Raw genomic sequence first — 60948 nt, forward strand, 5'->3', positions numbered from 1 at the left:
ATATACTAGTGGGAATCTTTCATTATAGAACTTGGCTTGTATATTCCAATGATGGGCTTCCTCAAATTGCCCTAGGTCTTCATGAGCAAGGAAGTTGGATGCACACCCACTTAGTTTCTTTTTGAGCTTTCATATACTTATAGCTCTAGTGCATCCGTTGCGTGGCAATCCCTACTCACTCACATTGATATCTATTGATGGGTATCTCCATAGCCTGTTGATACGCCTAGTTGATGTGAGACTATATTCTCCCTTTTTTTCTTCTCCACAACCACCACTCTATTCCACCTATAGTGCTATATCCATGGCTCATGCTCATGTATTGCGTGAAAGTCGAAAAGGTTTTGAGAACGTCAAAAGTATGAAACAATTGCTTGGCTTGTCATCGGGGTTGTGCATGATTTAAATATTTTGTGTTGTGAAGATAGAGCATAGCCAGACTATTTGATTTTGTAGGGATAACTTTCTTTAGCCATGTTATTTTGAGAAGACATAATTGCTTTCTTAGTATGCTTGAAGTATTATTATTTTTATATCAATATGAACTTTTGTCTTGAATCTTTCGAATCTGAATATTCATACCACAATTAAGAAGAATTACATTAAAATTATGCCAAGTAGCACTCCGCATCAAAAATTATGTTTTTATCATTTACCTACTCGAGGACGAGCAGGAATTAAGCTTGGGGATGCTTGATACGTCTCCAACATATCTATAATTTTTGATTGCTCCATGCTATATTATCTACTGTTTTGGACATTATTGGGCTTTATTATCCACTTTTATATTATTTTTGGGACTAACCTATTAACCGGAGGCCCAGCCCAGAATTGTTGTTTTTTGCCTGTTTTAGGGTTTCGAAGAAAAGGAATATCAAACGGAGTCCAAACGGAGTCCAAACGGAATGAAACCTTCGGGAACGTGATTTTTAGGAAGATTGTGATCCGGGAGACTTGGACCCTACGTCAAGAAAGAAAACAGGAGGGCACGAGGTAGGGGGCGCGCCCACCCCCACCAGGCGCGCCCTCCACCCTCGTGGGCCCCATGTTGCTCCACCGACGTACTCCTTCCTCCTATATATACCTACGTACCCCCAAACAATCAGATACGGAGCCAAAACCGTAATTCCACCGCCGTACTTTCTGTATCCACGAGATCCCATCTTGGGGCCTGTTCCGGAGCTCCGCCCGAGGGGGCATCGATCACGGAGGGCTTCTACATCAACACCATAGCCTCTCCGATGAAGTGTGAGTAGTTTACCTCAGGCCTACGGGTCCATAGTTAGTAGCTAGATGTCTTCTTCTCTCTTTTTGGATCTCAATACAATGTTCTCCCCCTCTCTTGTGGAGATCTATTCGATGTAATCTTCTTTTTGCGGTGTGTTTGTTGAGACCGATGAATTTTGGGTTTATGATCAAGTCTATCTATGAATAATATTTGAATCTTCTCTGAATTCTTTTATGTATGATTGGTTATCTTTGCAAGTCTCTTTGAATTATCAGTTTGGTTTGGCCTTCTAGATTGATCTTTCTTGCAATGGGAGAAGTGCTTAGCTTTGGGTTCAATCTTGTGGTGTCCTTTCCCGGTGACAGTAAGGGCAGCAAGGCACATATTGTATTGTTGCCATCGAGGATAACAAGATGGGGTTTTCTTCATATTGCATGAGTCTATCTCTCTACATCATGTCATCTTGCTTAAGGCATTACTCTGTTTTTAACTTAATACTCTAGATGCATGCTGGATAGCGGTCGATGAGTGGAGTAATAGTAGTAGATGTAGGAAGGAGTCGGTCTACTTGTCTCGGACGTGATGCCTATATACATGATCATACCTAGATATTCTCATAACTATGCTCAATTCTGTCAATTGCTCAATAGTAATTTGTTCACCCATCGTAGAATACTTATGCTCTCGAGAGAAGCCACTAGTGAAACCTATGGCCCCCAGGTCTATATTTATCATATTGATCTCCTACTACTTATTTATTTCCTTTGCTATTTACTTTGCCTTTATTTTACTTTGCATCTTTTATCATAAAAATACCAAAAATATTATCTTATCATATCTACCAGATCTCACTCTCGTAAGTGGCCATATAGGGATTGACAACCCCTATTTGCGTTGGTTGCGAGGATTTATTTGTTTTGTGCAGGTGCGAGGGACTCGCGCGTAGCCTCCTACTGGATTGATACCTTGGTTCTCAAAACTGAGGGAAATACTTACGCTACTTTGCTGCATCATCCCTTCCTCTTCGAGGAAAACCAACGCAGTGCTAAAAGAGGTAGCAGAAAGGCATGGAACACTTTCGTAGAAAGAAATTAAATTACCTTATGAATCTATCATGATAGCCACTTATGGTTTGCCTACCAAAGATGGCAATACCTAGATCTATCCTTTTTTGTTATGCCTAGCTAGGGGCGTTAAACGATAGCGCTTGTTGGGAGGCAACCAAATTTTATTTTTATTCCTTGCTTTTTGCTCCTGTTTAGTAATAAATAATTTATCTAGACTCTGTTTTGGTTGTGTTTTTTGTCTTTAATTAGTGTTTGTGCCAAGTAGAACCGTTGGGAAGACTTGGGGAAAGTCTTGTTACACTTGCTGTAAAAAACAGAAACTTTAGCGCTCACGAGAACTGCTGCCATTTTATTTGGAAAGTGCTATTTAGTTAATTATATTTGCAGATGATTAATAGAGAAATTACTCACATCCATAAATTTATTTTAGAATTTTTGGGGTTCCAGATCTTGCGCTAGCTACAGATTACTACAGACTGTTCTGTTTTTGACAGATTCTGTTTTGCGTGTGTTGTTTGCTTATTTTGATGAATCTATGGCTAGTAAAATAGTTTATAAGCCATAGAGAAGTTGGAATACAGTAGGTTTAACACCAATATAAATAAAGAATGAGTTCATTACAGTACCTTGAAGTGGTCTTTTGTTTTCTTTCGCTAACGGAGCTCACGAGATTTTCTAATTTGAGTTTTGTGTTGTGAAGTTTTCAAGTTTTGGGTAAAGATTTGATGGATTATGGAACAAGGAGTGGTAAGAGCAAAATCTTGGGGATGCCCATGGCACCCCCAAGATAATCTAAGGACACCTAAAATCCAAATCTTGGGGATGCCCCAGAAGGCATCCCCTCTTTCGTCTACTTCTATCGGTAACTTTACTTGGAGCTATATTTTTATTCGCCACATGATATGTGTTTTGCTTGGAGCATCTTGTATGATTTGAGTCTTTACTTTTTAGTTTACCACAATCATCCTTGCTGTACACACCTTTTGAGATAGCCCATGATTTGGAATTTGTTAGAATACTCTATGTGCTTCGCTTATATCTTTTGAGTTATATAGTTTTGCTCTAGTACCTCACTTATATCTTTTAGAACACGGTGGTGGATTTGTTTTATAGAAACTATTGATCTCTCATGATTCACTTAGATTATTTTGAGAGTCTTGAATAGCATGGTAATTTTCTTAAAATCCTAATATGCTAGGTATTCAAGATTAGTAAAATTTTCTTATGAGTGTTTTGAATACTAAGAGAAGTTTGATGCTTGATGATTGTTTTGAGATATTGAGGTAATAATATCAAAGTCGTGCTAGTTGAGTAGTTGTGAAATTGAGAAATGCTTGTGTTGAAGTTTGCAAGTCCCATAGCATGCATGTATGGTAAACGTTATGTAACAAATTTGGAACATGAGGTATCATTTGATTGTCCTCCTTATGAGTGGCTGTCGGGGACGAGCGATGGTCTTTTCCTACCAATCTATCCCCCTAGGAGCATGCGCATAGTGCCGAGGTTTTTGATGACTTGTAGATTTTTGCAATAAGTATGTGAGTTCTTTATGACTAATGTTGAGTCCATGGATTATACGCACTCTCACCCTTCCATCCTTGCTAGCCTCTTCGGTACCATGCATTGCCCTTTCTCACATTGAGAGTTGGCGCAAACTTCGCCGGTGCATCCAAACCCCGTGATATGATACACTCTTTCACACATAAACCTCCTTATATCCTCCTCAAAGCAGACACCATACCTATCTATTATGGCATTTCCATAGCCATTCCGAGATATATTGCCATGCAACTTTCCACCATTCCGTTTATCATGACACATTCATTATTGTCATATTGCTTAGCATGATCATGTAGTTGACATAGTATTTGTGGCAAAGCCACCATTCATAATTATTTCATACATGTCACTCTTGGTTCATTGCATATCTCGGTACACCGCCGGAGGCATTCATATAGAATCATCTTTTGTTCTAGTATCGAGTTGTAATCATTGAGTTGTAAATAAATAGAAGTGTGATGATCATCATTTTCTAGAGCATTGTCCCAAGTGAGGAATTATAAAAAAAGAGAAAGAGAAAGGCCATAAAAAGAGAAGGCCCAAAAAAACGAGAGAAAAAGAGAGAAGGGACAATGTTACTATCCTTTGCCACACTTGTGCTTCAAAGTAGCACCATCATCTTCATGATAGAGAGTCTCTTGTTTTGTCACTTTCATATACTAGTGGGAATTTTCATTATAGAACTTGGCTTGTATATTCCAACAATGGGCCTCCTCAAGTGCCCTAGGTCTTCGTGAGCAAGCAAGTTGGATGCACACCCACTTAGTTTCTTTTGTTGAGCTTTCATACATTTATAGCTCTAGTGCATCCGTTGCATGGCAATCCCTACTCCTTGCATTAACATCAATCGGTGGGCATCTCCAAAGCCCATTGATTATCCTCGTTGATGTGAGACTTTCTCCTTTTTGTCTTCTCCACATAACCCCCCTCATTATATTCTATTCCACCCATAGTGCTATGTCCATGGCTCGCGCTCATATATTGCGTGAAAGTTTATAGGTTTGAGATTACTAAAGTATGAAACAATTGCTTGGCTTGTCATCGGGGTTGTGCATGATGATAGCATTCTTATGTGACAAAAATGGAGCATGACTAAACTATATGATTTTGTAGGGATGAACTTTCTTTGGCCATGTTATTTTGAGAAGACATAATTGCTTTGTTAGTATGCTTGAAGTGTTATTATTTTTATGTCAATATGAACTTTTGTCTTGAATCTTTCGGATCTGAATATTCATACCACAATTAAGAAGAATTACATTAAAATTATGCCAAGTAGCACTCCGCATCAAAAATTCTGTTTTTATCATTTACCTACTCGAGAACGAGCAGGAATTAAGCTTGGGGATGCTTGATACGTCTCCAACGTATCTATAATTTTTGATTGCTCCATGCTATATTATCTACTGTTTTTGAAATTATTGGGCTTTATTATCCACTTTTATATTATTTTTGGGACTAACCTATTAACCGGAGGCCCAGCCCAGAATTGTTGTTTTTTGCATGTTTTAGGGTTTAGAAGAAAAGGAATATCAAACGGAGTCCAAACGGAATGAAACCTTTGGGAACGTGATTTTCTCAACGAACAAGACCAAGGAGACTTGGACCCTACGTCAAGACACAAAAGAGGAGGCCACGAGGTAGGGGGGGCGCCTACCCCCCAGGCGCGCCCTCCACCCTCGTGGGCCCCCTGTTGCTCCACCGATGTACTCCTTCCTCCGATATATACCTACGTACCCCCAAACGATCAGATGCGGAGCCCAAACCCTAATTCCACCGCCGCAACTTTCTGTATCCACGAGATCCCATCTTGGGGCCTGTTCCGGAGCTCCACCGGAGGGGGCATCGATCATGGAGGGCTTCTACATCAACACCATAGCCCCTCCGATGAAGTGTGAGCAGTTCACCTCAGACCTACGAGTCCATAGTTAGTAGCTAGATGGCTTCTTCTCTCTTTTTGGATCTCAATACAATGTTCTCCCCCTCTCTTGTGGAGATCTATTCGATGTAATCTTCTTTTTGCGGTGTGTTTGTTGAGACTGATGAATTGTGGGTTTATGATCAAGTCTATCTATGAACAATATTTGAATCTTCTCTGAATTCTTTTATGTATGATTGGTTATCTTTGCAAGTCTCTTCGAATTATCAGTTTGGTTTGGCCTACTAGATTGATCTTTCTTGCAATGGGAGAAGTGCTTAGCTTTGGGTTCAATCTTGCGGTGTCGTTTCCTAGTGACAGTAGGGGCAGCAAGGCACATATTGTATTGTTGCCATTTAGGATAACAAGATGGGGTTTTCATCATATTGCATGAGTTTATCCCTCTACATCATGTCATCTTGCTTAAGGTGTTACTCTGTTTTCATTAACTTAATACTCTAGATGCATGCTGGATAGAGGTCGATGAGTGGAGTAATAGTAGTAGATGCAGGCAGGATTCGGTCTACTTGTCTCGGACGTGATGCCTATATACATGATCATACCTAGATATTCTCATAACTATGCTCAATTCTGTCAATTGCTCAACAGTAATTTGTTCACCCACCATAGAATACTTATGCTCTCGAAAGAAGCCACTAGTGAAACCTATGGTCCCCCGGGTCTATCTTCATCATATTAATCTCCCAATACTTAGTTATTTCCTTTGCTTTTACTTTGCTTTTATTTTACTTTGCATCTTTATCACAAAAATACCAAAAATATTATCTTACCATATCTATCAATCTCACTCTCGTAAGTGGCCTTGTAGGGATTGACAACCCCTTATCGCATTGGTTGCGAGGATTTATTTGTTTTGTGCAGGTGCAAGGGACTCGCACGTAGACTCCTACTAGATTGATACCTTGGTTCTCGAAAACTGAGGGAAATACTTACGCTACTTTGCTGCATCATCCCTTCCTCTTTGGGGAAAACCAATGCAGTGCTCAAGAGGTAGCAATGGGCTTTATTTTACACTTTTATATTATTTTTGGGACTAACCTGTTAACCGGAGGCCCTGCCCAAATTGTTGTTTTTTTTGCCTATTTTAGTGTTTCGCAGAAAAGTAATATCAAACGGAGTCCAAACGGAATGAAACCTTCGGGAGCATTTTTTTTGGAACAAAAGTGATCTAGGGGACTTGGAGTGGACGTCAAGAAACAATCGAGGAGGCCACGAGGCAGGGGGCACGCCTACCCCCCTAGGCGTGCCCTCCACCCTCGTGGGCCCCTCGTTGCTCCACCGACCTACTTCTTCCTCCTATATATATCTATATACCCCGCGAACATCCAGGAGCACCACGAAACCCTATTTCCACCGCCGCAACCTTCTGTACCCAGGAGATCCCATCTTGGGGCCTTTTCAGGAGCACCGCCGTAGGGGGCATTGATCACGGAGGGCCTCTACATCAACTCCATGGCCCCGCCGATGATGTGTGAGTAGTTTACTTCAGACCTTCGGGTCCATAGCTAGTAGCTAGATGGCTTCTTCTCTCTCTTTGGATCTCAATACAAAGTTCTCCTTGATTCTCTTGGAGATCTATTCGATGTAATCTTCTTTTGTGGTGTATTTGTCGAGATCTGATGAATTGTGCGTTTATGATCAAGTTTATCTATGAACAATATGTGAATCTTATCTGAATTATTTTATGTATGATTGGTTTATCTTTGCAAGTCTCTTTGAATTATCAGTTTGGTTTGGCCTACTAGATTGATCTTTCTTGCAATGAGAGAAGTGCTTAGCTTTGGGTTCAATCTTGCGGTGCTCGATCCCAGTGACAGAAAGGGAAATGACACATATTGTATTGTTGCCATCAAGGATAAAAAGATGGGGTTTACATCATATTGCATGAGTTTATCCCTCTACATCATGTCATCTTGCTTAAGGCGTTACTCTGTTCTTATGAACTTAATTACTCTAGATGCATGCTGGATAGCGGTTGATGTGTGGAGTAATAGTAGTAGATGCAGGCAGGAGTCGGTCTACTTGTCACGGACGTGATGCCTATATACATGATCATGCCTAGATATTCTCATAATTATTCGATTTTCTATCAATTGCTCGACAGTAATTTGTTCACCCACCGTAATACTTATGCTCTTGAGAGAAGCCACTAGTGAAACCTATGGACCCCAGGTCTATTCTCCATCATATAAGTTTTCAATCTATTTTATTTTGCAATCTTTAATTTCAATCTATATCATAAAAATATCAAAAATATTGATCTTATCATTATTATCTCTATCAGATCTCACCCTTGCAAGTGGACGTGAAGGGATTGACAACCCCTTTATCGCATTGGTTGCGAGGTTCTTATTTGTTTGTGTAGGTACGAGGTGACTCGCGCGTGGTCTCCTAGTGGATTGATACCTTGGTTCTCAAAAACTGAGGGAAATACTTACGCTGCTTTACTGCATCACCCTTTCCTCTTCAAGGGAAAACCAACGCAGTGCTCAAGAGGTAGCATTGCTCCCGACGAAACTGGGCAACGGGAAATCATGTACCATCTTGTCTGGATTTTCCTTCATCCAGTTGATGATAGCTAGAACCAAGTTAGTAGCAAAATCATTTCTGCAGGCAGTTACAGCTGCATTGACTGCATGCTGTACCAACTCATTTTTCTCCTCGTATGTTTTTTTCACGTCCTCAGCTGTTTTTTCTCGACCGCAAGCTTCACCTTCTCATTGATGTCCGCCTGACTAAACTTATTTTTTTGCTTCTTGGCCTCCGGGGCCTCGTTGTAAAACACCTTCCACGTGGCGCCATCTCCTGCGTCATGCACACGACCATATTGCGGCCGCTGGCCCAAAGGGAGTCCCTTAAGTTCGTTCAAGGCCCGGTTGAGAGGGGTGTCCCACTTGGGCCTCATCGGAGAAGTAGGGCTTTCGGCTGCAAGCTGGTGTTGCTTCTCCTACAGAAGGAGCGTGAACCGTTTTGGAATGTGTAGTTGACTAGCTCTGGAGCTAAATGTAAGGTGGTAAAAGAATAATTACCAGTAGTCTAATCAATTTCCTCGTGATCTAGTCCGTCTAAAAAACCTTCTTTTCCTTGTCCCACTTGTAGCAGGCCCTGATGAAGTCATGCTCCAAGGGGTTGGTGAAATTCGCGAAGGGGTCTGGGATACCCGCGGCTTCACGTTCCGTGTCCTCCTTATCCCATATGGGCCTTTTACCGAGGTAGCCACGACTTCCGAGGCGATGCTTCCCCGTGTTCCTTTGCTGAAGGCTCTTGAATTTCGCAGCCTTAGCCTTGGCTGCCTCGGTAGCGCAAGTGACCTTGAACTTTTCGGACTCCTCTTCCGTAAGTGTCGGATTTTCCTCCAGAATCTTGGACAGGGGTCCCTCAGCCTCAATAGCTCGTTTCACCCTCCCTTTCCAGGAGGCCAAATCATTGCTGAACATGCCCATGGCGTGATTGTTAATCTTTTTCATCTTCGGATCATTCCATGGTTGTTCCATGTTATCATCCCGGTCGGGGAACTTGAATCTCTTGTGCAACTTCGTCAGGAGCAACTGCGTCAAATGTTCTTTACTCCTTAAGTCATCGTCGTTGAGGCTCGCGCATTCCCGTAGGATGCATCCTACTTGGTAGCAACTGCGTCAAATGTTCTTTACTCCTTAAGTCATCGTTGTTGATGCTCGCGCCGTTGGTGTCGATGTTGGCGTCAGTACCATCATCGAGGCTGACCTTCAAACCTTGACTTTGCAAGAATCTTGTCTTAGCAGTCAAATAGTCGAGGTACTCTTGTTCACCCTCATAATCCATCTCGTCTGCATCTTGGTCAAAAGGCCCAGTTTCTTCATTGTTCAACATGTTTCCTATGATGAAGTATCCTCGTTTAATTCTAAAACAATGAAAAAAAATGAGAAATGACATAAAAAAGAAATTTATTTTTGCCAGAATGTCGTTTCCCAGCAACTCCCAGCACTCGATATGCCTACTATCTAGCACAAATCATGCCAAAATTCACAGAAAATTTCAGCATGACCTTTGCTAAAAAAATGGACATATCGAGCACCTGAAATTCACCGGAACAGAAATGAATCAACATTCCGGCGTAACATAGGCCACTCGGATCATTTACCCTGCACATAATCATCATGTCCAAATGACATGTCCAAATTCCAAATGACATGTCCAAAACATCACATGTCCACATATCACATCTGCCCTAACTAAAACCTAAGTAAATTAACCAAAAAAACCTAGCTACTAGAGAGAGGAGGAGCGGTGGGGGGCTTACAGAGGGTGCAAGCCCAACGACGGCCGAGGTTGGGAGGGGTCGGGGTCGGGGTCGAGCGCCGGGGCCGGGGTCGGGGTCGGTCGGGGTCGGATTCGGGGCCGGGGTCGGGGTCGGGGGTCGAGGCCGGAGCCGGCGTCGGGGTCGGTCGGGGTCGGCCTCGGGGGCGATCTTGATAACCCACAAGTATAGGGGATCGCAACAGTTTTTGATAAGTAAGAGTGTCGAACCCAACAAGGAGCTAAAGGCAGAACAAATATTCCCTCAAGTTCTATCGACCACCGATACAACTCTACGCACGCTTGATGTTCGCTTTACCTAGAACAAGTATGAAACTAGAGGTGCTTTGTAGGTGTTGTTGGATAGGTTTGCAAGATAATAAAGAGCACGTAAATAAAAAGTAGGGGCTGTTTAGATAAAGACACAACTAAGTTAGTTTTAGTAAAGAGGTTTTTGTTACAAGAAAGTTATTTGTCCCTAGGCAATCGATAACTAGACCGGTGATCATTATTGCAATTTTATATGAGGGAGAGGCATAAGCTAACATACTTTCTCTACTTGGATCATATGCACTTATGATTGGAACTCTAGCAAGCATCCGCAACTACTAAAGATCATTAAGGTAAAACCCAACCATAGCATTAAAGCATCAAGTCCTCTTTATCCCATACGCAACAACCCCCTTACTCGGGTTTGTGTTTCAGTCATTCACGCAACCCAATATAAGCGAATCATGAACGTATTGCAACACCCTACAGCAGGGATACCTCACGCTTGCACGACACGGAGAGCACCATAGGACAGCACCAATAATAGGACATGCAACTCAAACCAATCTTGATCATCAAATAGCCCATAGGACAAAACAGATCTACTCAAACAGCATAGGATAGCCATACATCATTGGGAAATAATATATAGCGTTGAGCACCATGCTTAAGTAGAGATTACAGCGGGTAAGAGAGAGGTTACACCGTGGGTAAGAGAGGGGGGGGAGTTGGTGATGATGGTGGTGAAGTTGTTGGTGAAGATTGCGGTGATGATGATGGCCCCCGGTGGCACTCCGGTGCCACCGGAAGCGAGGGGGAGAGAGCCCCCCTCCTTCTTATTCTTCCTTGACCTCCTACCTAGATGGGAGAAGGGTTTCCCCTCTAGTCCATGGCCTCCATGGCGTGGGAGGGGCGAGAGCCCCTCCAAGATTGGATCTGTTTCTCTGTCTCTCTCTGTTTCTGCGTTCTCAGATTCTACCCTTTCACCGTTTCTTATATTCTCGGAGATCCGTAACTCTGATTGGGCTGAAATTTTAACACGATCTCTATCCGGGTATTAGCTTTCTTGCAGCGAAAGAAGGGCATCAACCGCCTTACGGGGTGGCTACGAGGGTCAGGGGTGCGCCCCCCTGCCTCGTGGCCCCCTCGGGCATCGTCTCGCGTGGATTTTTCTTCCCAAAAATCATATATATTCCAAAAAAATCTCCGTCAGTTTTTATCCCGTTTGGACTCTGTTTGATATGGATATTCTGCGAAACAAAAATCATGCAACAAACAGGAACTGGCACTTGGCACTGAATCAATATGTTAGTCCCAATAGTATAAAAAGTTGCCAAAAGTATATTAAAGTTGTAGAATATATGCATGGAACAATAAAAAATTATAGCTACGACGGAGACGTATCAGCATCCCCAAGCTTAATTCCTGCTCGTCCTCGAGTAGGTAAATGATAAAAAGATAATTTTTGACGTGGAATGCTACCTAGCATAATCTTGATCACATATCTAATCATGGCATGAATATTAAGAAACGAGTGATTCAAAGCAACAGTCTATCATTTGACATAAAAACAATAATACTTCAAGCACACTAATAAAGCAATCATGTCTTTTCAAAATAACAAGGCCAAAGAAAGTTATCCCTACAAAATCATATAGTCTGGCTCTGCCCCATCTTCACCACACAAAATATTCACATCATGCACAACCCCGATGACAAGCCGAGCAATTGGTTCATACTTTTTAACGCGCTTCAGCATTTTCAACCCTCACGCAATACATGAGCGTGAGCCATGGATATAGCACTATAGGTGGAATAGAATGGTGGTAGTGGAGAAGACAAAAAGGAGAAGATAGTCTCACATCAACTAGGCGTATCAACGGGCTATGGAGATGCCCATCAATAGATATCAATGTGAGTGAGTAGGGATTGCCATGCAACGGATGCACTAACAGCTATAAGTGTATGAAAGCTCAAACTGAAACTAAGTGGGTGTGCATCCAACTTGCTTACTCATGAAGACCTCGGGCATTTGAGGAAGCCCATCATCGGAATATACAAGCCAAGTTCTATAATGAAAATTCCCACTAGTATATGAAAGTGATAACTCAAGAGACTCTCTATATGAAGAACATGGTGCTACTTTGAAGCAAAAGTGTGGTAAAAGGATAGTAACATTGCCCCTTCTCTCTTTTTCTCTAATTTTTTATTTTCTTTTATTATTTTATTTTTTGGGGCCTTCTCTTTTTTTGGCCTTTCTCCTTTTTTTTCTTCCTTTTTTTATTTTTTCATCCGGAGTCTCATCCCGACTTGTGGGGGAATCATAGTCTCCATAATCCTTTCCTCACTGGGGCAATGTTCTAATAATGATGATCATCACACTTTTATTTACTTACAACTCGATATTACAACTCGATACTAGAACAAAGATATGACTCTATATGAATGCCTCCGGCGGTGTACCGCGATGTGCAATGATCTAGCGTAGCAATGGCATCAAAAAAGGACAAGCCATGAAAATATCATGCTAGCTATCTTACAATCATGCAAAGCAATATGACAATAAATGCTCAAGTCATGTATATGATGATGATGGAAGTTGCATGGCAATATATCTCGGAATGGCTATGGGAATGCCATGATAGGTAGGTATGGTGGCTGTTTTGAGGAAGGTATATGGTGGGTTGATGGTACCAGCGAAACTTGCGCGGTACTAGAGAGGCTAGCAATGGTGGAAGGGTGAGAGTGCGTATAATCCATGGACTCAACATTAGTCATAAAGAACTCACATACTTATTGCAAAAATTTATTAGCCCTCGAAGCAAAGTACTACTACGCATGCCCCTAGGGGGATAGATTGGTAGGAAAAGACCATCGCTCGTCCCCGACCGCCACTCATAAGGAAGACAATCAATAAATACCTCATGCTCCGACTTTGTTACATAAGGGTTCACCATACGTGCATGCTACGGGAATCACAAACCTCAACACAAGTATTTCTACTAATCCACAACTACCCACTAGCATGACTCTAATATCACCATCTTTATAGAGCAAAACTACTACAAGGAATCAAACATATCATATTCAGTGATCTACAAGTTTTATGTAGGATTTTATGACTAACCACGTGAATGACCAGTTCCTGTCATCTCTCTAAATGGATATAAGTGAAGAAAGAGAGTTTAACTCTTTCTACAAAAGATATGCCCATGCTCTAACAAATATAATTGAAGCAAAAGAGCATTCTACAAATGGCGGTTTTCTATGTAAAGAGAAACAGGCAATCCAAGCTTCAGATGATATAAGTGAAGCACATGAAGCATTCTATAAAGCCATACTCAAAAGATATAAGTGAAGTGCATAGAGCATTCTATAAATCAACCAAGTACTATCTCATAAAAGCATGGTGCATAAAATAAAAATGAAAACTAAATGCAAAAGACGCTCCAAGATTGCACATATCGCATGAACGAAACGAATCCGAAAACATATCGATACTTGTTGAAGAAAGAGGGATGCCTTCCGGGGCATCCCCAAGATTAGACACTTGAGTCTCCTTGAATATTTACTAGGTGTGCCTCGGGCATCCCAAGCTTGAGCTCTTGACTCTCTTCCTTCTTCTCACATCAAGACCTTCTCGATCATCGAACACTTCATCCACACAAAACTTCAACAGAAAACTCTGTAAGATCCGTTAGTATAATAAAGCAAATCACTACTCTAAGTACTGTTGCAAACCAATTCATATTTTGTTTTTGCATTGTGTCTACTGTAGTATAACTTTTTCATGGCTTAATCCACTGATATAAATCGATAGTTTCATCAAAACAAGCAAACAATGCATCAAAAACAGAATCTGTCTAAAACAGAACAGTCTGCAATAATATGAACATTCACCATACTTATGATACTTGAAAAATTCTGCAAAATTAGGAAAAATAAAAAAAATTTATAGAAAGACAGTGCAAAAAGAATCAGAACCATTTGACGTTCCAGCTAAAAATGTAAAATCGCGCACTACAGTTAAAGTTTCTGTCCTGCACCGTACAAACCAACAAGCAAAGTAAACATCCTAAAGGCAAACCTTGGCACATTATTTTTATAATACAATGGAATTGTACAAGGGGATAATTATTTTTATTGAAAAGTTTCTGTAATCAAGATTCACAACATTGTCGTGAGCATGAACAAAGTTCAAGGAGCTCTCCCACTTCAACAATGCTTGTCTTTCTCACTTTCACTTTCCTTTTTGAAAAAATTTCGGGTTCCCCTCTTTATTTTTGTTGTTTTTAAACTATATGAAAGCACTCAACAGAAATAAATGACTCTCTAAAACTTCCGGGTTGTCTCCCTGGCAGCGCTTTTTTTAAAGCCATTAAGCTAGGCATATAGTGCTCAAGTAATGAATCCACCCGGATCCCAAGGTATATCAAAGCCAATTTTAATTAACAATGATTTGTAATTTAGTAGTGAGCACAAAGTAACATATATCATGCAACAAAAAAGTCTAACTCTCTTCCTATGCATCGGCATGTCATAAAAGAACAATTCATGCACACATAGTAAAGGCCAATGCATAGTATAAACAGTTTCTTGCAATTTTATCGTATTGGAAACATAGAGAGGTGGAGATATAGTTCCTCTCTCATAATAATTGCAAGCAGGAGCAGAAAGCACATGCATATTATATTCATCAAAATCATCATGTGTAATAGTAAGATGCAACCCATCAATATAATCCTTAATAAGTGCAAACTTCTCCGATATAGTGTAGCCGGGAGAATTCAAAAAGATAATAGGACTATCATGCGTGGATGCAATAGCAACAATTTCATGTTTAACATAAGGAACTATAGCAAGTTCATCTCCATAAGCATAATTCATATTGGCATCTTGGCCACAAGCATAGCAAGCATCATCGAAAAGGGATATTTCAAGAGAATCAAAGGGATCATAACAATCATCATAGCGATCATCCTTCGGTAAGCACGAAGGGAAATTAAACAATGTATTAGTTGAAGAGTTAATCTCATTAGAAGGTGGGAACGGGTAGCTAATCCGCTCTTCCTCCTTTTGTTCTTCGCTCTCCTCATCTTTTTCATCCAATGAGCTCACAGTTTCATCAATTTCTTCTTCCATAGACTCCTGCAAAATATTAGTCTCTTCTTGGACAGCGGGGTAGTCCTCAATATATGGTTCAACATAGGCATTAGAAGCATAATTGTCATAGCAATATTTAAGTATGGCAAAATTTTCAGATTTGTAAAGAGCAGCATCATACGTTTCAATCAAAGAAGCAATTTCATAAGCACCCTTAAAAGCAACAAATTCTTCAATTTGTTGAACATCATAGTAACTATAAACACCCTTAGCATACGAAGATACGATTCCATTATCACTAAACTCACATTGATAGGAAAGGTGTTTCTTAGGGTTTTCAGAACAACAAGTAATATCATATATTTCACATAAATTCCAAGCATAGCATTGCAAACGATGAATTTGACCCAGTAAAATTTTCCCTTTTTCATATATCCGGTGTCGCACATAACAAGCATGCTCATCTAAGGATTTGCCCTCAACTAAGCTAGTTGGGGTTTCAGCACGAGCACATAAGGATCAAAGATGATCCAAGTAATAAGCTTCAGCAGTGTGATAGATTTTGAGTGGTTCTTCAACCATTGGTTTAGTAGGTACAACTATTTTTTTGGTATTTCGCGTTTCCTACCCATAACTAAAGATAGAAAACAACTAAGAACAGCAAATAAAAATTACTTAGTGATAAAGCAAACAAGCACACACGAGAATATTCACCCCACGCTATGTCTCCCCGGCAACGGCGCTAGAAAAAGGTCTTGATAACCCACAAGTATAGGGGATCGCAACAGTTTTCGATAAGTAAGAGTGTCGAACCCAACGAGGAGCTAAAGGCAGAACAAATATTCCCTCAAGTTCTATCGACCACCGATACAACTCTACGCACGCTTGATGTTCGCTTTACCTAGAACAAGTATGAAACTAGAGGTGCTTTGTAGGTGTTGTTGAATAGGTTTGCAACATAATAAAGAGCATGTAAATAAAAAGTAGGGGCTGTTTATATAAAGACACAACTAAGTTAGTTTTAGTAAAGAGGTTTTTGTTACGAGAAAGTTATTTGTCCCTAGGCAATCGATAACTAGACCGGTAATCATTATTGCAATTTTATATGAGGGAGAGGCATAAGCTAACATACTTTCTCTACTTGGATCATATGCACTTATGATTGGAACTCTAGCAAGCATCCGCAACTACTAAAGATCATTAAGGTAAAACCCAACCATAGCATTAAAGCATCAAGTCCTCTTTATCCCATACGCAACAACCCCCTTACTCGGGTTTGCGTTTCAGTCACTCACGCAACCCACTATAAGCGAATCATGAACGTATTGCAACACCCTACAGCGGGGATCCCTCACGCTTGCACGACACGGAGAACACCATAGGACAGCACCAATAATAAAACATGCAACTCAAACCGATCTTGATCATCAAATAGCCCATGGGACAAAACAGATCTACTCAAACATCATAGGATAGCCATACATCATTGGGAAATAATATATAGCATTGAGCACCATGTTTAAGTAGAGATTACAACGGGTAAGAGAGGGGTTACACCACTGCATAGAGGGGGGAAGAGTTGGTGATGATGGCGGTGAAGTTGTTGGTGAAGATTGCGGTGATGATGATGGCCCCCGGTGGCACTCCGGTGCCACCGGAAGCGAGGGGGAGAGAGCCCCCCTCCTTCTTCTTCTTCCTTGACCTCCTCCCTAGATGGGAGAAGGGTTTCCCCTTTGGTCCATGGCCACCATGGCGTGGGAGGGGCGAGAGCCCCTCCAAGATTGGATCTGCCTCTCTGTCTCTCTCTGTTTCTGCGTTCTCAGATTCTACCCTTTCACCATTTCTTATATTCCCGGAGATCCCGTAACTCCGATTGGGCTGAAATTTTAACATGATCTCTATCCGTATATTAGCTTTCTTGCGGAAAAAGTGTTGGGGAACGTAGCAATTTCAAAAAAAAAATCCTACGCAGACGCAAGATCATGGTGATGCATAGCAACGAGAGGGGAGAGTGTTGTCCACGTACCCTCGTAGACCGAAAGCGGAAGCGTTATGAAAACGCGGTTGATGTAGTCGTACGTCTTCGCGACCCGACCGATCAAGCACCGAAACTATGGCACCTCCGAGTTCTAGCACACGTTCAGCTCTATGACGATCCCCGGACTCCGATCCAGCAAAGTGTCGGGGAAGAGTTCCGTCAGCACGACGGCGTGGTGACGATCTTAATGTTCTACCGTCGCAGGGCTTCGCCTAAGCACCGCTGCAATATTATCGAGGATTATGGTGGAGGGGGGCACCGCACACGGCTAAGAGAACGATCACGAAGATCAACTTGTGTGTCTTTGGGGTGCCCCCTGCCCCCGTATACAAAGGAGCAAGGGGGAAGGAGGCCGGCCCTAGGAGGGGCGTGCCAGGGGAGTAGGATTCCTACTCCTAGTTGGAGTAGGTTTCCTCCTTTCCTAGTCCAACTAGGAGAAGGGGGGAAAGGGGGAAGAGGGGAAGTAAGGGAGAGAGGGTCCGTGCCCCAAACCCCTTGTCCAATTCGGACTGGGCTTGGGAGGGGCGCGCACCACCTCCTGGTCCTTCCCACTAAGGCCCATTGCTTCTTTCCTCGTATTCCCGTAACTCCCCGGTACCTCCGAAAATACCCGAATCACTAGGAACCTTTCCGATGTTTGAATATAGTCATCCAATATATCAATCTTTACGTCTCGACCATTTCGAGACTCCTCGTCATGTCCCCGATCTCATCTGGGACTCCGAACTCCTTCGCAACATCCAAACATATAAACTCATAATGAAACTGTCATCGAAACCTTAAGCGTGCGGACCCTACGGGTTTGAGAACAATGTAGACATGACCGAGACACGTCTCCGGTCAATAACCAATAGCGGAACCAGGATGCTCATATTGGCTCCCACATATTGTACGAAGATCTTTATCGGTCAGACCGCATAACAACATACGTTGTTCCCTTTGTCATCGGTATGTTACTTGCCCGAGATTTGATCGTCGGTATCTCAATACCTAGTTCAATCTCGTTACCGGAAAGTCTCTTTACTCGTTCCGTAATACATCATCTCGCAACAAACTCATTAGTTGCAATGCTTGCAAGGCTTAAGTGATGTGCATTACCAAGAGGGCCCAGAGATACCTCTCCGACAATCGGAGTGACAAATCCTAATCTCGAAATACGCCAACCCAACATGTACCTTTGGAGACACCTGTAGAGCTCCTTTATAATCACCCAGTTACGTTGTGACGTTTGGTAGCACACAAAGTGTTCCTCCGGCAAACGGGAGTTGCATAATCTCATAGTCATAGGAACATGTATAAGTCATGAAGAAAGCAATAGCAACATACTAAACGATCGGGTGCTAAGCTAATGGAATGGGTCATGTCAATCACATCATTCTCCTAATGATGTGATCCCGTTAATCAAATGACAACACATGTCTATGGTTAGGAAACATAACCATCTTCGATCAACGAGCTAGTCAAGTAGAGGCATACTAGTGACGTTTAGTTTGTCTATGTATTCACACAAGTATTATGTTTTCGGTTAATACAATTCTAGCATGAATAATAAACATTTATCATGAAATAAGGAAATAAATAATAACTTTATTATTGCCTCTAGGGCATATTTCCTTCAGAAAGAAGGGCATCAACCGCCTTACGGGGTGGCCACGAGGATCAGGGGCGCGCCCCCCTGCCTCATGGCCCCCTTGGGCATCGTCTCGCATGGACTTTTCTTCCCAAAAATCATATATATTCCAAAAAAAATCTCTGTCAGTTTTTATCCCGTTCGGACTCCGTTTGATATGGATATTCCGCGAAACAAAAAACATGCAACAAACAGGAACTGGCACTGGGCACTGGATCAATATGTTAGTCCCAAAAATAGTATAAAAGGTTACCATAAGTATATTAAAGTTGTAGAATATTGGCATGGAACAATAAAAAATTATAGATACGACGGAGACGTATCAGGCGACGTAGAGGCGCAGCGAGGGCAGGGCTCCAGCGGTGCAACGGGGAGAAAGTGTGGAGATTTGGGGGAAAAGAGGCGGGATGAAGGAAGGAGTGGGGATTTTGGGGGTTAAGTGGGCACAGCAGTAGCGCGTTTAGGCAAAACGCGCTATAGCTACTCCAGGTAGCTATAGCGGTTTCGTGTAGAAACCGCTACTGCTATCTTGACTAGTTGTAGCTCTTTTCTCATAAAAGCGCTGCTGCTATAACCAGTACCTATATAACAATTTTCCTGTTTGTTTCCTTCTATTTTCTTCTCCTTTATTTTCTCTCACTTTTCTTTTTTTTTTCCGAGAGCAGTGAATGAAGGGAAGGCGATATATATTGCATCATTTGACGGTTAAATATGTATACAAAATAGGAGCATATATATTACATCATTGGACCCATGCATAATAATGGCTAAGTGTGTATACAAAATAGGAACATATATCTTACATCATTTGACTGATAACATACGGTTCCTCAGCATTGACGTTTTCATTTTTGAGTCAGCTTCTTTCCCTTCTTGTTCGTTGAAGAATAATTGAGCCCCTCATTGTGACTTTGCCTTTTCCATGGAGTACGATTTTTCTTAGGTAATGTAGTATTGATTCTTCTTTTGACGTATACATCATCATCATCGCCATCTTCCCTCATAGGGTTGCCGTACTGATCGTAGTCTTCCTCGTTGGCGACTCCATCCATTCCAATGATGTTCCTTTTGTCTCTCCTCACGACAACACGACTGGGATTGCGCGGGTCAGTTATGAAGAAGCATTGTGTCACGTGCTTAGCATGTACCCATGGCTCGTTTTTTGCGATAGCGTTCACGGTAGCGCTCTTGGCATCGGGTATAGTCATGGTAGTGAAATTCCGGTTTTCTCTTTCGACATTCTTAGCCCATCTGACATGGAACATCGTCGTGTTGTGCAGTCCATAGTAGTCAAGCTCCTAGATCTCCTCGACCCTTCCGTAAAATCTTTCAGTTGCGCCGTTGTCGCTGCCGGTCATGCATTCCATCGTCACCCCTGAGTTCTGATCATCACTGTCCATATCTTTGGCCTCCATGTAGAACGTGTATCCGTTGATATTGAAGGAAATATGCCCTAGAGGCAATAATAAAGTTATTATTTATTTCCTTATATCATGATAAATGTTTATTATTCATGCTAGAATTGTATTAACCGGAAACATAATACATGTGTGAATACATAGACAAACTTAGTGTCACTAGTATGCCTCTACTTGACTAGCTCGTTAATCAAAGATGGTTATGTTTCCTGACCATGAACAAAGTGTTGTTATTTGATTAACGAGGTCACATCATTAGTTGAATGATCTGATTGACATGACCCATTCCATTAGCTTAGCACCCGATCGTTTAGTATGTTGCTATTGCTTTCTTCATGACTTATACATGTTCCTATAACTATGAGATTATGCAACTCCCGTTTACCGGAGGAACACTTTGGGTACTACCAAACGTCACAACGTAACTGGGTGATTATAAAGGAGTACTACAGGTGTCTCCAAAGGTACATGTTGGGTTGGCGTATTTCGAGATTAGGATTTGTCACTCCGATTGTCGGAGAGGTATCTCTGGGCCCTCTCAGTAATGCACATCACATAAGCCTTGCAAGCATTACAACTAATATGTTAGTTGTGAGATGATGTATTACGGAACGAGTAAAGAGACTTGCCAGTAACGAGATTGAACTAGGTATTGGATACCGACGATCGAATCTCGGGCAAGTAACATACCGATGACAAAGGGAACAACGTAATATGTTGTTATGCGGTCTGACCGATAAAGATCTTCGTAGAATATGTAGGAGCCAATATGGGCATCCAGGTCCCGCTATTGGTTATTGACCGGAGACGTGTCTCGGTCATGTCTACATTGTTCTCGAACCCGTAGGGTCTGCACGCTTAAGGTTACGATGACAGTTATATTATGAGTTTATGCATTTTGATGTACCGAAGGTTGTTCGGAGTCCCGGATGTGATCACGGACATGACGAGGAGTCTCGAAATGGTCGAGACATAAAGATTGATATATTGGAAGCCTATGTTTGGATATCGGAAGTGTTCCGGGTGAAATCGGGATTTTACCGGAGTACCGGGAGGTTACCGGAACCCCCCGGTAGCTATATGGGCCTTAGTGGGCTTTAGTGGAAAGGAGAAAGGGGCAGCCCAAGGTGGCTGTGCGCCTCCCCCCTTCCCCTAGTCCTATTTGGACTAGGAGAGGTGGCCGGCCCCCTCTCTCTCTTTCCCCCCTCAAGGAATCCTATTCCAACTAGGATTGGGGGGGGGGGGGAATCCTACTCCCAGAGGGAGTAGGACTCTCCTGGCGCGCCTCCTGTGGCCGGCCAGCCTCCCCCCCTCTAATCCTTTATATACTGAGGCACGTGATCTATTCCTTAGCCGTGTGCGGTGCCCCCAGCCACCATATTCCTCGATAATACTGTAGCGGAGTTTAGGCGAAGCCCTGCTGCCGTAGTGCATCAAGATCGTCACCACGCCGTCGTGCTGACGGAACTCTTCCCCGACACTTTGCTGGATTGGAGTCCGGGGATCGTCATCGAGCTGAACGTGTGCTCGAGCTCGGAGGTGCCGTAGTTTCGGTACTTGATCGGTTGGATCGTGAAGACGTACGACTACTTCCTCTACGTTGCGTCAACGCTTTCGCAGTCGGTCTGCGTGGGTACGTAGACTACACTCTCCCCTCTCGTTGCTATGCATCACATGATCTTGCGTGTGCGTAGGAATTTTTTTGAAATTACTACGAAACCCAACAGTGGCATCCGAGCCTAGGTTATTTATGTTGATGTTATATGCACGAGTAGAACACAAGTGAGTTGTGGGCGATATAAGTCATACTGCCTACCAGCATGTCATACTTTGGTTCGGCGGCATTGTTGGACGAGACGACCCGGACCAACATTACGCGTACGCTTACGCGAGACCGGTTCCCCCGACGTGCTTTGCACATAGGTGGCTTGCGGACGACTGTCTCTCCAACTTTAGTTGAACCAAGTGTGGCTACGCCCGGTCCTTGCGAAGGTTGAAACGGAGTCTATTTGACAAACTATCGTTGTGGTTTTGATGCGTAGGTGAGATTGGTTCTTGCTTAAGCCCGTAGCAGCCACGTAAAACTTGCAACAACAAAGTAGAGGACGTCTAACTTGTTTTTTCAGGGCATGTTGTGATGTGATATGGTCAAGGCATGATGCTGAATTTTATTGTATGAGATGATCATGTTTTGTAACCGAGTTATCGGCAACTGGCAGGAGCCATATGGTTGTCGCTTTATTGTATGCAATGCAATCGCAATGTAATGCTTTACTTTATTACTAAACGGTAGTGATAGTCGTGGAAGCATAAGATTGGCGAGACGACAACGATGCTACGATGGAGATCAAGGTGTCGCGCCGGTGACGATGGTGATCATGACGGTGCTTCGGAGATGGAGATCACAAGCACAAGATGATGATGGCCATATCATATCACTTATATTGATTGCATGTGATGTTTATCTTTTTATGCATCTTATCTTGCTTTGATTGACGGTAGCATTATAAGATGATCTCTCACTAAATTATCAAGAAGTGTTCTCCCTGAGTATGCACCGTTGCGAAAGTTCTTCGTGCTGAGACACCACGTGATGATCGGGTGTGATAGGCTCTACGTTCAAATACAACGGGTGCAAAACAGTTGCACACGCGGAATACTCAGGTTATACTTGACGAGCCAAGCATATACAGATATGGCCTCGGAACACGAAGACCGAAAGTTCGAGCGTGAATCATATAGTAGATATGATCAACATAACGATGTTCACCATTGAAAACTACTCCATCTCACGTGATGATCGGTTATGGTTTAGTTGATATGGATCACGTAATCACTTAGAAGATTAGAGGGATGTCTATCTAAGTGGGAGTTCTTAAGTAATATGATTAATTGAACTTAAATTTATCATGAACTTAGTACTGGTGGTATTTTGCAAATTATGTTGTAGATCAATAGCTTGCGTTGTTGCTTTCATATGTTTATTTTGATATGTTCCTAGAGAAAAATTATGTTGAAAGATGTTAGTAGCAATGATGCGGATTGGATCCGTGATCTGAGGTTTATCCTCATTGCTGCACAGAAGAATTATGTCCTTGATGCACCGCTAGGTGACAGACCTATTGCAGGAGCAGATACAGACGTTATGAACATTTGGCTAAGCTCAATATGATGACTACTTGATAGTTTAGTGCACCATGCTTAACGGCTTAGAATCGGGACTTCAAAGACGTTTTGAACGTCATGGACCATATGAGATGTTCCAGGAGTTGAAGTTAATATTTCAAGCAAATACCCGAGTTGAGAGATATGAAGTCCCCAACAAGTTCTATAGCTAAAAGATGGAGGAGAATCGCTCAACTAGTGAGCATGTGCTCAGATTGTCTGGGTACTACAATCGCTTGAATCAAGTGGGAGTTAATCTTCCAGATAAGATAGTGATTGACAGAATTCTCTAGTCACCATCACCAAGTTAGTAGAACTTCGTGATGAACTATAATATGCAAGGGATAACGGAAACAACTCCCAAGCTCTTCGTGATGCTGAAATCAACAAAGGTAGAAATCAAGAAAAACATCAAGTGTTGATGGTTGACAAGACCACTAGTTTCAAGAAAAGGGCAAAGGGAAGAAGGGGAACTTCAACAAGAACGGCAAGCAAGTTGCTGCTCAAGTGAAGAAGCCCAAGTCTGATCCTAAGCCTGAGACTAAGTGCTTCTACTGCAAAGGGACTGGTCACTGGAAGCGGAACTACCCCAAGTGATTGGCGGATAGGAATGATGGCAAAGTGAACATAAGTATATTTGATATACATGTTATTGATGTGTACTTTACTAGTGTTTATAGCAACCCCTCAGTATTTGATACTGGATCAGTTGCTAAGAGTAGTAACTCGAAACGGGAGTTGCAGAATGAACAAAGACTAGTTAAGGGTGAAGTGACGATGTGTGTTGGAAGTGGTTCCAAGATTGATATGATCATCATCGCACACTCCCTATACTTTCGGGATTAGTGTTGAACCTAAATAAGTGTTATTTGGTGTTTGCGTTGAGCATGAATATGATTTGATCATGTTTATTGTAATACGGTTATTCATTTAAGTAAAAGAATAAATTGTTGTTCTGTTTACATGAATAAAACCTTATATGGTTACACACCCAATGAAAATAGTTCATTGGATCTCGATCTTAATGATACACATATTCATAATATTGAAACCAAAAGATGCGAAGTTAATAATGATAGTGCAACTTATTTGTGGCACTGCCGTTTAGGTCATATTGGTGTAAAGCGCATGAAGAAACTCCATGCTGATGGGATTTTGGAATCACTTGATTATGAATCACTTGATGCTTGCGAACCATGCCTTATGGGCAAGATGACTAAAACGCCGTTCTCCGGAACAATGGAGCGAGCAACAGATTTGTTGGAAATCATACATACTGATGTATGTGGTCCGATGAATATTGAGGCTCGCGATAGGTATCATTATTTTCTGATCTTCACAGATGATTTGAGCAGATATGAGTATATCTACTTGATGAAACAAAGGTCTGAAACATTTGAAAAGTTCAAAGAATTTCAGAGTGAAGTGGAAAATCATCGTAACAAAAATGAAAAATTTCTACGATATGATCGCAGAAGTAAAATATTTGAGTTACGAGTTTGGTCTTCAATTAAAACAATGCGGAATAGTTTCGCAAACTCATGCCACCTGGAACACCACAGCATAATGGTGTGTCCGAATATCATAACCGTACTTTATTAGATATGGTGCGATCTATGATGTCTCTTACCGATCTACCACTATCGTTTTGGGGTTATGCATTAGAGACAGCTGCATTCACGTTAAATAGGGCACCATCTAAGTCCGTTGAGACGACACAATCTGAACTGTGGTTTGGCAAGAAACCAAAGTTGTCGTTTCTTAAAGTTTGGGGTTGTGATGCTTATATGAAAAAGTTTCATCCTAATAAGCTCAAACCCAAATTGGAGAAATATGTCCTCATAGGATACCCAAAGGAGACTGTTGGGTACACCTTCTATCACAAATCCGAAGGCAAGACTTTTGTTGCTAAATTCGGAGTTTTTCTAGAGAAGGAGTTTCTCTCGAAAGAAGTGAGTGGGAGGAAAGTAGAACTTGATGAGGTAACTGTACCTGCTCCCTTATTAGAAAGTAGTTCATCACAGAAATCTGTTCCTGTGACTACTACACCAATTAGTGAGGAAGCTAATGGTGATGATCATGTAACTTCAGATCAAGTTACTACCAAATCTCGTAGGTAAACCAGAGTAAGATCCGCACCAGAGTGGTACGGTAATCCTGTTCTGGAAGTCATGTTACTAGACCATGACGAACTTGCAAACTATGAGGAAGCAATGATGAGCCCAGATTCCGCGAAATGGTTTGAGGCCATGAAATCTGAGATATGATCCATGTATGAGAACAAAGTATGGACTTTGGTTGACTTGCCCACTGATCGGCAAGCAATTGAGAATAAATGAATCTTCAAGAGGAAGAAGGACGCTGATAGTAGTGTTACTATCTACAAAGCTAGAATTGTCGCAAAAAGTTTTCGACAAGTTCAAGGTGTTGACTACGATGAGATTTTTCTCACTCGTATCTATGCTTAAGTCTGTCCGAATCATGTTAGCAATTGCCGCATTTTATGAAATCTGGCAAATGGATAAACAAAACTGCATTCCTTAATGGATTTACTAAAGAAGAGTTGTATACAATGCAACTAGAAGGTTTTGTCGATCCTAAAGGTGTTAACTAAATATGCAAGCTCCAGCGATCCATCTATGGACTGGTGCAAGAATCTCGGAGTTGGAATATATGCTTTGATAAGTTGATCAAAGCATATAGTTTTATACAGACTTGCGGTGAAGCCTGTATTTACAAGAAAGTGAGTGGGAGCACTACAACATTTCTGATAAGTATATGTGAATGACATATTGTTGATCGGAAATAATGTAGAATTATTCTGCAAAGCATAAAGGAGTGTTTGAAAGGAGTTTTTCAAAGAAAGACCTCGGTGAAGCTACTTACATATTGAGTATCAAGATCTATAGAGATAGATCAAGACACTTGATAAGTTTTTTCAATGAGTACATACCTTGACAAGATTTTGAAGTAGTTCAAAATGGAACGGTCAAAGAAAAAGTTTCTTGCCTGTGTTACAAGGTGTGAAGTTGAGTAAGACTCAAAGCCCGACCACAGCAGAAGATAGAAAGAGAATGAAAGTCATTCCCTATGCCCCAGTCATAGGTTCTATAAAGTATGCCATGCTGTATACCAGATCTATTGAATGACCTACCACTGAGTTTGGCAAGGGAGTACGATAGTGATCTAGGAGTAGATCACTGGACAGCAGTTAAAATTATCCTTAGTGGAATAAGGATATGTTTCTCTATTATGGAAGTGGAAAAAAAAGATTCGTCGTAAAGGGTTACGCCGATGCAAGTTTTGACACTAATCTAGATGACTCTAAGTCTCGGTCTAGATACATATTGAAAGTGGGAGCAATTAGCTAGAGTAGCTCCATGCAGAGCATTGTTGACATAGAAATTTGCAAAATACATGCGGATCTGAATGTGGCAGACCCGTTGACTAAGATTCTCTCACAAGCAAAACATGATCACACCTTAGTACTCCTTGGGTGTTAATCACATAGCGATGTGAACTAGATTACTGAATCTAGTAAACCCTTTGGGTGTTGGTCACATGGCGATGTGAACTATGGGTGTTAATCACATGATGATGTGAACTATCGATGTTAATCACATGGTGATGTGATCTAGATTATTGACTCTAGTGCAAGTGGGAGACTGAAGGAAATATGCCCTAGAGGCAATAATAAAGTTATTATTTATTTCCTTATATCATGATAAATGTTTATTATTCATGCTAGAATTGTATTAACCGGAAACATAATACATGTGTGAATACATAGACAAACTTAGTGTCACTAGTATGCCTCTACTTGACTAGCTCGTTAATCAAAGATGGTTATGTTTCCTGACCATGAACAAAGTGTTGTTATTTGATTAACGAGGTCACATCATTAGTTGAATGATCTGATTGACATGACCCATTCCATTAGCTTAGCACCCGATCGTTTAGTATGTTGCTATTGCTTTCTTCATGACTTATACATGTTCCTATAACTATGAGATTATGCAACTCCCGTTTACCGGAGGAACACTTTGGGTACTACCAAACGTCACAACGTAACTGGGTGATTATAAAGGAGTACTACAGGTGTCTCCAAAGGTACATGTTGGGTTGGCGTATTTCGAGATTAGGATTTGTCACTCCGATTGTCGGAGAGGTATCTCTGGGCCCTCTCGGTAATGCACATCACATAAGCCTTGCAAGCATTACAACTAATATGTTAGTTGTGAGATGATGTATTACGGAACGAGTAAAGAGACTTGCCAATAACGAGATTGAACTAGGTATTGGATACCGACGATCGAATCTCGGGCAAGTAACATACCGATGACAAAGGGAACAACGTAATATGTTGTTATGCGGTCTGACCGATAAAGATCTTCGTAGAATATGTAGGAGCCAATATGGGCATCCAGGTCCCGCTATTGGTTATTGACCGGAGACGTGTCTCGGTCATGTCTACATTGTTCTCGAACCCGTAGGGTCTGCACGCTTAAGGTTACGATGACAGTTATATTATGAGTTTATGCATTTTGATGTACCGAAGGTTGTTCGGAGTCCCGGATGTGATCACGGACATGACGAGGAGTCTCGAAATGGTCGAGACATAAAGATTGATATATTGGAAGCCTATGTTTGGATATCGGAAGTGTTCCGGGTGAAATCGGGATTTTACCGGAGTACCGGGAGGTTACCGGAACCCCCCGGGAGCTATATGGGCCTTAGTGGGCTTTAGTGGAAAGGAGAAAGGGGCAGCCCAAGGTGGCTGTGCGCCTCCCCCCTTCCCCTAGTCCTATTTGGACTAGGAGAGGTGGCCGGCCCCCCTCTCTCTCTTTCCCCCCTCAAGGAATCCTATTCCAACTAGGATTGGGGGGGGATCCTACTCCCAGAGGGAGTAGGACTCTCCTGGCGCGCCTCCTGTGGCCGGCCAGCCTCCCCCCCTCTAATCCTTTATATACTGAGGCAGAGGCACCCCAGAAACACACAAGTTGATCCACGTGATCTATTCCTTAGCCGTGTGCGGTGCCCCCAGCCACCATATTCCTCGATAATACTGTAGCGGAGTTTAGGCGAAGCCCTGCTGTCGTAGTGCATCAAGATCGTCACCACGCCGTCGTGCTAACGGAACTCTTCCCCGACACTTTGCTGGATCGGAGTCCGGGGATCGTCATCGAGCTGAACGTGTGCTCGAACTCGGAGGTGCCGTAGTTTCGGTACTTGATCGGTTGGATCGTGAAGACGTACGACTACTTCCTCTACGTTGCATCAACGCTTCCGCAGTCGGTCTGCGTGGGTACGTAGACTACACTCTCCCCTCTCGTTGCTATGCATCACATGATCTTGCGTGTGCGTAGGAATTTTTTTGAAATTACTACGAAACCCAACAGATATTGTATGCCTAATAGGTTACGAGGTTGGGCGAGGGGCCATGTGCTGAGGCGTATATGAGCAATCCGTCCTTAGAGCCCTCCTCCGGGGGATTAGCAATAATATGCTCTTTGAACCAATGCAGTAAAGTGGAGTTGTGCTCTGCAGTAACTTCGGCGTCCGTCCTGCATGCCCCCCATCACGATACTTCTTTGCCATAACTTCTTTGTGCAGTGCCACGAAAGGATCTACCTCGTCTAGGTGTTGTAGCACTACCAACAAGTTTGCTCTGTCAAAGTCGCTGCGTCGATCTGAGTATGCCATGTGCAGTTCCCTACGACCGTTGGAGTGACCTTCTCCTTCGAGCCTCCCATCTTGCTTGTTAACAGGCAAACCAACACTAACACCAGGCGTTTGGTCTACGCCATATAGAAAATTCTCGCAGAAAGAGATGCACTCTTGTGTCACATAGCCCTGGACGATGCTTCCATCCGGACGGGACATGTTACGAACGAATCCTTTGATGATCCCATTCATCCTCTCAAACGGCATCATGTTGTGCAGAAATGACGGCCCCAGGTCTATTATGTCATCCACAATATGGACACACAGATGCACCATCACGTCAAAGAACGCGGGTGGGAAGTACATCTCAAGCTCATTCAGTATCACAACGATCTCTTCATGTAGCCTTCGGAGCTGCTTCGCACTGATTGACTTTCGAGAGATGATGTCGAAAAAGTTATAGAGACCAATAAGCATCCCACGGACGTGCTTGTCCATTATCCCTCTAAGGGCAACAGGTAGTATCTGCGTCATCATCACATGACAGTCATGGGACTTCATCCCACTGAACCTTTTCTTGTTTGTTTCTAGATATCTTCTTATCTTGCCACAGTAACCGGAACTAACTTTGACTCCGGTAAGGCACTTAAAGAATTGATCGGTCTCAGCCTGACTTAAGGTGAAGCAAGAAGGGGGGCAATAATCCTCTTTATTTATTTTCTTGCCCTTCTTCTCCCGCACCTCTGTCTCCGTCTCTGTCTCGTCTGACTTTTTACGGGGCGGCATGTGCAAATCTTCCCTGATATTCAAATCTTGCAAGTCTTTTCTTGCCTTCATCCCATCCTTGGTCTTATCCGGCATGTTCATCAGTGTCGCGAGCAAGCTGTCAAGGACATTCTTACAGATATGCATTTGATCAAGGCAATGAGGTGTATCGAGTTTGTGCCAGTACTCCAAGTCCCAGAACACAGACCTCGTTTTCCATACCTTCAGCAGCGGCTCCGGCGCCTTTTTCATCGTCTTTCCCGACGCGGAGCACTCCTTCCAGTTTTTCAACAGCTCATCGATTTCGGCGCCGCCCCGCTTACGTGGAGGTCCTCGATGCTCAGCATGACCATTGAATAGATCTCCACGGTTTCTCCACGGGTCGTCCTGTTCAAGACATCTTCGATGCCCCATGTACACGATTTTCTCAGACCCACCATCTTTCCTTGACATTAGCTGCTGAGACGTCGTATCATCCATGCACCGTGTGTATCCGCAATATCCATGGCACACCTGGCCTGCGACATATCTGTAACCGAGATAGTCGTGCACCGTCGTGATCAGCACGGCTCTCATGTAGAAATGATCACCTTTGCTGGCGTTACATGTCTTGGCCGGTGTTTTCCATAACGTGTCTAACTCCTCTTGAAGTAGCCCATATACAAATTAATATTATTTTCTGGTTGTTTCGGCCCTTGAATAAGCATGCTCATGTGAATGTACTTTGACTTCATGCACAACCAGGCGGGAGGTTACACAACCATACAAACACGGGCCATGTGCTATGGTTGGTGTTCTGGTTGCCAAACGGATTCATGCCATTGGTACACGCGCCGAGCACGATGTTCCTTGCATCACATTCGAAATACCGATAGAAGTTGTTCAACGCTCTCCACTGGCTTCCATCCTTGACGTGTCTCAGCTTCGGATCATCTCCATCGTCGGGCTTCTTCCTCTCCACGTGCCAGCGCATTAGCTTTGCTTCCTTGGGATCTATGAAATACCGCTGGAGACGGGGAGTGGTCGGTAAGTACCATACAACTTTCTGGGGACATTTCTTCCCGGCCTTCTTGTATCAAGAAGCATTGCACACCGGACAACTTGTTTTTTCCGCGTGCTCCTTCCGATAAATTATGCAATCGTTGATGCATGCATGGTATCTAACGTGCGGCAGATCAAGAGGGCACATGATCTTCTTGGCCTCATCAACACTAGTAGGACATAGATTCCCCGCGGGAAGAACATCCTTTAGGTACTTGAGATGCTCATCGAGGCTAGTGTCGGTCCATTTGTTTTTAGCCTTCGTCTTCAGGAGTTGGAGCGTGAAACTCAAGCGGGTCACCTCAGGATTGCAACCATCATACAATGGAGTGTTCGAGTCTACCACCAGTTGCTCCAGCTTAGCCTCCTCTCTAGAAGCAGCTCTCTCAGTATTCGTCTCCTTGCGAAGTAGTGCTTGAACATGAGGGTCCCGCATGATTGAACTTACTACCGACGAACTCTACTGCGTGGAGTCCATGTTCTCTCCGCCGCCATGTCCGGCCCCTTCTCCTCCACCATGTCCGGCCTCTTCCCAGCCGCCATTATCAATCGTCTCTTTGTCTTGCCCCGTGTCGTCATTGCCTGCCCCGTCGGCGTCCTCAACATCGTCATCCTCATCTTCAATTATCCACCGGGTATAGCCATCCATGAAACCAGTCATGAGCAGGTGCGCTTCGACACGACCATCGTCATAGGGGTCGAGCCAAACTATTCCTTTGCATTTTCGACACGGACATAAAACCTCTGTCCGGTTATTTTCTTTCATGTCCTGCACCGCCGACCGCAACCACCTGTCCACCATCGTTCCACTGACCATCATGAACGTCTGCACGGTAATAATAAACAAATTAATTATAAAAATGCGTGCATGCATCAAAGTCATAACAAAATTCGGCATGACCTTCCCTAAAAATAGGACATATAGATCTAGAGTTTGCCCGGAATTCGCCGAAATGGAAATAAATCGACATTTCGGCAAAACATAGGCAACTCAAAAGCATAATTTGGCGTCAACTCATGCCACACACACAATTTCCATCATATTACCCAATTATCATATCACACACACACATACACATATTTCCATTTTGCAAGAGCATGAAATTTTAATCACCTCTATCTTGAGATCGAGCAAACGGTGGAGATGATGATGTAGGGAGATCAAAAGTGCACAAAGCTCTTCTTGACAAAGATAGATCTAGTTAGGGGGCAAATATGTCACTTAACTAGATGCTACATCTACCTAGCTAGCTAATTTGGGAGGAGACAACTTCAACTAGTGGAGGGGGAAGGAAAAAGAGAAAGGAGATGCATTAATGGAGGTGGTGTAGTTAGATAGGAGTAATGAAGAGAGAGAAAGGTAGGTACAAGAGGGAGAGTAATGGGGGAGAAGTATTGAGGAAGAAGAAGAGTGAGAGAAGGAGGATGGGAGGTAGGGGAAAGGGAGGAGAGGAGATGGGCGGGTGGAAAAGGGTGGTGGGGTGTTGCGACTTAGCAGTAGCGCGGGAACGAAAACGCGCTACTGATAAGAGCATAGCAGCAGCACGTGTTTCTCGCATGCGCTACTGCTAAACGGGGGCAACCGTGTGGACAATTTCAAAATTAGCAGCAGCGACATGAGAAAAAAGCGCGCTACTACTATTGCTATAGCAATAGCACGTACCGCGACCCCGTGCGGCTGCTAAACTTAGGTTGTTGGTTACTGTCGGTCGATTTTTGTAGCAGCGCGGTTTAGCCCTCACGCACTACTACTAAATTTGCATCAGTAGCGGGTTTTTCTTGACCGCACTACTGCTAATTAGCAGTAGTGCTTCTTTTGGTGCCGCGCTGCTGCTAATATTCTATGTATAAAGTTTTCCCTAGTAGTGCTCATGCAATGCTCCATTAGCTTCTAATAGGCAATGTTTGAACTCGACGTTTCCAATAGTCACCGAATCCATGCGAACCTCATAAACTGCAGTTGCCTCATTCCATCAAATTTCTTCACCCGCCACCTCAATAACTGCTACAGAATCGAAAGTACCCTTTTGAGCTTGAGCTCATTTGAGCCCGGATGAACAGTAAATAAAAAAAATCAATGCTCCAAAATGCTTTCGAAATTAGCATTTTTTGTGGTTTACTTTGACAAATGTTCTAAGTATGGTTTACTTTGACAAATGTTCTAGGGAAGTGGAGTATTTGAGCTCGAGCCTTTGAAATGAGATCTCATGATAAAAAAACTGCAAACACCTAGAGCATTTGTCAAAGTATACCACAAAAAAATCAGAATTGTTTGAATTTGTTTTCATTTTTTTTATAATTTATTGTTCATCCGGGCTCAAATGAGCTCGAGCTCAAATACTCCACTTCCCTAGAGAATTAGATTGTAACTGCACTTGTCTATAGCCGGGCTCTCCGCTAGAAGAACGTCATGTTACATCGCTAATCCTTGTTTAGCAATTGGAGTTCCTTTATTAAAACTTGTGCAAGGATACCTAAAAAACATTTGTGCAAGGAGGGTACTACATTTTTTATGCATTTATCAGCATAATTATGCTACTGAATATAATATATGTATGAAAATATGATATGTTTAAGACATAAATAAAGAAAGAGAAGTGTAAAAGGTAATAGTTCAATAGCACCTTTAACCTTTTCTGTAAAAAGACCATTGGTCAAAACTTTGTTGTTCCGACTACGGACTAATGACTATGCTTAGACAAATCAGTCATGTAACTCTTCTTAGGAAATAAGATTCTTCATACTAATTTTGACCATGTCATGTTACTCATGTATGATATCTCTATCAACATTTAGCAGGTGGGATGCAATTAATCCAAAATTTAAACTAACAAATATGGCATGGTTATAGTTTGGGTTTTAGTGTCGGCTATACATTGATTGGTGATGATATGTTATTAGGTAATTTAGCTTGCGATTTCTTATCCGGGATTAGATACTAAATTAATTATCCCGAATATGTAACGTGTAATGGTGCTTATTGATCATAAAAATTATCAATAATTCTAACGCATTGACGTTCCCTTGGAACAATGTGCACATGACGTCGTCCGATTGACGCACGAATCTCCACTCATGGATGATGTGGCACAATCAACACTGGTCGTTGCATGCCCGAATCTTCTAGCATGGACTACAATGTGTGGACTGGGTCCATTCCTCATCACGCCCACCACTCTCTCTTCTCCATTTCATTTCATTTCGCACTTGTAAGCTCCACCTACAAGTTCCACTTCGCTCACAATGCCGCTGGCGTGCTCCTCCCTCTAGCCATTCATGTCACCGCTCACGCCGTTGTGTGCGTTCCCTCCCTCATGCTAGAGTGACTCAATAGTGCTGAAAGTGTTCTACTCTCCAGTGCTAGAGCGACGCAATAAACACGATTGACGTTCTCCTCCCTCTCGATGGAAGAGAGGAAATAATTATCATCGCTAGCGTTCCACCACTCGCACTGGAGTGTCGCCTGTTTCTCGTTCGGCCCAGTGATGTATGCCTAATCTTCCTCCCTTTTGCAGTTTGTTTCGACCAAATGAGATGGGGATTTAGAGGGGGCTCGGGTTGGTGACTATTCCTCCATTTTCATGGGGAACTAGGGCCGGGTTGTGATGCGTGCATTTTGTATCAATATTTTTCATATAAATTGCTCATTATTATCCATGTTTTACACATTATCACATCATTCTCATGCATTTTCCCTCTTAATTTGCATGTTGCAGCAGAGGAGTGGAATCATCGGAAAGCTATAGAAAAATACCAACATAAAGTATAGTGAAGAAATTATTTTCCGGCGAACAAAAATGTCCAAGAAATTCAGAAAGTCGGAAACTCATGAGAAGAGAACCAAGGTGCTAAAATTGGGCCAGGAGGGCACCTATGAGGCCCATGCTGGCCCATCTCGCGGCATGGCCATGGGTCGCGAGCTAGGGGCATGTGGGGACCATAGTGCTTGCCACCAGACCTCTCCGGCACCCCTGGCCCAATATTACCCTTAAAATTCTAGAAACAATTATCAAGAATTTTTTTCGCTGCTATCTTCAAGGCGGAAACAACGCAGAGCACTTTTTGCTCCCAAAGAGCTTATTTGCCACGGTCGTTCCCCTTCGGGTTGAGGCAACCGAAGCCATCAACATCACCAACATCCACTTCATCGTGAGGATCACATCACCAACTCATTCATCACTACCACCATCAACTCCATATTCCCCTACTTTTCAACCTATAAACTATTAGCTCATATATGTTGATGAGATCACTTCTGGATGCTAAATTTCTTGTTAGTAGGTAATGCTTATTAGTGGTTTATTGGTGAAAGAATTGTATGTTTAGATTATAATCTGTATCATTATCACACTGATGATGATCACTATGATGTCTTATGAGTAGTATGTCACGTTCTTGAGAACTTGGGAGAGACCTTGTTACTAATAACCATGTCAAATTGACTAAGTCCGTTGTTTTAATATTATGTTGTGGTGTAATTCTCCAATAATGATGTGTGAATGCCGACTACATTTCACTTACCCTTTATGGGCCTAGAGGAGAACATTGTGTGATAAGTTTGCTTTGGATGGGTTGTTCGAGTGACAGATATTACCATACTACGAGTTTGTGAATTGCTCCATAAGGAGTAATTAAGGACCCTAGAATTTAATTCTATGTTTGTTATCTTAATTCTCCTTTTGTATCTACAGATGCTTGCATAGAGGTTATACTCATAAGTACATATTTTTGTCCAAGTTAGGGCGTTACATAAGCATAGGCTCCACCACACAATACTTATTAAGGGAATGGAAATTAAAGTCAATTCGAAAGTGTTGTTCTACTCACGAGCTCATGTGAGCTCGAGTGGACAGTAAAATAAAAAAAAGGAAAAAAACTGAATTTTTTATGTGTGAAACATTGATAAAATGTTTGTTGGCTTGCAAAATTTCATCACCACTCGTGTAAATCATGGCAAAAAATAGATACTCCAAAATATTATTTTCAAATGCATTTTGGAGCATTGATTTTGTTTTTCTTTTGTCACGATTTCCACGAATGTCATATGGTCATGAAACTTTGCAAGTCAACAAAAATTTTGTCAATGTTTCACACAAAAAAATCAGTTTTTATTTTATTTTTTCCCATTTTTTTGATGTTACTGTCCACCCGAGCTCACATGAGATAAGGTGAAGAACAGTCGCGTCCACCCAATTCGATTGAACTATAGGCGAAAAAACTTGGTGAAAACCCATGGTCCCAAAGATTGATTTGATTCATATAGGTACTACAATTATTTTGTTCTTAGCACAGTTTTGGCCACTTGTTGCATCATTATAATTTTGCTGCAAATTACATTATTGCAATTGCTCTCTTGCTCATTTAAACAATCAAATAATTTTACATCTTATATATTGATTCTTGCTATTCTTCATCGCCAATTCTTTCTTCTCCTTGTTTGGTTTGACGCTCTTACTTATAGAAAATATGTAAAATTAAACCCCTACAGTCATGGGTTATTAGGATGCTTGTTCTTTTGTGTATTTGGGGTTGTTCAGGGTGACGGGAGCGGTGCTCGATTTGGGAAGGACAGTAGAGTCTTGAATTGATCCCATGGTTATCGAACCAGGCGAATAAAAGGGAGACACCCCCCCCCCCCCCCCACACACACACACACCCCTCACGGTTGTGCCTGATTGGGAGAACACATAATGACATTTGGTTTGGGTCCTTGTTCCCTTAGCACCATATATAAATGAGGAGGTCATACCCTTGGGCATATACAGACACGTATGGGCTACCCTCCCCTCCCCCAACTCCTAACTACCGATCCTAAAGGGTGCTAGAGGGATCATAGGGCCATCACCACCCCCGGTCACTACAGAGTCGGTGGCTTGCTAATGCCATCTACACCACCCTGCTGCTGCTGCTCTTCACCTTCGAAGGACTCCAATTCGCTGGAGGCTCCTGACTGGCAGCAAGTGCTACCCACTAATGAGTTCTGCAAGTTATGGTTAGAGCATCTAGAACTGTGGTTGCCTAAAGTGGAAGTGTTAGCATGAGACCATAAGATCAATCTCCGCCCCTAGTTTACTTACCATGTGAGATTCATCCTCACTTGACAAATATTTATCGTGTCTTATAACAACAACAAGTACCCCTTTCTCATGGCTTGGGCGAACAAGGCAGTTAGGGTTTCCCTTGACTCCCTTCGGTGTCACCGATGGTCCACCTCGTCTCAGGTGGCCTTAGGGACATGGAGGCGTGGTGGACCCCGACCCTTGCTGGTGGGACGGGTCATGATCCATGTTTAGTTAGATTTTTGGGTTCAGTTAAGGTTAGTGTCCTTTTCAGGGAGGCGGGATGGCGGTGGCTCCTTGAAGATGGAATAATGTCTTCCCTCCTAGCCCACGTCCAGGTTGTGCGTCTAGCGTAGTCGAAGGGCATGTGGAGGTGTCTCTAGTGGATCTCATGGGTTTTGTTCGGTGCTGGTCTTCGGCGGATATGTTTGGATCTAATCTTCATTCATCTTTGGTGGTTCCATATGGATTCGACAGACCCATCATCTTTGTTTTAGCGTATATAGGTATGATCCTTTCGATTTATACTTCTCATCATCAGTGATGGTTGATGTTCTCGTGTGATGGTCCTATGGGGCCTTAGCACAACAACTTTCGGATGGTCTACTACAACAAGGTTTGTCCGGTTCTAGTGAACGAAGGGCGATGATTTCGGCGTCCCTTCGACTCGCTCCAGTGCTTGTAGTCGTCGCTAGGTGATTGATGTACCTGACTATAGTTTTTTCTTTACTTCAGGTGTTCTTTATTTCTTCCGGTATTCATGGCAAGTCCACGAGCCTATCGCCTGTCATGGTCCGCACTACTGCGGACGTGGCATATGGGAGCAAGCCATGCAGTCTACGCTTAGCTCGCACTTGTGCGTGCGTGCGTGCGTGCGTGCGTGCGTGTGTGTGTGTGGCACGAGTTTTCATCATGTGAGAGGGTCAGCATAGTGAAGCGATTCACAGTAAGCTTTTGAAAACATATGCATGAAACCTTCCACGGGTTTCGGCCAGTTTCAGGAAGGTTGCATGGAGTTTTTTATTTTTATTTTAAGTGTTCTTCTTTATCAATTTTCATACTTTTTCTTTTTTCCAGCTTTATTAAATACATAGACTTTTTAATACATGCTACAATTTTTTCGCATACACGCGGAGCTTTTTTGATACAAGTTGAATTTTTTTTAATGCCACAAAAACAATTAAACACGTGCACATTTTTTTATTGTGCGAAACAATTTTTAAAATAATTATGCTTACCTATTTTTACATTGTTTCACATATTTTTAAATGCGTGATTTTTTTAAAAGTCATGAACAATTTTTTTAACAGTTAAACGTTTCTTACTAAATTACGTGAGCATTTATAGTGAACACTTTTTCCAAAACAGATATTTTTTTAAAATTTCACAAATATTTTATTAATGTTAAAACCATTTAAATTCGGTGAAAAATTTTATTATACTGCATGAAATGCACGATGAACGCTTTAAAAATAAAATAAAATAAAGTTCAAAATATGTATTTAGAATATTTTGAAAATATTATAAAAAAATAAAAAAAAAACTTGAGGCAAGGTTAGCATATGGGAGCTCCTATCTGCCGCTCTTTGTGGCAACAGTTGCGGTTCTACTACCAGCTGAGCTAGCGAGCAAATCTTAGTATGTAGCAGCAAAGCAGTAAGAATCAACACCAGATTCTCATATATTTAAATTTTGAATAAAAACATTTTTCTGCAAAAACCTTGAGTTTTTAATGAAAACCGACCACTTTCATATTAGTGAACCAATTTCTAAAAAGTCAAACATTTTTCCAAAAGTAATGAACTATTTTCCGAAAATGCAGATTTTTTAAATTATTTTTTATAAAACACGAACAATATTCCAAAAACATGTATATTTTTTAAAATTTGAAAACTAAATTAGAGATATTCAAACAAATTTTTGGAAGTTGGATTTTTTTAAAATTCCCAAACAAATATTAAAAAGTGAAATGTATTAAAGTTTGCAAACAATTTTGAAGTGGAAACATTTCTTAAACTCTGACATTTTATTGAAAATACTAACATTTTTCGAATTTTATGAAATATAGGAATATTTTCTGAAACTCCAGAACAAAACTAGAAGAAACGAACATTTTTTGAAAATTGTGATTTTTTTTTTAAAAAGGAACTATCTTTCAAAATCCCAATCATTTATCTAAAAAGTTTTCAAAAATATGGAACAAAAATATTCTGAAGAAATTTTCAAAATAATGATTGTTCTTAAATTCTGAAACAATTTTTAGAACATTCACAAAAAAATTGATTAGGAAAAAATTTGAATACAGGAACATTTTCTGAATTATGCACTTTTTATAATATCAAACATCTTTCAAAAAATAAAAAAGAAATGAAAAAGAAACAGAAAAATATAAGAAATAAAAAAGAAACAGAAACGAGAGAAAAGAAAAAACAAATGGTTCAGAGAACCTTTTGGAAGTTCCCAAAACCTACTACCAAGACAGCTACCTATGTCGTATTATAAAAAAGATAAACGGTGAATTAAGATAGTAAAGTGAACACTCTCTTTGGAACCATAAGAAAGCTACGTACGTCGTATTATAAAGGAAAGAGTGTAGAAAAACAAAGCCTACTACCAAGAGTCATCAAATGCCAAAGACAGAAAATGACCACTAAGATTGTCACAACAACAAATATATAGCACCTAACTAGCTTGGACATCCCTGTGAAAAAATAAATAGATTTGGGCAGCAAACATCAAGGATAGTCTTTGTCAAGTAGCCTAAGTTTTACAGCAAACTACCGTGCAGCAAAACCAAGCATCAGGCCAAGCCATAAAAAAGGGGCATATTTAGTCAATGCAACTTTGTGTAATTAATTGTTTTAGAATCAGAGTTGGCGAGACAAATAAAAAATTAAACCAGGCGCAATAGAAAATACCAACTCAATCAATTTATTAACCACTATAGAACTAAACACATGTCACAATCCAAGATAGTACAACAAAAGAAACTGATAACGACAGGAATAGAGGTCCAATTATGAAAGCTAGATCAATCATGTGTGCCCTTAAGAACTCTAATTTTTAGGTTGTTGTTCTCCACTCCTATAATGATCTTACACAACTCTTAATTTCTTGTCATGCACGCTGCAGAGGCAATTTTCTTGCCCGATGTCCTTTGCAACACATGGCACCCTAAACCCTCCACCTTCATGCCAGCACGGTCTCTCACCGATGAGCTCTTTGATAAAGTCATCGAGCTTCTCCACACTCACATTTGGCATTACCACCACATGTGCAATGCTTCCCTCGCATGCGAGCTGCCACTTGTGCACGAATGCCTCGTCTTGTGGTCTCTCGAACACCACCGTGCTGCTCAACTCGTTCAGGTACGCGCTCACTCCCGCCTCCCTCAAACGGTTCACGAGATGATGAGCATTTCTCAAGCACTTCTGGACCTCTTTGCGAATGCCTCTATATCCCTTTTTGTTCAGCGTGTACCAAAGGAACATTGGCGCGTGCCCATTGCGGCTCCCCATGATTGTCGCATCTCTAGATGATAGGTATTCGATATCAGTGGAGAGCACTTTTACATGCTCGAGCCTGGTTATTACCACGCCGCATGGTACAGGACATCCCATGAACTTGTGGCCTGATACGCTCACACTTCCGATGGGCTTCTTGAATGTCACCTTTGGTGCCTAGAGGAAAATAAAGAAAACGTTTGGTTAGCTATGTTGTTCTCTAGATTTATAGAACTTGTTGTGGCATGTGCTAACTAAATGCCGTTTACTGCTTAAAAAATTTCATGACCCACTTGTTTGATAAATGGCATCATAAGGCCAGCTAGAGCACCATCGCAATGGATGTAGAATCGATCTCGGAATCCACATTTTTCAAGCGTTCTTATAATCCTGTCAAGATCGTCGATGGCTCCCTTGACAGTCGTTCCTACAAGAAACAGAAGCAAAATAACAAAAGTGTCAAAATCAACCATAAAGAGAGACATGTAAGCAAAGCATTTTCTGAGCCATTCTGATGAAAATGTGAAAGCAAGATGCTAACCTATATTCACATTAACAATCGCAGGCCTCCCGGGGTTCAGCGATAGTTTGGACTTAAAATCTGCGCAGTTCATCTCTCCAGAAATTAGAGTGTCGATCTCCACACAATCGACTCTATACATCCTAGCCGCCTTGAACACGGAGTAGTGCGACTCACGAGACGCGTATATGATCCCATCTGGAAAAAGCTCCCTCCTACATATAAAAATCACAACCGGTCAATCAAATAGTTTTTGATATACCAAAAAGATACATTCTCGATCATGTGAAAAATGTATGCAAGATAGATTAAGGGATATCTGGTAGATACTGACCCGACTAATAGGCCGTGGAGGTTCCCTTCAGTGCCGCAATTGGTGATGTATCCCCAATATTCGTCCTGTTGGAGGTTCCAGAGGCGGGCAAACCAGTCAAGCACGGCAACTTCAAACTGCCTGGAGTGGACGCCGTAGTTGCTCTCAATGAAAGGGTCGCCGAGGTTGTTGATGGAGAAGTTCTGGAATTGGGCCATCACACTAAAGTCGAAGTCCAGGTTGTAAGGGTACCCTGTGAGGGACAAACATTTGCATGAGAAATCAATCTGCGCATGATAGTATAAATTGCATGATGAATATTTTACAAAAGTACGTATGTATTTATTTTGTGGTGCTGGCAATGGTCAAACATTTGAGATGCGTCCTTTTTAGGAAGATGTAAAATGCGTGTATATTATGAAGTGTACCTATTTTTCAGAGTATATATTAATGTATGACTTTATTTGACTCACAATAATAAATATTAAGGCCTTTTCCCAGAAAAAGATATGCATGACTTTTGTTGGCAAGTTTGTGGAACTGGTACCCCAACAAAACTACAAAATTCTACCACTGTTAGCCAACCAAGAGAGGAATTACACAATTTGAGAAGTAGTGTGCAGAGTTGTTAGACGATCTTCTTTTGAGAGAAAATTGTTAGAAGATCGTAATCACGTGGAAGCATTAATCCTTTTGTTTTGGAAAATCCATTAACTCACTTAGTCACTCTACCTGTTGCTACTGGTTCTTTTTATCGTCTATACCTAACTTATAGAAAAACAGTTTTTTTTTTGAAGAATAGAAAAACAGTTCTATTTTGGCAGGGTTCTAGCTTCCCGAAGTCTAGGACATCCTCTCGCAAAAAAAAAAGTCTAGGACATCATCGTTCTATTTGGTGTTCTTAAGGCGGCAATTTGACCTATTTATTCCGATCTTCCACTGTAATATTTTTAAAACAAAAGTTTTAACTGCTCAAAAAAAATTCTCATGCAGCGCCACGTTGCGCACACACACGAGACTAGGAGCATGCATGCATGCCGCACGGCGGCGCGAGGCATGCACGCAAGCCGGAGCTCTTTTTTTTTTGCATCTCAGTGCAAGCCGGAGCTCGTGCACCATGATCGGATCGCCGATGCAGATCAATGGAGCTGGCCGTACCCAGGTGGTGGGTGGTCCTCTCCTGGAGGTGTTGGGCGAAGCCGGCGAGGAGCGCGGCCACGTCGTCTCGCCGCTCGGCCGCCGCCTCGGCGTCCGCGGGAGGCTCCAGCACCGCGAAGCCCTCCACGGCCACACGTGCCGCGTGCTTGCCCGTGTCTGCTACGACCACCTGCAGCAGACCATCAGTAACCGGCGGCACAGCACCGCCGACGCCGCCGGGGTGGTTCTGGACCTTCTGGTGGCAGTGGTGATCGGCCGCCGGCGGCGAGCCTACCAGCACCTTGCTGTTCTTCTCTACCATCTTGCTAGCTAGCTACCAACGGTGCCACTCGATCAACACCTCAAAACAGTAGTATGAGAGAGAGAGAGAGAGAGAGAGGAGGGGGGGGGGGGGGGGGGGGAGAGGGGGAGGTGGAAGAAGGATCGAGGATGGCGGTGGAATATATAGGGAAGGAGAGAGCTGGGCGGAGGGGAAACTGTAACGTGCACGTCGGGTACGTCGCAGAGCAGGGGCGCCCCCTCGGGGCGGGTAGAGCCGCCGCCCGGGCGCCGCGTCCTTGCCTCGTCGACGTCACTGTACTGTGGGTGACATGCACGTGCGCGTCCCTGTCGTCGTCGGCGAGACGGACGGTGGCGCGTCGCTGTCGCCACGCGTGCATCTCATCTAGCGTGGCAGATGGCTAGCTAGGTCGGTCCATTACTCAGTTGACTTAATTGGTAATTAGGTGGAGATGCCATTGGGCGGCCGGGAGGAAGAAGAAGAGGTGGAGGATCTAGCAGCGAGCTAGGTAGGCGCGCGGGGACGGGACGCCGCCCGCCCCCTACGTGAGTGCGGCATGGATTCTGTCCGGCCTCTAGCTAGCACCTTTGGCTCGCTATCAGAGGTAGGCACACGCTGAAAGGGACGTGCGCGACGCACAGATGGCTAGCCCTAGAGCACGCATGCACCATGTCGATCGATCCACCCGGCTGTACCCAGGGGAGGCGGCACATTGCTTGTCGTATCTGCACTGTATACAGATTGCGATCGGTACCATTAGGGTAAACCGCCTCGTCCAATGAAACTCGTCAATTAGCTTAGCCCTCCAAATATTGTAATTTACGTATACTCACCCTCAAGGCTCAGTAATAGACATGTCACATTACGCCGCCAATTCTCCGTTGTCTCATCCTTTTACATACATACAAACCTCAAAGCTTCGGTATATGCCCGAGGACTATGTTTGAACATAAAAAAAATTGCCATGTCCTTGCAGATGCCATTAGCTATGTTGTAGGTGCGCAGACCGGCCAGCCAGCGAACGCACTTTGATCCACGTTAAGTGTGACGACCGTACGTGTTCTAGCTAGCTAGGTGACCTAGGTCCAATATCTTGATATTTTCTACTGTATTTTAGTTACACCTTACACGCAAGATCCACGGACTCGGGTATTAAGACGCGCTACAGTGAACAATGGCGACGTGGCAATGCAGAATCTTTCTTCCTCTCTCTCCGTCTCTTTCAGCTACTAATTGAGGATCCTTCTCTCTGTACATATACTATACACGCTGCAAAAAGAAACAAACTAAATATCTAGCCAGTCGTGCAGGGTGGGTGGAATGGGAACTCAAGCAACCTACGAATGCACTGGCTACTTAGTTAATTCAGCTAACGTCCACAATGTGCAAGTAATCGCGTCTCTAATTATAAACTCTCATGCCGCGACACCCCGGCCCCGTACGTGTGTTTTGCATGGATGCACGCAAGCCCGATCGGGTCAAAAACTATTGCCCGTAAGGAGGGCCACCAATCATACGAGGCCGTGCTCGAAGAATCTGACAAGAAAAACTTACATGATCCACATAAGATCGCTTGCTTGTGATTAAGTAGTGGGGTAGTTATATATAGTAGCATTACCACATCTATAACTTCTCTCTGAAACGGAAGTGTAAACAATTGTCAGAACGGTGACGGCACATGATAATATCTGAATACGATCCCTGATTGAAAGATTCGTTCTGCATCTGACTTTCCAAACTTGGTTTGTTATTTGTACGACCATATACATGAGGTCTAGTACTTTTCTCGACGGATGCCATTGGCCGGGGAAAATGAAGAACAAGAGGTCGACGAGGCACGCGGGGACGGGACGCCGTCCGCCAACATGAAATGGTGGATACTGTCACTAGCTATAGCAGCTTTGCTTCGCTATCGAGGCTGGCGATAGCTAGTAGTTAGTAGCTAGTTGTACATCTATACACGCTAAAGGGACGTTCACGCGCTAGCTAGAGAATGCACTATGGCCCGGCTGTATCCGGGTGTGTCTCATTCATATAAGAAGATCGTAGTAAGTACAAAGCCATATAGACACCGAACTCACAAAATAGAAAAGACAACAAAACGCTAGCTTTTATGCAAAAGAAGAACCACTAGTCCGGACCGACCAGCGGACACAAAATGTTGTTCATAAATGTAAGTTTACGTGCATATATGTGAGCATTTGTGATTGTACTGTATTTAAAAAAAGATTAGCAATTGCACGCATGCATGCTGCATGCATGCACCGTTAGGTTGTACGTATGGCGACCAGACCGGACCGGCCGGCGGGCTACACCTTTTGATGTCTGAAGGTTACCGATCGATCAATCCACTTTGATCCACGACCAAGTGTGACGACTGTGCTAGCTACGTCCAATATCTAGATCAAGATGCCAGGTTTTCAAGAGACTGTCTCTGATGCTCGGGCTGCTTCGACCCCCCACTACGAGCCTTGTTAAATCCTCTTCCATAAGCTTCGGACAACCGCTGTCCGGTTGAGAAAATGGAGTCAATCCTTCTCCTCAAATGCAAGGTTGCACCTTCACATGGCACTTCAAATTATTCTTAGATTGGACATCGCTCAGGAGTCGCGCTCCCTCTCGCCGGAGGAGTTTGACCTTCGTAAGCGGCTTAAGAGGCGCGTCATCAGTTTGGCGGTTCTTGAGAGGGCTAGGAAAAGGCAGTGTGCCCACATCCGTAACTTGAAGGAGGGGGACGCCAACACCAAATTTTTTCACTTGAAGATTAATGGGAGGAGGCGCAAGAATTTCATACACAAGTTGTGCAACGGGGCTGGTTGGGTTACGAAGCATGAGGATAAGGAGAATATTATGTACCAGCACTTCACCACCGCTTTGAGCAAAGGGCCACGCAGAACCACAGACTTCAATTGGCAACTCCTCCACTTTACAGATTGTGATCTTTCCAGTCTTGGGTATGAGATGACGGCCGAGGAGGTGATTGCAGCCATCAAGGCTATGCCTAGCGACAAGGCTCCCGGGCCTGACGGCTTTACTGGGGCATTCTTCAAGAGCTGCTGGCCAATTATAAAGGACGATCTTATGAAGGTCATCTCCGCTTTCTCGAGTTTGCATGCGGACAACTTTCACTGGCTCAACTCCGCAAATGTGGTTCTCTTGCCAAAGAAGGAGGGGGCTGAGGCGATCACGGACTTTAGGCCTATCAGTTTGATCCATGCCGTCGCCAAGATTGTGGCCAAGGTGATGGCGATGAGGCTCACCCCTTTTATGAATATCCTCGTATCCCGTGCTCAGAGTGCCTTCATCAAATCTAGGTGCATCCACGACAACTTCATGTATGTTCGCAACTATACTCGCCGACTCCAACGAACAAACACGCCATCACTCCTGCTCAAGTTGGACATCAAGAAGGCTTTTGATTCAGTTAGATGGGAATATCTTCTCGACCTGTTACAGAGGAGAGGTTTTCCTTCGAGGTTTCGTGAGTGGATCACGGCCCTTCTTCGGACGTCTACATCGAGGGTTCTTCTCAACGGTGTTCCTGGCAATCCTATCCAGCATGGGCAGGGCCTCCGGCAGGGGGACCCAGTGTCTCCCCTTCTGTTTGTCCTTACTATTGACCCTCTTCAGCAAATCTTGGACGTGGCAACAGAGAACGGAGACCTACACAAATTACGTGGCCGTGGTGCCCGCCTTCGCACCTCCCTATACGCGGACGACGCTGCCATATTCTTGGCGCCTATCAAGGAGGATGTGGATATGCTTGCCACCATACTTCAAAGCTTTGGAAACGTCACCGGCCTAGTTACGAATATTAACAAGAGTTTGGTGGCCCCTATTAGATGCTCCAATGTCGACCTTGACATGATTCTGGGTGCCTTCCCAGCGGTCAGAGCTCAGTTCCCCTTGCGATACCTCGGCCTTCCGCTATCCATTCATCGTTTGCGGGTTGTGGACTTCCAGCATTTGCTTGATAAGATTGCTGGAAAGATCATGATTGGCCAGGAAAAGTACATTACGATGGCTGGGAGGAGCACGTGGGTAAATTCGGTTATCACTTCGCAGGCCATCCGCCACCTCACTTTGCTTGTGGTGCCCAAAGGAATGATGGCGTCCATCGTCAAGCTGCAGCGGGCTTTTCTTTGGGGAGGCACGGATAAAGTTTCTGGAGGCAAATGTAAGATAAGATGGGAGAAAGTTTGTACACCCAAGGACATGGGAGGCCTAGGCATCCTGGACATGGAAAAATTCGCATGTGCCTTACGGCTCAGATGGCCTTGGTTGGTTTGGAAGGACGCGGAAAGAGCTTGGGTTGATTTGGGGCACCCGTGCGATGAAGAGGACATGGCGCTGTTTTATGAGTGCACTTCCATCACTGTTGGCAACGGGCAAAGGGCCTCTTTCTGGCACTCCCCTTGGCTTGGGGGTCGCAAGCCTAAAGACATCGCTCCCTCCATTTTTGCAATTTCCAAACACAAGAATGACACCATCCATAGGGCTTTGGATCTCAACAAGTGGATTGCCAACATCAACACAAATTCTGGGCTCACAATTCAGCACATCCTTGAATACTATGAGCTTTGGGTTGGATTACGAGAGGTCTTCCTTGATGAGGGGGCGGATGATGAGATTGTTTGGAAGCTTTCGCCTTCCGGTGAGTACACGGCATCGTCGGCTTACAAAGCTCAACTCGATGACTCCACTGCATCGAAAATGAAGTCTGCAGTGTGGAACAATTGGGCGCCGCCAAAGCACAAATTCTTTGCTTGGCTTATCATTCAAGACCGTGTTTGGACGGCGGACAGGCTTCAACGGAGAGGATGGCGAAATTGCGGCCTATGCCAGTTATGCAAGAGGGAGCCAGAGACGGCGGCACACATCATCTTCCGCTGTCGATACACGGTACGCATTTGGACGGAGATCAAGACTTGGATGGGTTTGACCGGTGTGGACATCACCAACTGGAGTAGCTTCAATAGCGTCAACGATTGGTGGCACCACATGGTAGGCGTCAATGGTAATGTGAGAAAGGGCCTCGCGTCTCTCGTCATGTTGGTTTCTTGGGAGATTTGGAACGAGCGGAATGTCAGAGTATTTAGGATGGTGTCCTCCATGCCAAATGTAATCACGTCTAGAATCAAGGCGGAGGTCAGACTTTGGGGGTTGGCAGGGGCCAAATGTCTAAGTTCTCTTATGCCGCGAGAGTAGGCTTATCGGTTTCGGGGCGTCTATGGGCGGTCGGTCATGTAATTCAAAACTATTCTTAATTAATGAGATGAGGCAAATCTTTTGCCTCCGTTTCGTTTCGAAAAAAAAATATCTAGATATTTTACAATCTACAGTATGTGCTATTGTAGTCGTTAAACTACACACGCAAGATCGACCGACCCACACAAGGCGTGCTACAGTGAACAATGACGACGTGGCAGTTCCGAATCTTTCTCCGCTCTATCCATCTCTGTCAACTACTAATTGAGAATCTTTCTTTTTTCTGTACATAAATATCGAGCAACACGAGTATGTTTTTTTTTCTGCGAAATAACACAAGTATATAATTAAACTAGAACCGGGCGATGTGAACGTAAGCGGCCAGATGAGTGCGATAACCTAATTTAATCTACTTAGTTAATTCAGCTAACATCCGTGGAAGCACAATGTACAAGTAAGCGCGTCTCTAATTATAAACTCTCATGCTGCGTCACCCGGCCCCCATGTGTTTTGCATGGATGCACGCAAGCCCGGCCGGTCGAGTCAAAAACTACTGCTCGTAAGGAGGGCCACCGATCATACGAGGCCGTGCCCGAAGAATCTGACAAAAGAGCTTTGCATGATCCATATAAGATCGCTTGCTTGTGATTAAGTAGCTGGGTGGTTATATATAGTAGTAGTATTACCACATCTAACTACCTCTGAAATGGAAGTGTAAACAATTGTCAGGACAGTGACGGCACACGATAATATCTGGATAGTGGATACGATCCCTGATTTTAAGATTCGTTCTGCATCTGACTTTGGAAAGTTGGTTCGTTATTTGGGCTGGCTGTAGGAGCGCCGGAGGAGGCATCTCCGGAAATTTGGGACTAGGCATACTTAACTTACTTGGATCGAGACATAATTAACTTGGCACGCCAACATGATAATCTTTTCTTTGGATAGGAAAACAGATAATTTTTATTACACGTTTATATGGTTTGTGGATCAGAGTGCACATAATGAGGATAGAGAGGCTAACGAATAACATAGCCGATGGTCATGGTCAAGCTTATTCCTATTGGTTCTAGCTAACTATTCTGCAGCAAGACGCATGAGGCAACCACATATTTACTTTTGATTTACAGTTAAAGTCCATTCTAGGTTAGGTTTTTGGAACTTAAGCTACTTAATTACTTCAGCTAACGCCCACAGAAGCACAATGTAAAAGCTCTCACGCCCGTACCCCGGGCCGTGTGTTTTGCATGGATGCACGCAAGCCCAATCAGCAGGTCAAAAACTATTGCGCCTATAGAGCGTCACCAATGATATGAGGCCGGGGCTGGAAAGAATCCGACAAAAAAATAAAGCATGCATGATCCACAGAAGATCGCTTGCTTGTGATTAACTAGTGGGGTGGTTATATATGGTACTATTACCACCTTTAAGTACTCTCTATAAAATGATAGTGTAAACAGTGAGCAGTTGTCATGAGCGTGACGGCACGTGATAATATCTAGATATGATCGATGATCGAAAGCATCTGACTTTGGATCTCCGGTTAGTTATTCGTACGACTATATACATGAGGCTGGTTCGTACATTGCTTTTTCCAACGTGCATAGCGGAGATCGGTCGATCATCTATTGTATTGAAGGATCTGGTTGGACATGGTAGGAGCCACGTCCAGAAATTTGGGACCGAATTATAATTAACTTGTTTGGATCGAGACACAATGAACTTGGCACGCCCAAATGAGCTAATCTTATCTCTGTAGGAGAAAAAGGGTAATATTATATACTACAGATAAGATAACAGATATTTCTATCGGTTACATAGAACATCATCCGAATAGAGAGGCGAAATGGAAAACCTAGTTGCTGGCCAAGCTCATAGAAAGTTGCTCTCACCACCCAAAGATGTGGGAGAAACCCGAAGATCAATTTTTAAGTGCAATTGGTGAATTTATATATGTTAGGTTTGTGTGTCAAATAGTCAGTTCAGATTTGCGCTGTGTTTTTTTTCCTGTCATGTGTTGGACTTTTTTTTTCAACTAATCCCATATTTGTGTCAGTCAATCTGTTAGTGGGCCGAAGCCCATTAAATGTGCAATACAGTGCTCCTATCTTTGCCTTTTTTTTCTTTTTTTATGTATTTTTGTTTTTATTTTTCTTTGTTAGTAGCCTTTTATTTTTATTGTGTGGGTATTTTTAGGATATTGGGTGAGTGTAAGTGTACACACATAAATACTCCCTCCATCCCAAAATAAGTGTCTTAACTTTGTACTAAGCTTGAGACACTTATTTTGGGATGGAGGGAGTACTATGCAATATATATGAAAACTACACTCTTATATGATTATTATATACATAATAGAAAAAGTACAATTTTAAAGCGAAGTTGTGTGCAAGCTTTATATAAACAGTTTTCTACTGCAACTAATTCATTGTTCCTTATTTAGTTATTATTTCATTTTCTTTCTATTTCATTCAAGGGTAAAACCAATGCCATCAATTCATTTCCTCTTAAGAATTGTTTTTGTGAAAATGCCACTGTTATATATTTATTCTTGCATACTTTTGAATTTTTTTTGAATATTATGTGCAATTTTTTTCATTGTTTGTTCTGTTTTTATATTCTTTCTTCCTAAAGGATAATACCGATGCCAGTAATTTTTTATTCCTTAGAATTTTCTTTTTGCGAAATTTCACTATTATATGTTTATTCTTGCATATTATAAAAGGCACAATTTCTGTGCAACCGTGTGCAAATTTTGTTATTTTTTAATATCCTTTCTTCTTAAAGGGCAATAATGATGCCACTAATTTTTTTTCTTCCTTCAAAAACTTCATTATTTTGATTTAGTTTTAGTTCGAATTGTTTTTTTAACTCTTGAAGGGTAATTCCAGTGCCACTAATTCATTCCTTCTTAGGCAACTTACTTTTTGTGAAAAATGCACGATTACATGCTTATTCTTTCACATTAAAAAATGCAATTTTCTACATAAATTGTTTGTAAATTTTGTATTATTTTCTTTCTTCTTAAAGGGTAATACCATTGCTAGTAATCCATTATTTCTTAGCAAACTAAATTATTTTGATTTGGAGAAGTTGAGACGCCATGGATCAAATACTAATGACACTAATTCATTCTTTGTTTAGAAAACTTCATTTATTGCAAAATTTCCACTATTATATGTCGCCATGTGTCAAGATTTGCTATTAGTTTCAGACCTATGCAAGGATTCAACGGCGACAAGTGATGGTCCTTATGGACATGTGCATCAAGACTTCCTGGCTATCATTGACAAGGTCAAACCGACTCCGGTAACAGAGCGGTGACAACGACGCATCGACTGCTCATTCTGGTGGCAATAGTTATCTTTCAATGGTTTCTAAATGTCAACGTATTTTTTATTATGTTTGAGATGATTTATACTTTCAATGAACTTTTATAATTGATCTGATCATTTTCAAAGAAAAAAAGCCATAAACATACGTGCATGCTGTAGCTCATTTCAAGGGCTCCACGCTGGCAAAGTGGCAATAGAAAAAAGCCCAGCCTTTTCTCAAAGAGAAAAAAACAGCAGCCTACTTTCTGCTCCCACAAATAATCAGGCTATAAGGGCCGGTTCTTTTGGACGGCTTAAAAAATAAGTTGCGTCTTCCTAGCTTAAAAAATAAGCCGCTCAATAAATTTGTTGAGGCTTCTAAATTAGTTATCCCATAACTAGTTCAGAAGTCTCAGTAAATGACCGACATGGCTTACGGGGAAAGCCAGGGAGGAGGCAGCTTATTTTTTAAGCCGACAAAAAAACTGGCCCTAATTGGGGTTTTGGATGTGCTTCTCTTATGCTGAATGGTTCTGGATGTAGTTCTTCAGCTGAGGTGTTCTATGCCAGCTAGGGTAATAAAATGTGCGATGATTAAATGCCCGCTCATCTTTGAAGTTTACAACTCTCATGTGTACGAAACCTAACAGTACCTACCTCATATGAACTAGCTTTGTAGCGATGACCTACTGAAATGATGGACTCAGAATATACATATCAGCCAGCCAATTGTACTTTGTCACACTGTAATTGGATGTGAAGCTATATTCTGTTATGACAAACATCATATCAACCGTTGCTTACAAACTTACAAAAAAAATGAACCAGATGCATATCAGAAGGCCCACAAAATTTATCAACAATGTCACATTACACAAACAATTGTCGAACCACGAATTCAGCGAAAAGAGTGCCACTCAAGATAGCACGCCACACAGAACAAACAAGAACAGAGAAACAAATTATCAGCTGATTGCCACAAAATTTCAGCATCCCATGTTCAATATTTACAAGAGGCAGAACTCACCCCAACTAATTGCACCGCGTTAACAGTAGCCTCAAGTTATCTTGACTACCAATGACTACCCACCTACTATTTACAAAAGTTGCCATGACTACCTATCTGCCTACTATTTACAAAAGTTGCCATGACTACCTATCTACCTACTATTTACAAAAGTTGCCATGACTACCTATCTAGCTACTATTCACAGTTTTTCCATGTCAAAGAAACATTGGTCATATCTAAGAATGTGCATGGCTAAGGAATGAATGACAGCAGACGTTGAGATGATGAATGGGAAGAAGAGTCAGGTACTGATCCTATTTCTAGATTATAGGTAATTCTAGGGCCATTGCTAAGATACAGATATATATATATATATATATATACTTGAAAAGGACAACAAGAGTTTCACTTGGTAATGATGAATGAAACAGATTTCTTAAAATTGAAGTACTAGAGAACTCCTAAGATATCCAAGGATGGTATTGCCACCATGCAAACACTGAAAAAAAAAACGTGTACTGCTGTTCTGATTGAATACTATCAATCACGGCGAGTGGCAAAAGAGTATAATAAGGATAATGTTGAAGTTTATCATAGAAGGACAACAAGAATTTTAGTTGGTAACGATGACACAGATTTCAAAAGATTGCTCAACAGTGAAGTATTACTCATCCTTAGATACATCCTTAGGTATCTAAAGGATGATATCACCACCATGCCCAACACTGCACGTGTGCTGCATGTTCTGATTAAAGGCAAGCTGGCAAAGGAGTACAAGGGCCTTTTCCCTTACTGGCAAAGGAGAGAATCAGCTATCAGAGCTGACATACAGAACAAACAAGAACAGAGCAATCATCATCTGAATGCCAAAAAATCTCAGCATTCCTGTTCTCTATTTACGAATTCACCTAATGGCAGCTTGTGAGCAGTAGCCACAGGATAACAAGCGATACCTCAAGCAGTTGGAACTCATAAGAAGAAATTATTTATAGAGTGGCCATGACAACCCACCCTACCTAATATTCACAGTTGGTGTCCAAGAGATGTAACCAATCTAGGAACATACATGGCCAAGGAATGACAGTGATGAATGGGAAGAGGAGTCATGTACTCAACCTACTTCTAGATTATACATAATTTTCTGGCCATTACTCAACCAACACTTACAGACAAGGGCAAGAATTTTACTTAGTATTGATTGATGAAACAGATTTCAGCATTACCGACCTAGTTGATGCAAAGAAACATAATCATATCTAAGAAAATATCCACCTAAGGAATGACCGAAGAAGTTGAGATGATGATTGGGAAGAGGAGTCAAGTACAGAACCTATTTTAAATTAGTATACACAATTTTAGAGTATTTGAAAAGAACAGGAAGAAATTTACTTAGTCACGATGAAACAGATTTCTTAAAATTGCAGTATTAGATTAGTCATTCGATATCTAAGGACGATGTAGCAGCCACCATGCAGAACACTGAAAAAACGTGTACCGCATGTTCTGACTGAAGACTGTCAATCATGGTAAGCAGCAAAAGAGTACAAGAACGATGATGTTGAAGTCTATCATGAAAAAGGACGAGAAGAATTCTACATGGTAATGGTGTAACAGATTTCTTCAAAAACAAAGTGTTAGAACGTGTGCTGCATGTTCTGTTTGAAGTGGCAAAAGAGTGTTAAGGGCCCCTCCCGTACTGGCAAGCGAATGAATCAGCTATCAGCGCTGACAGCATAAAGAATTGGTTATGAATAAGCAGAGATTGAGGCACTCATCGAGAATAGATAGGAATATCTGAACATGCGATTAAACACGAACAAGTCCACACAAGTCATGGTTGAGAATCTGAGGAAGATATAGAGATAAAGCATGAGGTTTATTGGAGAGTTGAAGGGATGGAGAACACTGTTTTGATCTAAGGATATTACGGGATAGCAAGAGTCCGATAGAGCTGACTGAAGTGTCCCCGATATATCCTTTCAAACTACAGCCGGAAGTACGTCCTTAAGTAGACATTATGAAAGCTTTGATCAAATTCTCTGCCGACTGCCTCTGCTCAGGGGTGCCAAATATGTGAGCAACATGCTCATGACGAGATGATTTTGATTCAATAATTTCAATGTCAGCTCCAGAAATCTGCAGTTATAATCAATGATTGCACGTCAATTGCGAAGTAGTAGCATGAGGAAAAAGGTGAAAAGAACCACCAGTGGGTAGTGAAATGGAACGTGAAACCGTGCTTTAAGTAAAATTAACCTACCAATTAATCCTAAAAATAGATCATTCAAGATGTCAGATTACAAGTTTATAACTGATTATGCTTTCCATATGTTCATGCATGTCAATCCTGTACAAAGGTTGCATGAAAGCAATCCACTCTTGGTGTTGTACACACACCATTACGTCATACATTTCATCTCTAGTCATGGATCAAATTACCCTCTTTTACGAAATAAAATAATAAAAGAATAAATAAACAACCTATTCTTTTAGGTACTGGTATACTAATGGACTTAATACTATACTCCCTCCCAAAATAAGTCTCTCAACTTTAGTACAAAGTTGTACTACAGTTGTGGGACTTATTCTGGGACAGCAAGTAGCACCCCATATGAACTGGAGTGAGGGCACTCCTTCAGGCAGTGACCTGTAGAAGTTTTTTGCTATCTACCTGGGCCTCTTTTCCACACCTTTAATAGTTGCTGAACTCACATCAAGCTATATCTTAATTAAAAGCTCAAGCACCAGTAAAATGAAATAGTAAACTGACCTTTCTAATATTGTCCAAGTTTGTACCATGCTTCCCCATTACTTTTGAAAGGCCACTAGCAGGAATAAACATTTCCATATCCGGGACGCGTCTGATCAGTGGTAATCAACAAAATGAAATACAATCGTACGGATTAGAATAAAGACCCAAGTAATAATTACAAATCTAAGAGAGCTTGCACACAAGAAGCACGGCTATTCGTAAAAAAATATGGAGACGGCTATTCGTAAAAGATGGAGCACGGCTTAGAAAGGGTTTATGGTGAGTTCAGTTGCAACCTACCTTCCATATGGCTTTGAAGTGTACGAGGAGCGTACTCCAAACCCATCATCTACAGCCTGATGGAGGGTATCACCGGTTAAGTTTATCTCACAAACTTAATAGGCACGTCTCATTATGAACATCAATAGAGAAACAAAGAAAATTGACGTTGAAGCAAAACATTTTACCTGCCTGGAGCTGTATCCATGATACAAGCTGCTACGAGGAAATACATTTGAGCCACGCTCAACTTCACTCCTTTGATCATAGCGCAATGGAGTGGTTTGTTGACTGTACGGTAATAATGCTGGCATCGGAAAGCTGCTTGAATACACTGGTTCAGTGGTGGCAACGGTTAGCTTCCCATCCTTGCCAGAATTTTGCCTTCCCACGCTGTCCTTCAGAACATCTTCCCGGAGTCTTAGAACGATCTGAACAAGAGCATCACGCAGGTTGTCCACTTCCCCCGACACCTACATGCAATAAAACTCGTAAAGACATCTAGATAGATCCACGAAGACTATCTCAAACAATAACACAAGGGGCAAACCTCAACGAGCTCATCACTGGAAGATGCCCTCCGAGGCTTAGTGCCCTTTGATATGTAGATAATTGCCTTCGACTTAGTCCGCATGTCATTAATGATTGAACCACCCTTGCCGATAAGACAGCCAATCACATTAGCCGGAACAAGAAGACGAAGATGCATTCTATCTTCATTTTCATCATTGATCTTTGCTTGAAGCAGAAGAACAGCTTCCACTGCTGAAGACTTTACATCATCGGTGGCCTGAAACAGAAGGTGTCACCTCAAATAAAAAGCATATCATAGGGTATAAACGACAAAGCGCAGCTAGCCAGCCGGAATTGTGGTCTAACCTCAGTGGATGCAATGCTGATTATACTTTCCTCCTTGTCATTCTTTGCATCATCAACATCAACCCTTGCACCACTCTCTTTCCTTATACTCTTTATGGTCACCCCACCTTTACCAATAACCAACCCAATCTTGTCGGCAGGGCATGCAACACGCAGCAATAGTTCTCCTGAACATTTTGGGGTGTTATAAGTAGGAATAGCTGGAACCATAGAATGATAAATGGGCACTCCGCCATGAGCATCAGTGGGTACAGTAAATTCAGGAACATGAGAACCATGACTTGGTGCCCCTAAGATAGACAGACTTGGATGTCCAGATGGCATAGAAGCATCTGACACTGAGTATAAGCTACTAGCCGGATAAACCGGAAGCTCTGAAGGAAGTATAATGGTTGGAGGAAGTTCATCAATAGATGTTTCGAGAGAAATGTTCTCTTTTGATGGACATTTGTAGATAATTGTTGATACTGCAAACAATGCCTTCTTGACAGCTCTAGCATCCCCAGTTATCTGTTAAAAATGGTAATAGTAATGGTTAATAATTAGCAGAATACCGAAGAAGAATGGACATTGAAGAACATATCAGAACTCAAAATGTTGGAATTGTTCAACAGTGTGAGTGAGCACCACACAAACAGGAAACAAAATAGAATTATCAATTGTCTTAATCTGGGAAAATAAATTATTAATATGCATTAATTTCAATCTTCATCAATAGTGGGAAAACAAAATATTAACATGCATTATTCCATCCCATAATACAGTGCACATTAATTTCTTCAAACGTCAATCTTCATCAACTTGACGAAGTTTATACCCAACTTGTTTAGGACTGAAAGGCCTTGTTTCTGTTGTTATAGAGAAAATTAATTATATCTACAATACCAAATACATGCCATATGAAAATATATTTCATGATAAATAAAATGGCATTTTGATTTGGTATTCTATATGTTGATAATTTTTTCTATAAACTCAGTCGAAGTTAACAAAGGTTGATTTTGAAAAAAAATCATATACAAAGTATACTTAGGGGCGGAGGGAGTATCAAACAACTTGCTGATTTCTTTACCATGATAGAGAGATGACAATGATATATGCATACATTTTAACACAAAAACATGTACTGGGAATTAAAGAATTGCTGCTTGATAGAATTAACCTATTCACTAATGGTTAATCTCACGTTATCTTGGCACAGCTCACCAAACTATTATATGGAGGAAAATATACCTGAACGAAATTATCAAAACTCATAGCACATGAGTGTGTAACATCGCTTGGATCTTTTGGTTTAACTTTAATGAATGATTTTGAAACTGAGCGAAGCCTCTTGATGACAGAACCAAATTTTCCAATAACACTTGCAGCTTGACTAGCTGGTACAAGAATGTTGGCTTCTTCATCATCAGAGTCACTATTGACTGCCAGAGCATCAACGATTGCATCATGCACCTTGAGTAATGCATTTTGTGCCGCGCAAACAGGCTCCCTGTCATCATCAGCAGCATCTATGTCGCTATGCTTGAGGTCTCTATGCTTGACATAACAATATACCAAAATAACCCTTTTGTCAGCACCAGGGTAAGGGTCAACAACCTTGACTTTGGCATTCGTCTGTTGCCGGATGGAATTTATCACCTTGCCACCCTTGCCAATTACACTACCAATCACTTTGTCTGGACAAAGTATCCGGTAAACAACCAATTCATCCGTACTGGAGGTTTCCTGGGTGTGGGCCGGCCTCCGCTTTTGGTCCCTGTCTTCTCTGTCATGATCCCTGTGTTGGCTGGTACGCTTACCGGCATGGCTCATGGTTTACTCCCTAGACAAGAATATGCACAAACAGATTAATGACAGGCACTACAAAGATGAATAGATACATATCAGCTATATATATATATAAGATAAGCATTCATGGTATAGCATCAACGCATTCATCCAACATGATAGCGCAGAATGATAATAATCAACAAATGGGTCATGTATCACTGCAATACATGTGCTAGAAAGATGTGGCCAGGATTCCAGTGAATCAGTCGGTCAATCGGCATTCACAAAGAAAAAAGCAGCAGCAAGCTTATCCATAAGAACTCAACAAGTAACCGTTGTCGATTATTCATGTAATCACAACAAATATTAGTCAGCACTTGCAAATAAAAAGGAAAGACCTAATAAGTAGTAATAAGTCAACCACGACAGCTACACCAAGCATAACCAGTATAACATACCAAAACGAACAGAGAATGTACATTAATTACGCACCGCTGCATGAGTTAAAAAGGTAAGACATGCATGGGTTGTTTGGACACGTGGAATATATAGAATTCATTCTCTACAAACCAGGAAAAGAGTAAAATCACGTTCGGCAATTCTAACAAACCCCTGGATATATAAAACTAGGTTCTCGTAAACCTGGAATTTCAGGTTCGTGGAAAAACGACTATTACTCATTTTTCTAAAAACGCAAATTACATATACATACTTATCGTCTTATCCTAACAAGAACACGGCCAATCATGGTTCTGGTGCATCAGCCGAAGAGAAGCCGTCGCGCTCCGCCATGGAGTTCGTGCTCCTGGCGGCAGCCGCCGTGCCGCCATCTGCGCGGGAGCCGTTGTGGTCTTAAGCACCACCGAGGCCAGCTCCTTGAGCGTCTGCTCCGGTAGAGCAAGCTCCAGCTCCGTTCCATGTTCTAGTACTGGCATAGCTCACAGTGGCGCCCCACACAGTCAAGCAGCTGCACCGCAAGCCCCCGCACGATCGAGCATGCACTTGTGGGAGGCCTTGGGAAGTCAGGACGCCACCCTGAGCACGCGCCCACGCAGCTAGATGCCACGGCGATGAACCCCACACGATCTGCACTCACTGGCGGCAACGACGGTGCGAACCAAGGCCAGTGGCCGAGGGGCGAAGCGCCAAGAGAAACACGAATAAAATGGAGCGCACAGAGCGGCTGATGCGGTGCGCCGACGGGTCGTGCGCGGAGCAGAAACTAGATGGTTAAAATGACCCATCAACCGACATCGAACCCATGTCTAGAAACTAGATCAAATGACCGAACGCGACAGGACCAGCAGGCGGAACGGAGCCACAAGTAGCTGGATTCCAGGATCCAAGTAAGTGAAACAGGACAACATTTCCCCTACAAGCACTGTCATCTATCAATCAAGCAAAATCCTTTCCCATGCAAGGTTGAGCACATGTAGTGGAAAAATCATGCAGCAAGTACTCATCGTCATTGTTATATTCTCACAGCAATAGCAAATCTACAGCGAGTACTCATCCGGTACAAAAAAACAGGAAAGGAGGGAAAAATGAACAAGCAGAGGATGCGAGAGGAAGGAGGGGGGGACGGGATTGGGGGCTACCTGACTGTGGACCGAGCCGCGGCGCTGCTGGGCGGGGGCGGCTGGTCGAGGGAGGGAGGGAGGCGCTGCTGGGCTCCTGTATCGAACGAAATCGGGCCTTTGACTTCCCCGACCCGCTGCCGGATTTGAGGTAGCGGGGGGAGGCGCTGGTCGGCGGAAGGAGATGACGCGGTGGCGGCGGCTGGCGGAGGGGATCGAGGAGGAGGCGGTGGAGGTCGCGGGGCGACGGCCGACGGTGGCGCTATGGATCTCGACGGCGGGCCGGCGGGCGGGGGCGAGAGGGGTGGTGGCTAAACCCTAGCGGAGTCGCTGCTCGCTGGGACCGACGGACGGACTCAGGCCAGAAGCCAGCCGTGCTCTTCCCCTGTCGTTTTTTTCTTGCGGGTTTTTTTTTTGAGGGAAAGCGGGGTTGCTCTCCTTCTTTGCTGCACACCCCCAAGAGCCCAAGGCCCAGGAGACATGCTTTTTTTATAAAAAGCCCACGAGACATGCTTTTTTTCTTTACGGAAAGCCCACGAGACATGCTGTGTGTGCGATGGGTTGCTCTGAAAAAAAAAACATTGTACGCGATGGTTGATGCTGACTATGTGGAGGCGATGGCGTGCCCGTGGGAGCATCTCCAACAGCCGCCCAATGCGCGGCGTCCAAAAACGGGTTTACAGCGCGCTAGTAGTTTTTTTTAGAATGCTAGAAGACGTTTGCTCCAACAAACGCTGCAAAATATGCTGCGCGCGCGAGTCCAGCGGTCCCAATCAAGCGGCACCATCTGCATCAGCTCAGAGTTTACAGCGCGTGCGACTGGGCGCACTAAATATGCTGCACGCGCTGCATTATATAGCGCGCGCGCTTTTTGTGCGACTGTTGGAGACTCCAAACCAGGTCCGCGCGCTAAACGCTGCAAAATATAGCACTTCTGTTGGAGATGCTCTAAAGTGATTGAGGAGGTTAGGCAAACGGTGCCAGGGGTGGAGAAACCATGGCTTTCCGCCATGAGTATCGTGAGTCAAACGTGTTTTTTCAGATAGAACTTGTATTACTCATATCGCAAGAGGATTATAATCGATGTAGTTAAGCTTCAATGACTTCAGGAGAACCTGGTACAAGCTAGGTCATCGTTCTACCATCTAAATGAGCAAAGTT

General features: G+C 42.7%; 2 protein-coding genes across 2 annotated transcripts; both read right to left on the reverse strand.

The window, feature by feature from the left end:
* Positions 1 to 40132: 40132 nt before the first annotated feature.
* Positions 40133 to 43101, reverse strand: LOC147982259 (serine decarboxylase 1-like). The gene is made up of 5 exons (XM_087514267.1): positions 42717 to 43101; positions 41580 to 41811; positions 41267 to 41460; positions 41019 to 41152; positions 40133 to 40902 (listed from the first exon to the last, which is right to left on the reverse strand). The coding sequence occupies exons 1-5, from the start codon at positions 43015 to 43017 to the stop codon at positions 40318 to 40320; spliced, it is 1446 nt and encodes a 481-aa protein (XP_087370393.1). The 5' UTR covers positions 43018 to 43101; the 3' UTR covers positions 40133 to 40317.
* An 11207-nt stretch (positions 43102 to 54308) lies between these two features.
* Positions 54309 to 60183, reverse strand: LOC147982260 (KH domain-containing protein At4g18375-like). The gene is made up of 8 exons (XM_087514268.1): positions 59809 to 60183; positions 57671 to 58262; positions 56438 to 56947; positions 56109 to 56348; positions 55747 to 56031; positions 55580 to 55635; positions 55298 to 55388; positions 54309 to 54663 (listed from the first exon to the last, which is right to left on the reverse strand). The coding sequence occupies exons 2-8, from the start codon at positions 58250 to 58252 to the stop codon at positions 54532 to 54534; spliced, it is 1896 nt and encodes a 631-aa protein (XP_087370394.1). The 5' UTR covers positions 58253 to 58262; positions 59809 to 60183; the 3' UTR covers positions 54309 to 54531.
* Between the last annotated feature and the right edge of the window lie 765 nt (positions 60184 to 60948).

This window comes from Triticum urartu, chromosome 3A (genome assembly GCF_056163025.1).
Source record: "Triticum urartu cultivar PI428250 chromosome 3A, HENAU_Tu73, whole genome shotgun sequence".
Taxonomy (NCBI): domain Eukaryota; kingdom Viridiplantae; phylum Streptophyta; class Magnoliopsida; order Poales; family Poaceae; genus Triticum; species Triticum urartu.

Bases quoted from the DNA above. Each gene is read 5' to 3' on its own strand.
- LOC147982259 (XM_087514267.1), bottom strand. From the start codon at position 43,017: ATGGTAGAGAAGAACAGCAAGGTGCTGGTAGGCTCGCCGCCGGCGGCC. The intron at 41,461-41,579 runs GTCAGTATCTAC...TTTTATATGTAG, and splicing joins CTCCACGGCCTATTAGTCGG to GAGGGAGCTTTTTCCAGATG. The intron at 41,153-41,266 runs GTTAGCATCTTG...TGTTTCTTGTAG, and splicing joins GATTGTTAATGTGAATATAG to GAACGACTGTCAAGGGAGCC.
- LOC147982260 (XM_087514268.1), bottom strand. From the start codon at position 58,252: ATGAGCCATGCCGGTAAGCGTACCAGCCAACACAGGGATCATGACAGA. The intron at 56,349-56,437 runs GTTAGACCACAA...CTTCTGTTTCAG, and splicing joins TCAGCATTGCATCCACTGAG to GCCACCGATGATGTAAAGTC. The intron at 55,636-55,746 runs GTAAAATGTTTT...ACCCTCCATCAG, and splicing joins ATGGATACAGCTCCAGGCAG to GCTGTAGATGATGGGTTTGG.